This window comes from Hordeum vulgare, unplaced genomic scaffold (genome assembly GCF_904849725.1).
Source record: "Hordeum vulgare subsp. vulgare unplaced genomic scaffold, MorexV3_pseudomolecules_assembly, whole genome shotgun sequence".
In the NCBI taxonomy this organism is placed as follows: Eukaryota; Viridiplantae; Streptophyta; class Magnoliopsida; order Poales; family Poaceae; genus Hordeum; species Hordeum vulgare.
In genome coordinates this window covers 1-65,000 of record NW_025422594.1, presented here as the reverse complement: position 1 = coordinate 65,000, position 65,000 = coordinate 1, and the positions used below count along the sequence as shown (strand labels likewise).

Here is a 65,000-nt window from a genome sequence, read left to right as displayed (position 1 = left end):
TTTCATTTTTCTATGATATGTCTTTCTATATGAAAATTGGTTATTTACGATGTACGATGATCCCTGTTAAGCATCCATGGCTGAATGGTTAAAGCGCCCAACTCATAATTGGTAAATTTGCGGGTTCAATTCCTGCTGGATGCACACGAACGGGAACATTCCATAAGTCTATTGGAACTGGCTCTCTATCCATGGAATCTCATCCATCATCCATACATAACGAATTGGTATGGTATATTCATACCATAACATAAGAACAATAAGAACTCGAATTCTTATCGATACTGGAACTCAGAGCATAGGAGGGAAAGTCGATTTATGGATGGAATCAAATACGCAGTATTTACAGAAAAAAGTCTTCGTTTATTGGGAAAGAATCAATATACTTTTAATGTCGAATCGGGATTCACTAAGACAGAAATAAAGCATTGGGTCGAACTCTTCTTTGGTGTTAAGGTGGTAGCTGTGAATAGCCATCGACTACCTGGAAAAGGTAGAAGAATAGGACCTATTCTGGGCCATACAATGCATTACAGACGTATGATCATTACCCTTCAACCGGGTTATTCTATTCCACTTCTAGATAGAGAAAAAAACTAAAGGAGAATACTTAATAATACGGCGAAACATTTATACAAAACACCTATCCCGAGCACACGCAAGGGAACCGTAGACAGGCAAGTGAAATCCAATCCACGAAATAATTTGATCCATGGACGGCACCGTTGTGGTAAAGGTCGTAATTCCAGAGGAATCATTACCGCAAGGCATAGAGGGGGAGGTCATAAGCGCCTATACCGTAAAATAGATTTTCGACGGAATCAAAAAGACATATCTGGTAGAATCGTAACCATAGAATACGACCCTAATCGAAATGCATACATTTGTCTCATACACTATGGGGATGGTGAGAAGAGATATATTTTACATCCCAGAGGGGCTATAATTGGAGATACTATTGTTTCTGGTACAAAAGTTCCTATATCAATGGGAAATGCCCTACCTTTGAGTGCGGTTTGAACTATTGATTTACGTAATTGGAAGTAACCAATTAGGTTTACGACGAAACCTAGAAATCGATCACTGATCCAATTTGACTACCTCTACGGGATAGACCTCAACAGAAAACTGTTGAGTAACGGCAGCAAGTGATTGAGTTCAGTAGTTCCTCATAGAAAATTATTGACTCTAGAGATATGGTAATATGGAGAAGACAAAATTGTTTGAAGCACGCACAGAACCGGAAGCGCCCCTTGTTTCAAAGAGAGGAGGACGGGTTATTCACATTTAATTTGATGGTCAGAGGCAAATTGAAAGCTAAGCAGTGGTAATTAAGACCCCCGGGGGAAAATAGGGATGTCTCCTACGTTACCCATAATATGTGGAAGTATCGACGTAATTTCATAGAGTCATTCGATCTGAATGCTACATGAAGAACATAAGCCAGATGACGGAACGCAGAGACCTAGGATGTAGAAGATCATAACATGAGCGATTCGGCAGATTTGGATTCCTTTCCTATATATCCACTCATGTGGTACTTCATCATATGATTCATATAAGATCCATCTGTCTAGAGATCGTCATATACATCTAGAAAGCCGTATGCTTTGGAAGAAGCTTGTACAGTTTGGGAAGGGGTTTTTTGAGAGAAAAGAAGAATCTACTTCAACCGATATGCCCTTAGGCACGGCCATGCATAACATAGAAATCACACGTGGAAGGGGTGGGCAATTAGCTAGAGCAGCAGGTGCTGTAGCGAAACTCATTGCAAAAGAGGGTAAATCGGCCACTTTAAGATTACCATCTGGGGAGGTCCGTTTAGTATCCCAAAATTGCTTAGCAACAGTCGGACAAGTGGGTAATGTTGGGGTGAACCAAAAAAGTTTGGGTAGAGCCGGATCTAAGTGTTGGCTAGGTAAACGCCCCGTAGTAAGAGGGGTAGTTATGAACCCTGTGGACCACCCCCATGGGGGCGGTGAAGGGAAAGCTCCCATTGGTAGAAAAAAACCCACAACCCCTTGGGGTTATCCTGCGCTTGGAAGAAGAACTAGGAAAAGGAAAAAATATAGCGATAGTTTTATTCTTCGTCGCCGTAAGTAAATACGTAACTAGGAATATGGAAAATTGCATTTTTGGAATTTGCAATAATGCGATGGGCGAACGACGGGAATTGAACCCGCGCATGGTGGATTCACAATCCACTGCCTTGATCCACTTGGCTACATCCGCCCCTTATCCAGCTAAAGGATTTTTTTCTTTTTTCCGTTGATCATTATTCTATTTATTCTGACCTCCGTACTTCGATCGAGATATTGGACATAGAATGCCACTCTTTAAAAAGGAAAAAAGGAGTAATCAGCTGTGACACGAAAAAAAACGAATCCTTTTGTAGCTCATCATTTATTGGCAAAGATAGAAAAGGTCAATATGAAGGAGGAGAAAGAAACAATAGTAACGTGGTCCCGGGCATCTAGCATTCTACCCACAATGGTTGGCCATACAATTGCGATTCATAATGGAAAGGAACATATACCTATTTACATAACAAATCCTATGGTAGGTCGCAAATTGGGAGAATTCGTGCCTACTCGGCATTTTACGAGTTATGAAAATGCAAGAAAGGATACTAAATCTCGTCGTTAACTGAATTCTGAATAGAAAGATTAAGAAGAAAAAAAAGATTCAAAATAAAGTAAAGGTAGGCGGGGAATAAACTTATTTATGACAAGTTTCAAACTAGTAAAGTATATCCCTAGGATAAAGAAGAAGAAAAGTGGGCTAAGGAAACTCGCAAGGAAAGTTCCAACCGATCGTCTACTTAAGTTCGAGAGAGTTTTCAAAGCACAAAAACGTATCCCTATGTCTGTTTTCAAAGCACAAAGAGTTCTTGACGAGATTCGGTGGCGTTACTACGAGGAAACTGTTATGATACTGAACCTCATGCCCTATCGAGCATCTTATCCCATCTTAAAGTTGGTTTATTCGGCAGCCGCAAATGCAACTCATTATAGGGATTTCGACAAAGCGAATTTATTCATTACTAAAGCCGAAGTCAGTAGGAGTACTATTATGAAGAAATTCAGACCTCGAGCTCGAGGACGTAGTTTCCCTATAAAAAAAAGCATGTGTCATATAACAATTGTACTAAATATAGTAAAGAAATCTAAATAACCTTTAGATCCATCTAAGATTTCGATTCCCAGTAAAAAAAAATATAGAATAGAAAAATATGGGACAAAAAATAAATCCACTCGGTTTCAGACTTGGTACAACCCAAAAACACCATTCCTTTTGGTTCGCACAACCAAAAAATTATTCTGAAGGTCTACAGGAAGATAAAAAAATAAGGGATTGTATCAAGAACTATATACAAAAGAATAGGAAAAAGGGCTCGAATAGAAAAATAGAATCAGACTCAAGTTCCGAAGTAATTACACATAATAGAAAAATGGACTCAGGTTCAAGTTCCGAAGTAATTACACATATAGAAATTCAAAAAGAAATCGATACGATCCACGTCATAATCCATATTGGATTCCCAAATTTATTAAAGAAAAAAGGAGCAATCGAAGAATTAGAGAAAGATCTACAAAAGGAAATTAACTCTGTAAACCAGAGATTTAATATTTCTATCGAAAAAGTTAAAGAACCTTATAGACAGCCTAACATTCTTGCAGAATATATAGCTTTCCAATTAAAAAATAGAGTTTCATTCCGAAAGGCAATGAAAAAAGCCATTGAATTAACTAAAAAAGCAGATATAAGGGGAGTAAAAGTAAAAATTGCGGGTCGTCTCGGAGGAAAAGAAATTGCACGTGCCGAATCCATTAAAAGGGGCAGACTTCCCCTCCAAACAATCCGCGCTAAAATTGATTATTGCTGCTATCCAATTCGAACTATCTATGGAGTATTAGGTGTAAAAATTTGGATATTCGTAGACGAAGAATAACTAATCTTGTCTTCGAATTCTGTCCATTGATAGAATAAAAAATGACAAGAGACTTTTTTCCTGAAATCCCTGCAAAAGAAGAAATTCTACCTCTTTCTATAAGATTTAATGAAAATTGATAAATCATTTAATATAATTGCTATGCTTAGTGTGTGACTCGTTATTTTTTTTTCTTTTTTAAAGAAAAAAACTTAGTAATTATAGAAAATTAACTAATACTAATAACCAACCTATTGCTTCGTATTGTCGAGATCCTAACTAAGAAACAGTCACTATATGAATAAATACCTCTATCATAAATGAGTAGATGTGTCATATAGTTGTAGCAACTGCACTTTTTTATCTAAAAAAAAAATGGGATTCTAGGTTGTGAAGCAAAACTAAAGGGATGTGGATAAAGGGAGGGATGATAGAAAGAAGGAAGAGGAAATAAATAAGATATAGAATTCCACTGTGTATGGTCTATGAATTACATCATAAAAGGCAATGTGAAAAAGCATCAATATAATAAAACTAATAGAGAATGAAAAATTGTAACTTGAAAGAAGAACTACAAATTTTAAGCAATAATAAAGAGCCGCCCGGGTTAATAAAACTGAGAAAATTAACTCGGAAAGAAATTTTTTGGAAGCTCCGTTGCGGGATTCAGACCTAACCATTCAAGGAGAAGCAGTGGGAACGACAGAACCTATGATTCCATAGGATTTTATTGAAAAGAATCCTAACACTTCATTGGGTGGGATGGCGGAACAAACCAAAAAAATTGTCTTATTTGGTAAGTTTATAAATTAACAAATAAGACAGGAAAGAGTAAATATTCGCCCGCGAAATTCTTATTGAATTAGAATACTTTACCGCGATTCAATAAGAGTAAAAATAAGGATATTTTTTAGAAGGACTACATTATTATCTATAAATATAGAATTTAGATAAATATCCACACACATCTGGATATATTCTAGATCTTCTTTTTTGACTATATATTATATTTTTCTGTTTTAACAAATTCAATATAAAAATAAAAAAAAAACCTAACTTTTTCTATTATCTATTAATGTGTATCTATCCGTACCGTAATATTTTTAAATATTATGGAATTAGAGAAATTTATTTACATGCTTTCTCATTCCATTCGCGAGGAGCTGGATGAGAAGAAACTCTCATGTCCAGTTTTGGAGTAGAGATGGAACTAAGAAAGAGAACCATCGACTATAACCCCAAAAGAACCAGATTTCGCAAACAACATAGAGGAAGAATGAAAGGAAAATCCTTCCGAGGCAATCGTATTTGTTTTGGTAGATATGCTCTTCAAGCACTTGAACCCGCTTGGATCACGGCGAGACAGATAGAAGCAGGACGAAGAGCAATAACACGATATGCACGTCGTGGTGGAAAAATATGGGTACGTATATTTCCCGACAAACCGGTTACACTAAGACCCACGGAAACACGTATGGGCTCGGGAAAGGGGTCCCCCGAATATTGGGTAGCCGTTGTTAAACCAGGTCGTATACTTTATGAAATGGGGGGAGTATCTGAAACTGTAGCTAGAGCAGCTATCTCCATAGCGGCCAGTAAAATGCCCATACGAAGTCAATTTATTCGATTAGAGATATAGAACCCTAAAAGGGGTATGGAAGAAAAAAAATGCCCGGTTTTTCTTTCTGGAAAGACAATATTTCTTTCATCCTTTTGCATTGAAATAACAAATTGAAATCAAAATAATATGATTCAACCTCAGACCCTTTTAAATGTAGCAGACAATAGTGGAGCTCGAAAATTGATGTGTATTCGAGTCATAGGAGCTGCTGGTAATCAGCGATATGCTCGTATTGGTGATGTTATTGTTGCTGTAATCAAAGACGCATTGCCCCAAATGCCTCTAGAAAGATCCGAAGTAATTCGAGCTGTAATTGTACGTACATGTAAAGAATTCAAATGCGAAGACGGTATAATAATCCGCTATGATGACAATGCTGCGGTTATAATTGATCAAAAAGGCAACCCAAAAGGAACTCGAGTTTTTGGCGCGATTGCCGAGGAATTGAGAGAATTGAATTTTACCAAAATAGTTTCATTAGCTCCTGAAGTATTATAAATACTAGTAGGCGAAATTTAGATCAAAGAATTAATATTAGTAGATTGTGTTTTACGTATATGTTTTAAAATCCAAAATGAAAAGAAAAAAAAAGAAAACATGTTGATTATAGAAAAATTAGGAGGAACCTAGAATTAGAGTCTTATGGGCAAGGACACTATTGCTGATTTACTAACTTCTATAAGAAACGCGGACATGAATAAAAAAGGAACAGTTCGAGTAGTATCTACAAATATTACCGAAAACATTGTTAAAATACTTCTACGAGAGGGTTTTCTTGAAAGTGTTCGGAAACATCAGGAACGTAACAGATATTTCTTGGTTTCAACTTTGCGACATCAAAAGAGAAAGACTCGAAAAGGAATATATAGAACAAGAACTTTTTTAAAGCGTATTAGCCGACCCGGCTTACGAATTTATACCAACTATCAAGGAATTCCTAAAGTTTTGGGTGGAATGGGAATTGCTATTCTTTCTACTTCTCGAGGGATAATGACAGATCGAGAAGCTCGACTAAACAGAATTGGGGGAGAAGTCTTATGTTATATATGGTAATCGCCCCGCCTATAGTGCTCGAATTCTACCTCGCCCTTCCTATTTTGAAAATAAAAATGGAAAAATAGGAGAAAAAAATATGACAGAAAAAAAAAATAGGAGAGAAAAAAAAAACCCGAGAGAAGCAAAAGTTACTTTTGAAGGTTTAGTTACGGAAGCCCTACCCAATGGAATGTTCCGCGTTCGGCTAGAGAATGACACCATCATCCTAGGCTATATTTCAGGAAAGATCCGGTCTAGTTCTATACGAATACTGATGGGGGATAGGGTCAAAATTGAAGTAAGTCGTTATGATTCAAGCAAGGGACGTATAATTTATAGACTTCCCCATAAGGATTCGAAGCGTATCGAAGACTCGAAGGATAGCGAAGATTTGAAGGATAGCGAAGATTTGAAGAATACCAAAGATTCAAAGGATTAGGTTTTTCTTTTTTTTTTCTAGGGTAATAAATTCTAAGTTCTAAAATTCAAGCGAAGAGACTTATTTTTTTCCAAAATATTAGATTCATAGTTTAAAAAAGGATACGGAAATATGAAAATAAGAGCTTCCGTTCGTAAAATTTGTACAAAATGTCGACTGATTCGTAGGCGTGGACGAATTAGAGTGATTTGCTCTAATCCGAAGCATAAACAAAGACAGGGGTAATCTTTCGAAAAAGAACTTTACTGTCTAAAAAGTAAAAAAAAAGTACCCGCGGAAATGTTCCAATTCCAAATAAAATAATTTCAAATAATTAAAGTAAAGGGTGTATTTTACCCTGAAACGGATATCTTTGTATCTTTTTTTTTATTTCTAACTCATATTTATGAGATAATAAAATATGGCAAAAGCTATACCAAAAATTGGTTCACGTAAGAAAGTGCGTATTGGTTTACGTAGGAATGCACGTTTTAGTTTACGGAAGAGTGCACGTAGAATAACAAAAGGGGTTATTCATGTTCAAGCTAGTTTCAACAATACCATTATAACTGTTACAGACCCACAAGGTCGGGTGGTTTTCTGGTCCTCGGCCGGTACTTGTGGATTCAAAAGCTCAAGAAAAGCATCACCCTATGCTGGTCAAAGAACAGCAGTAGATGCTATTCGTACAGTAGGTTTGCAACGAGCAGAAGTTATGGTAAAGGGCGCTGGTAGTGGAAGAGATGCCGCATTACGAGCCATTGCTAAAAGTGGTGTGCGATTAAGTTGTATACGCGATGTAACACCTATGCCGCATAATGGATGTCGACCACCTAAAAAAAGACGTCTGTAAAAGAATTAACCCGCTTTCAACTTTCAAGAGAAATAAACGATTCAATGATAAAATAATAATACTAGTCTATTATGGTTCGAGAGGAGGTAGCAGGATCCACTCAAACACTACAGTGGAAGTGTGTTGAATCAAGAGTAGATAGTAAGCGTCTTTATTATGGTCGTTTCATTCTGTCCCCGCTTAGAAAAGGTCAAGCGGACACCGTTGGTATTGCCTTGCGAAGAGCTTTACTTGGCGAAATAGAAGGAACATGTATCACACGTGCAAAATTTGGGAGCGTGCCACACGAATATTCTACAATAGCAGGTATTGAAGAATCCGTACAAGAAATTTTACTAAATTTGAAAGAAATTGTATTGAGAAGTAATCTCTATGGAGTTAGAGACGCATCAATTTGCGTCAAAGGTCCTAGATACATAACTGCTCAAGATATCATCTTACCGCCTTCCGTAGAAACCGTTGATACGGCACAACCTATAGCTAACTTGACAGAGCCCATTGATTTCTGTATTGATTTACAGATCAAGAGAGATCGTGGATATCAGACAGAACTCAGAAAGAACTATCAAGATGGAAGTTATCCTATAGATGCTGTATCCATGCCTGTTCGAAATGTGAATTATAGTATTTTTTCTTGTGGGAATGGAAATGAAAAACACGAGATACTTTTTCTAGAAATATGGACTAATGGAAGTTTAACCCCTAAGGAAGCGCTTTATGAGGCTTCTCGTAATTTGATTGATTTATTTCTTCCTTTTCTACACGCCGAGGAAGAGGGCACTAGTTTCGAAGAAAATAAAAACAGGTTTACTCCACCCCTTTTTACTTTTCAAAAAAGATTAACTAATCTAAAGAAAAACAAAAAAGGAATTCCATTGAATTGTATTTTTATTGATCAATTAGAATTAACTTCTAGAACATATAATTGTCTAAAAAGGGCCAATATACATACACTATTGGACCTTTTGAGTAAGACTGAAGAAGATCTTATGAGAATTGACAGTTTTCGTATGGAAGATAGAAAACATATATGGGACACTCTAGAGAAGCATCTCCCAATTGATTTACTTAAGAATAAACTCTCGTTTTAAATCCATTGCAATTTTTTTTCTTCTTCTTTTTCGAGTTAGAATAGAATAAAAAGAAAAAAGAAAACAATTTTGCATCTTTGGTACAATCTATATTTTCGCGAAATGGATCATAATAAAATAATAAAATGGATTTTAGGTATCTAGGGAAGATTCTACTTGGAAGTAACTATTTCCTAGATACCTATGGTACTTCATGGTTGAATGAATCAAAAAAAATCTAAAAAAGACCTAAAGTTAACGATTTATCAATGGGTAGTGTTGCTCCAATACCTAACCAAAGAGCTACTACAGTACCGATTAAAAAAACGGTCGTAGCTACTGGGCGGCGAAATGGATTTTGGAATTTATTGACATTCTCTAGAAAAGGTACTGTCAATAAGCCTGTTGGCACAGAAACCATTAAGAGAACGCCCAATAACTTATTGGGTACCGTACGGAGTATTTGAAACACGGGAAAGAAGTACCACTCGGGTAATATTTCCAAAGGAGTTGCAAACGGGTCTGCCGGTTCACCAATCATTGATGGCTCGAGAACCGCTAAACCTACATTACATGCAATAGTACCTAGAATTACTACTGGAAAAATATATAAAAGATCGTTGGGCCATGCGGGTTCCCCGTAATAATTATGTCCCATCCCTTTAGCTAATTTAGCTCTTAATACAGGATCATTTAAGTCTGGTTTCTTTGTTATTGGGATAGGTGAACTCTTTAGGATCCATCCCCCAAAGGAACCGGACATGAGAATTTATCATCATCCGGCTCGAGCAAGAGTGAAAGAAATAAGACCGCGGAAGATCCTTAATAGAATTAAGGTATATAATGACTCAATGACTCTAGACAAAAAAAGCTTTATCAGATTCTCTTTTCCAAAGTTGCACCTACCACTACTCATTGAAAATAATCCTATTCTTATGGGTAAATGCTCAATATCCAAGTGGGCTTACAAATTTGATCATGATCAATTGCTTTGTGGATTGTCTCATGTCTCTTGATTAGTTGGTATTTATCCCCTCAATATCGCAAGTTTCTTACCTCCAAACAAAATATTTACTTGTTACTAATAAAAAATCAAAAAGTTTAGCCTACATTCTTCCTTAGATCCCTTCTTTTACTCCGATAGTATTGCGGATCACAATCGATGCAAAGAAAATGAATGCATTTCCATACTATAATAAAAAGGTAAGTGTAATAAATAGAGAATTGGATCATGTCACATGACTGATTCCATTTCCACTCTATGGGATCTTACGGAGCCTGTTCATGGATGACATGGTTGCGGTATGATCATAGAAGATATTCTCCTCAAGTGAACCAGCCTATCCTTCCTAGGTAGGGGACTTACATGTTGATTGGATGCGGAGACACCTTTGGTTGTGAATTCTAATGTGGCAGATCCAATTCTTTATCTGCATGGCCAAATCAATAATTCAAGTCACACACTCCCATAATCCGCCTTTTTTCTTTCGTAAAATTAACTTCAACTATTTGTATCGTATAAAAATACTTCGGAGTTGAAGAGAAGTATCCAAATGACATGTGTTATTTTACAATAACCCATGCTTGTAGCAATGAAATACCACAACCTACCCGATATGATATATGAGAATTAGAATTCTCTATGATATGCCTTCCCTATAAAGGACCCGAAATACCTTGCTTACGTATCATTGGAAAGTGCATTAACATAAATACGGCAGTAAGCAGAGGCAGTACAAAGGTATGTAAACTATAAAAACGAGTCAAAGTGGATTGGCCCACACTAGCACTTCCGCGTAATAACTCCACTAAAGGCGATCCTATTACCGGAATGGCGTCAGGTACACCTGTCACAATTTTGACTGCCCAATAGCCAATTTGATCCCAAGGCAAAGAATAACCAGTTACACCAAATGATGCAGTCAAAACAGCCAAAACCACACCTGTCACCCAAGTTAATTCACGGGGTTTTTTAAATCCCCCTGTGAGATACACACGAAATACATGCAGGATCATCATTAAAACCATCATACTTGCTGACCATCGATGAACTGATCGGATTAACCAACCAAAGTTGGCCTCGGTCATTATGTATTGAACCGAGGAAAAAGCCTCTGTAACGGTTGGTCGGTAGTAAAAAGTCATAGCAAAACCGGTAGCGACTTGTACTAGAAAACAAGTAAGTGTAATTCCCCCTAAACAATAAAATATGTTGACATGGGGAGGAACATATTTACTAGTTATATCATCCGCAATTGCCTGAATCTCAAGACGTTCCTCAAACCAATCATATACTTTATTGAGATAGGTAACTAACCCACGCCCCCCTCTAAGAGCCGTATATGAAAATTTCATCTCGTACGGCTCAAGCAGAAACACACAAATTTTCAACGAATATTAGAAAAAAGGTTCAAAACTTCATCAGCCACTGAATCGGGTCGATTTGCCTTGAAGATAGCAAATAAAAAAAATCCGGAATATCTTCTTTGTGATGATAATGCCAAAAAATCTCAAGTTGGCGCGTCTTTCTTTCTTCCTTTCCCTTATGTTGGTCATTAGAGGCTTCTTGACTTTTCTCTTCCCTATTTTGGATTTTTTTTTATGCGTAATATAGAAATTATCTTGTTGTGATCCTATGAATCAGTTCAATTAAAACCTTAGATTCATACTAGAGCCACGATGATTTAGTCTCAAGCTAAACAAAAGGCAAGGGTTCTTCGAATAAGAACCGCTTGATAATCATTTATTGAAATTGAATCAGTGTAATGACTCGACAAAATCGATAGAAAAAAAGTTGTCTTTTGGGCAAACAAAATTGTAAGGAAGAAAATTTCTTTTTTATTTTTATTTAAGAACTACTTGAATTTTTCAGTCTGGTTGCGAGGTCTTAATAGTGAGTATGAATCATAGTTCCATTTTTTTTGATCCACTCTATCTATTTCGTGTTCCAGATACTAGAATAAATAATATCTGACGAATTAGAATCATCTTGATAGAGATAACAGGCCCTTTCTATGTATTATCAATAGGATCAATTCTAACAAGTCACACACTCATATTCCAGAGATACCGAAACAAAAAAATTCCGCGGTCGAACTACCATAATATCTAGAAATGTAGAGCTTAAACTAGAAAGGCTTTTTTGGATGGAAAAACTCTGACTTCCTAGTTTTAGTTAGTAGAAACCTAATTGGTTAAAATTCCATCCAGTAAAATGGAAGAATTATAAATTTCTAAAATGATAGATAGGAATATAGCGAATAAAGCCATTGCGACCCCCATAAAAGGAGTAGTCCCCCAACCCGGGGCGACTTTCCCATATTCCGAATTCAAGGGTTTCAGTAAACTACCTGCACCAGTTCGTTTTGGCCTAGGTTTAGAACTATCTTCAACGGTTTGTGTAGCCATAAATTATATTTAATCATTGGTGTTGACTTTGTATACTATTCCGTTGTAGTTGTAAATACACGATCTTTTCGTAGATCCATTGTAATCTTGAAATTCTATAAAAATGGAAACAGCAACTTTAGTCGCCATCTCCATATCTGGTTTACTTGTAAGCTTTACTGGGTATGCCTTATATACCGCGTTTGGGCAACCCTCTCAACAATTAAGAGATCCATTCGAAGAACACGGAGACTAATTTAAGTAAGAAGTCCCCCTATCTGGGAGACTTCTTACTTAAATGAAATTATTTTATTCTTTTAGTTGGAGTTGGTGGAACCTTAGGTGGTTCTCGGAAGAAGATAGCGAAAAAAATTATCCCTAAAGTCGAAACTAAAAGGAACGTATAAACCAATGCTTCCATAGATTCGATCGTGGTTTATTTACAATTATAACTTCCACACCTATTCATTTGTCATTTGGGAGAATTTCCCATATAAAGAAAGAAAAAGAGTCAAAGAAAGGATGGGAGATGTCAAATCAAAAAAGAGAGGTGAAAGATACCATAACAATGTGTATCAGACTGCCTGTTTCTTTGTAGTTGGATCTCCCACTTTTTGGAATGTTCCAAATTCCACTTGAGCATCCAAATCTGGATCAATACCAGCAAAAACATCTCGGAACAATGTTCTAGCGCCATGCCAAATGTGTCCGAAAAAGAAGAGCAAAGCAAAGGTAGCATGACCAAAAGTGAACCAACCCCTTGGACTGCTGCGAAAAACACCATCGGATTTCAAAGTAGCCCGGTCTAATTCAAAAATTTCCCCTAATTGAGAACGCCTCGCATATTTTTTTACAGTAGCAGGATCAGAATAATTTACTCCATTAAGTTCGCCACCATAGAACTCCACCGTTACGCCTACTTGTTCAACACTATATTTGGATTCTGCTCTTCTAAAAGGAACGTCCGCTCTAACAATTCCCTCCTCATCTACCAAAACAACCGGAAATGTTTCAAAAAAAGTAGGCATACGGCGTACAAAAAGCTCACGTCCTTCTTTATCTCTAAAGACGGGATGTCCTAACCATCCAACAGCTATTCCATCCCCATTGTCCATTGAGCCCGCTCTGAATAATCCCCCTTTTGCCGGATTATTACCAATATAATCATAAAAGGCTAATTTTTCGGGAATTTTAGACCAAGCTTCTGATAAACTAAGATTTTCGGCTAAACCATTGCTAACTCTTCGATATATTTCTTGCTGAAAGTATCCCTGATCCCACTGATAACGAGTAGGCCCAAATAATTCGATTGGGGTCGTTGCTGACCCATACCACATAGTTCCAGCAACTACGAAAGCTGCAAAAAAAACAGCAGCGATACTACTGGAAAGTACAGTTTCAATATTGCCCATACGTAATCCTTTATATAGACGTTGAGGCGGACGGACACTAAGATGGAATAAGCCCGCTAATATACCCAATGTACCCGCAGCAATATGATGAGAAGCTATTCCCCCCGGAACAAAAGGATCAAAACCTTCTGCACCCCACGCTGGATTTACAGCTTGTACTTTTCCAGTTAGTCCATAAGGATCGGATACCCATATCCCAGGACCATACAAACCCGTTACATGAAATGCCCCAAAGCCAAAGCAAGCCACCCCTGCAAGAAATAAATGAATTCCAAAGATCTTGGGCAAATCCAAAGAGGGTTTTCCCGTCCGCTCATCAGAGAATATTTCTAGGTCCCAATATACCCAATGCCAGATCGCTGCCAAGAAACACAAGCCAGAAAACACAATATGCGTAGCTGCCACACCTTCATAACTCCAAATACCCGGATTTGTTACAGTTCCTCCTGAAATACTCCAACCACCCCACGAATCCGTTATTCCTAAACGAGTCATGAAGGGAATTACGAACATACCTTGTCTCCACATTGGATCCAGAACAGGATCAGAGGGATCAAAAACTGCTAATTCGTATAAAGCCATTGAGCCAGCCCAACCAGAAACTAGAGCTGTGTGCATTATATGCACCGCAAGCAATCGACCCGGATCATTCAATACGACAGTATGAACACGATACCAAGGCAAACCCATGGAAATACCCCTTTAGCAAAGAAAAATAGACACGATGTCGCTTTATTTTATCGCATTGAAAAAGATTATCCATTGTACCTAACCCTTCTAGGGGATTCTGTGTCAGAAAGCGCGAATATTTATTTCATTCCATTAAAAATAAGAAGCCAATTCTGTTCATAAGAAGAAAGAGAAGCAGATCTATTCTATACTCGATAAGTGCCAATATGCAATGGGTAACTTGGCCAATTTGGAAAAAACGAAGAATAGATCGCTACCCCTCTTTGTTTAGCATTCGAATCACCCATTCCTTTTTCTTTATTCAATCTGTCTTACCTTTCTTATATGTATAACCTTTCCATCTATGTATTAATAGAATCTATAGTATTCATATAGAATAGAATAAGAATAAAATAGAATAGAATAAGAATAAAAATTAAGACAATAAACTGCAGATTCTTTCTTTCTGTTCCATTCTTACGTTTCCATATTAAAGTGTTTCTTACTTAAATTTAATAATATTAATCTAATATGCCCATTGGTGTTCCAAAAGTACCTTACCGGATTCCTGGAGATGAAGAAGCGACTTGGGTTGACTTATACAATGTTATGTATCGAGAAAGGACACTTTTTTTAGGTCAAGAGATTCGTTGCGAGATCACGAATCATATTACAGGTCTCATGGTATATCTGAGTATAGAAGATGGAATTAGTGATATTTTTTTGTTTATAAACTCCCCAGGCGGTTGGCTAATCTCAGGAATGGCTATTTTTGATACGATGCAAACGGTGACACCAGATATATATACAATATGCCTCGGAATAGCCGCGTCCATGGCGTCCTTCATTCTGCTTGGAGGAGAACCCGCCAAGCGTATAGCATTCCCTCACGCGAGGATTATGCTTCACCAACCTGCTAGTGCTTATTATCGGGCAAGGACACCAGAATTTTTACTAGAAGTAGAAGAGTTACACAAAGTTCGCGAAATGATCACAAGGGTTTATGCACTAAGAACAGGCAAGCCTTTTTGGGTTGTATCCGAAGACATGGAAAGGGATGTTTTTATGTCAGCAGACGAAGCCAAAGCTTATGGACTTGTCGATATTGTAGGGGATGAAATGATTGACAAGCACTGCGATACTGATCCAGTGTGGTTTCCGGAAATGTTTAAGGATTGGTAGTGTCCGGATTTCTTGTAAAGTTATTTCACAGCTAAATTCGTGTTTTCCTCGATTTAATAGAAAATAGAAAGACTTCATGATGAGCAATCATCAGGTTAAGATGGATCTAAACCAATCCATTTTTTTCTATATACATACAACATGCCAACGGTTAAACAACTTATTAGAAACGCAAGACAGCCAATACGAAATGCTAGAAAAACGGCTGCGCTTAAAGGATGCCCTCAGCGTCGAGGAACATGTGCTAGGGTGTATGTGCGACTCGTTCAGATCATGACTTCAAACAAATATAAAAAAAATTTGAAGTATCCCTGATTAGTACCAATGAATAGGATATAGCTTCTCTATCCTAGATTTCTATGGTATATGGAATTTCTGGTTTCCTTTGGTGCAAATCGAATTATCTAAATTTGGAAATAAGAAGCAATTCTCCCATTGGTAGCAAATGGTTATCCATTAAGCGGAGGAAATAGTAATAAAAAGAAAAAGGCTTATGCTCTTTTATCTTATAAAGAACGGACTAACAGGGTCAGCTACTTAGCCAACTTTCATAATTAAATACCGTCACTGTATGGATAACTCTTATTGTGAAAAGAGCTATTTACTCTATAATGGATAGGTAGAGCCAAAGAATGTGAACTATACAAGTTCGTAATACTTTTTGATGAAAGAAAGGGCTCCGGTGTATAGAGAGGGCCTCACCGTTTAAAAGGGAACCATAGAAACGATGGAACCCACTATTTTTTTTAGTATTATTTAGAATGAATTTGTTATTTCGTATAGAAATAACTGAACGGAGTGGAATAAAAAATCGTGGTTGGGAAGGTTACTATAGCAAAAGCCATTGGAATTAATATTTTATATATCGGAATAATTAGTTTTGTTATTAATGAGAAAAAGGGTGGCTAAAAGAAGAGAAATCATTAGTTATTCATTAAGGTTAATTTGATTCAATGACCAGAGTTCCGCGAGGATATATAGCCCGGAGACGACGAACAAAAATGCGTTCATTTGCCTCAAACTTTAGAGGGGCTCATTTAAGACTTAATCGAATGATTACCCAACAAGTAAAAAGAGCTTTTGTTTCCTCTCATCGAGATAGAGGTAGGCAAAAGAGGGATTTTCGTCGTTTGTGGATCACTCGGATAAACGCAGCAACGCGGGTATATAAAGTATTCGATAGTTATAGTAAATTAATACACAACCTGTACAAGAAGAAATTGATTCTTAATCGTAAAATGCTTGCACAAGTAGCTGTATCAAATCCAAATAATCTTTACACGATTTCCAATAAAATAAAGATCATCAATTAAAGGTATAAATAAAGTAATATACTGGAATAATAAAAGATGAATTCCCGGAGAGGGAACTCCGGGAAGATACAATAAATTAAGATTAAGTGGTAGGAATCGACGAGCTGGATTACTTTCTTTATAATATATATAGGTCTGGCCCTTGCGAATTCGAATAAAACATCAACAATCGGAACTTAAGTTCCGGTTGTTGTTTCTTAAATTTTGGTTGTAGTTTCTTAAGTTTCGATTGGAATTGTACTTTTGCGTTAATTGAGGAATATGTCTATTTTTTCTGGGTCTAGAACCTGTAATTATTGAAATTGACTGGGCTTGAAATTGTTTTTCGTTCTCATAGTTACGAAACGGTAAAAAAGATAAAATACGAGCCTGTTTTATAGCAAGAGTAATTAATCGTTGTTGTTTCAAGGTTAATCTATTTATTCGTCTCGATAATATTTTTCCTTGTTCACTAATAAATCTATTAATTAAACTCATGTTTCTATAATCAATTCGATCTCCCGGGCCAATCCGGGGACGCCTACGAAAAGGTTGTTTAGATTTACGAAAAGGTTGTTTGAATTTACGAAAAGTTTGCTTGGATTTACGAAAGGGTTGCTTGGATTTATTAAAAGTTTGCTTGGATTTACTAAAGGGTTGCTTAGATTTAAGAAAAGGTTGTTTAGATGTATACATGATTTATTCCTTATTTAATTTAAAATTGGAAAATGCACTTCTTTATTTTATTAATTTAGGATCCAGAAGAAGTAGTTTTTCTTTGATCCATATCTTATTTGATTCATATTTATAGTATATGAATACCCTCTATACATATGAAATAATATCGACCGGAAATCAGATGAGTTGATTTGTATTTTGTATTCTATACTATGTTTTATTTATATATAAAATATGAAGTTCTTACTCTTTCTGTTGTTTGGAAAGATCGAATACACGATGTTCCTATTTCTTTATTTCGTGATGAGTCGTATGCTTGCGACAATAACGACAAAATTTTTTGAATTCTAATTGTCCGGGTGTATTGTGGCGATTCTTTTGAGTACTATATCTAGAAATCCCCGTCGATTCCTCATTGGCACCTTTTCGAACACAACTGATGCATTCCAAAATAACTCTGATTCTAACATCTTTTCCCTTGGCCATGAACCTCCTTTTCCTTTTGGATTGACTTAATTTAATTCTTCTACTTATTCTTTTATTCTTCTATTTTGAATCCGAAGAAGAAGAATAAAATTCATTAGAATAATTTTTTTTTATTCTTAAATTAAGTAATAAAAAATAGAGAAATAATTAAAGAATACAATCCTTGTCGAATTAGCAAAGATTTTGGTTCGAAATCCTTTCATTTAATTAGTCAGCCCCGCCTTTTTCTATGCTCTGATTTCTGAGGCCTGATTTAGCTTGGGTACCCCTTTAAATTGAATTTCTATTTTTAAAAATAGGGTTTACCAAATTTTTAATGACTCTGAGGTTCAACCCAATCCATCTTTTCTTTCTTTTTCCTTCCGATACTAAAAAAAGATTGAAAAGGATAAGATAAAATTTTGTCATATCACGAAGAAATCTATCCCTCCCATAGCAATAACTAGAATTAAAAAAAAGGGAATGACAAAGCATCCGGGAATAAACGATTAATTTCTATCAATAAACCTGCTAAAGCACCAAACCATAGAGTACTTAGCACGGGTGCTACAGAGAGATATGTTTTTATATCCCGCATTGAAAATCCTCCTTCCTTGTTGGAATACATATATGATCATAAACTTATGCTATATATAAACTGAACCATAATCGACGAAATTTTCCGAAATTGTCCTATCCCTAAAAAATAAAAAGATGACCCCTTCTTCCTATATATTATCAAGGAAAAGTAATCTTTCTTTTATAGGCGAAATTCTATTGGATTTTAGCTGTATATAATTCCTTAATTATATGAGACCAAAAAGAAGAAATGACACGAGGGTTCTATATATAGATAGAGAAAGAATAAGAAAATTATGATGTGGAAAAGAAGACAGGAATTGTGTACAATGGCATTGCACAACAATTTAATTTGGAAAAGGGATGTAGCGCAGCTTGGTAGCGCGTTTGTTTTGGGTACAAAATGTCACAGGTTCAAATCCTGTCATCCCTACCTATTACTTCTTTCTTCTTTATAGGCAGTAGCAACGAGATCAATTAAAGTAAAGTGGGTATAACTGGAATTTGTGGAGACTATACGTACGTGAGATACATTAGGAATAGAAAAAGATTTTCTTTTTGAATGAATGAAAGCGCTCTTAGTTCAGTTCGGTAGAACGCGGGTCTCCAAAACCCGATGTCGTAGGTTCAAATCCTACAGAGCGTGATTCCATCTATCTTATGTCGAAGCAGAGTAAAATAATTTAACAAAATTGAATTGTAACTCCAATTTGACCTCCTCCAGACCAGAGAGGAGGTCAATAAAAAAAAAAAAATGACTCAATCAAAGATCCAACTGATCCCCACGCCTGTATTGCAAATACGCAGTCACGAATAATCCCGCTAAAGTAATAGGAATTAGGCCTAAGACGATTCCAAATAGAAAAACTTCAATCATTTCGATTTGTTCGGGGGGATAAAAAAAGAGGTACGATCTATCCCTAAATAGTACTCTAAATTATCCACGAATCTCAATGACCAAGAAAAGAATTCCTAATTAGTCTGGAAAAGAGTCGTAGAATATCAGGAATCCCAAAGAAAGATTTTGCTTTTCTGAATTATTATTATTCAGTCAATTCAAATAAGACGTATCTTGTTCAAGCCAATAAATAGAGCTGGGGTTATAGTTAAAGCAGCCAGTAGAAAACCGAAATAACTAGTTAAAGTAAGCATGAAAGAGTTAAATTCCATTTATTTTTTTTTACTACACTACATATGTTGGTAAAGCATTTACCTAAGTTATGGAAAATTCATAATTCATCAGTTATTTTAGATAATACTAAAAAACAAGATAGAGTGAGATACAGAAGTGTAAAAGAAAGTGGATTCATCAGATGATACATGAGTCCCTAATTTCGAATCAAGAGATTTGTTATGGAATTTTTCAATTGAGTAAAGTAATAATATTAAGAACTAGATCATATAACCCCATTGAATGAAAAAATGAAATTGGATTTTCAGGGAAATTTCGGAATAAGAGATAAATAAACAATTGAATTTGAAAAAAAAACTTCTTTCTATTTTGGATAATTTCTTTTTCAATAGGACCCTCTTTTTGGACTGAACGATCGAATATTCCCCTATTCCTTCTTATTTTAATTTTAACTGATTGTATTCTATATGGAATAAGAGGAGAAGAAAAGCATTCCACGACCTCCCGAGGGTCTGTTAAAAAAAAAAGAAAGCTCTTCCTTGAATTTACTTTATTTTTATTCCTTTTTCGAACTCCAACCAAAGTAGATTCGAAGACGAGTCACTTCAATTATCCTTTTAAGTTCTATTCTATCTTCTGTCTTTCCCTATTTCATCTCGTAAAGTTCCACGCTCGCAGTTTGGTCAAGAAAGTTAGACCTAATCCAACAAACAAGACAAGGATTAATTACGAATTATGAAAGGATAAATTTCACATATATATACTTGTCCTTGTATTGTGTCAGTATGAGAATATCCTTCCTAAATTATTTATCCAAACCTATTGATCATTAACTTAGATTTTCCCAAGATTTTGGCTGCTATTCCGAATTACTCTATTATTCCGAAGCCAAGGAAAATAAATAGAACCTACAAAAAAGGGGTTTTCTATTGACGCCTTGAATAACATATAGCTTACCTATAGACAAAAAAAAGTAATTATGTTTCGGAACCAGGCAAAACCAGATTGCTGTGCCATAGGAAGGATAGCTATACTAATTCGGTATACTCAAAATACACCTTTGGTACAAAATTGACAATCTCACAAGGATGAAATATCAGTAATTTTCTATTTACTGGTTGATCCCATCTTTTACGGAATCAATTCCTTTTTTGAATGTACAAAAATTTTGGGAGTTCAGCATGTCTGGAAGCACGGGAGAACGTTCTTTTGCTGATATTATTACCAGTATTCGATACTGGGTTATTCATAGCATTACTATACCTTCCCTATTCATTGCGGGTTGGTTATTTGTCAGTACGGGTTTAGCTTATGACGTGTTTGGAAGTCCTAGGCCAAACGAATATTTCACGGAAAGCCGACAAGGAATTCCGTTAATAACCGACCGTTTTGATTCTTTAGAACAACTCGATGAATTTAGTAGATCCTTTTAGGAGGCCCTCAATGACCATAGATCGAACCTATCCTATTTTTACAGTGCGATGGCTGGCTATTCACGGACTAGCTGTACCTACTGTTTTTTTCTTGGGATCAATATCAGCAATGCAGTTCATCCAACGATAAACCAAATTCCAACTATAGAACTATGACACAATCAAACCCGAATGAACAAAATGTTGAATTGAATCGTACCAGTCTATACTGGGGTTTATTACTCATTTTTGTACTTGCTGTTTTATTTTCCAATTACTTCTTCAATTGAGAGAAAGAAAGAGACTAATAAGAATTCTCTTATCCCATTTGGAAAGATACCATCCTTATAACTACCCATGACTGTTTTTGTCTCTAGCATGACCAATTGATAAAATGTGGAGGAAAGTAGGGGAAATGGCCGATACTACTGGAAGAATTCCTCTTTGGCTGATAGGTACTGTAGCTGGTATTCCTGTGATTGGTTTAGTAGGTGTTTTCTTTTATGGTTCATATTCTGGATTGGGTTCATCTCTATAGTAATCGGAGGGACCAGATTGTAAACATGAAAAAGTAGGAGCTTAGCGGGTCCTTACCCCCTTTATCTGATTAGAGCGGAAAGGACCCGCGGAATTTTTACTCTTATAACGCGAATTGAATCTATTCGATTCACTCTTATGAAGCAACAAGAAAAAGAGATCACTCGAGGATCCAATATCTTATTCCACAAAGGAAGTATCCTGAAAATCCTTGATTTAGTTTCGAGTAATAAACTAATAAAACCTTAATCAAAACTATTCAACTAGCCTAAAAATAAAAAAAAAACCTTCAATGGAAGAGTTTACTTTTTTTTGCAAAATTTCTGTAAGTTTGAAGTTAAACTTAATTAAACAAGCCAAGCAATTCTATTTGCTTACAATCACAAGAAATTTGTCCCCCGCCATATTTTCTTCCCCTCTGTTTGTCCACTACCTCGGCTAAACCTAAGCAAAAGAAAAAGAGGCCCAAGAGACAGACCCGAATAAAGAAGAAATAGTAAAGTAATCTTTGACGAATTAGGAAGAAAAAGGATTCTTATTTTGATACAAGAAGAATCGGCACAAGAAAAAGCCTTTTTCTTGTGCCGAATAGACGATTAAGAAGACCTGCAATCCCTCGAAAGAAATTTAAATTTTATTGTTCTCGCCTTTGCCTTGGATTCTCTTCTTTTGCATGAGATATAAATAAGGAATTCCAGACATCTCGTAAACAAAAAAAAGTCTAAACAAAAAAAGGATTTCCAAAAAAGATCATAGATAATTCTAGCAATTGCCAATAAATCGAGGCTTTTTACCAACTTGATGGTAAGAAATTCCGGGACCTAGAAATTCATTTCGTACAATTGAACCTTTTCAAACTGTTTCTTTTTGAGAACCAAAAAAACTTGTGCCAAAATAACGGATGCGAAGAAGAACAAAAGGCCTTGGACACGTAATGGATCCTGAAGCACGATTTCTGCGTCCCCCTGACCAAAACCTCCCACATTAGGATTGCTTGTTAATGGTTGATCAATCTTGATGGATTCCCCCTCTGAAACAAGAAGTTCTGGTCCGGGAGGTATAATATCAATCACTTGGCGTCCATCTGATGCATCAACTATGGATATTTCATACCCCCCTTTTTCTTTACGTAGTATTTTTCTTACTATACCTGTTGACGTAGCATTATAGACTGTATTGTTACTCTTGCTACCATCAGGATAGATCTGTCCTCTTCCTCGGTTTCCCCCTACATATATAGGATATTTTAAGAAATGAGCATCTTTCTTCGTAGCAGGATCAGGGGAAAGAATGGGAAAGACAATTTCACTATATTTCTTACCGGGAACAGGGCCTATCACAAGAATATTTTTTTTATCGGGACGATAACTCTGAAAAGCAAGATTTCCTATCTTTTCTTTTAACTCAGGGGAAATACGGTCGGGCGGCGCTAATTCAAATCCCTCGGGCAAAATAAGAACAGCACCTACATTCAACCCTCCCTTTTTTCCATTAGCAAGAACTTGTTTCAATTGCATATCATAAGGAATTCGAAGAACTGCTTCAAATACAGTATCGGGAAGCACAGCTTGGGGAACTTCAATATCGACGGGCTTGCTAGCTAAATGGCAATTGGCACATACAATTCGCCCAGTTGCTTCTCGTGGGTTTTCATAACCCTGCTGCGCAAAAATGGGATATGCATTTGAAATAGATGTCCGAGTTATTACGTATATCATGATCGATACAGAAATCGATCGAGTTATCTGTTCCTTTACCCAAGAAAAAGTATTTCTATTTTCCATGTCCAATCACAGATCCCAGAATTTCTACAATAAATTAGATAGGTAGCTAAGCTAATCTAGTTCCCTATACACGAATTTGTTGGCATTCTACTGCAACAGTTGTACTGCAATGATGAATACCTTAAAGCAGGTATAAATAGAAAGAATTTTGGTAAAATGGAAAAGGGCTTTCTTTCTAAAGAAAGATGCTAATTTGATTAATATTAATATCGGGAGATCAAATGAATTTATGCTTCACTAATTGAATGATAAATGACTACAAGCGAAGGAGATAGACGGTTTAAACAAAAAAAGACCCAAAATTTCAAACATGTATCTAGAATTACTGGAAAACTACAAACAAAAATAGTGAAAATAAGCTCATTAGGAGCCCATCCAAAATCGTTATAGACCCAACGAATTACTAGTTCCCAACCACGGGTGGAGTGAAATCCAACAAAAAAATCAGTAACTAAAAGAATAAAAAAAGCTTTTATTGAGTCATTTAAATTATAGAAGAATTCCTGAACCCAAGAATTCAAAATGACAAGTTCCTCTTTACCCAGAAAAAAAGAACCACTTAGAATAGCCAAACAGATTATATTTGTCGAGAAATGCAAAATGATATGGAGATGATCCTCATTATTTATTTTGACCCATTGTATTATTTCCTTGTGTATTCCTGTAGGAGGTTTTTGTACATGTGTCTTTAGTTTCCCTTTTATCATCTCGTCCAAGAGAGAAAGTTCTTCTAATTCTATGAATCTTTCTAGAATCCTTTTCTCTTGAATATCAGTTAAGAGAGTTTCGGATTGCCTGGTATTCCACCAATTCTTAATCCAAAGTTCCAGACATTTGTTAAATGAGGAAGAGACCCCCCAAGGCAAAAGTACGATAAATACAAGATATAGTAAAGAAGGCAATGCTTTCTTTTTTTTCATTTTTGATCTGTAAATGGAGTTGTTAATGAATATGCTTCATTCGCTGACTCTATTCCATTCCCTGACTCTATATGATGATATTTCTATTTCATGATATTTCTATTTCTTTGAAGCAAAAACTCTATAGGTTTGATACCCTGTATCTATTCTTCTTTTTTGTATATTAGTGGAATTTCAGTGCATTGGGTTCTTTCTTAGATCTAGATGGAATGAAATAGTGAAATAGAATAAAAAAAGCCCTTTCGGGTGAAAATGGAAGAGAAGAATAGTATGCAATATATCTAACTTCGACAAAAAAAATTTAAAATAATTTTATCTTATCCTCGTTTGTTCCTTCCTTTAGATAAATACTTAAAAATCCCCTTACAATAACAAATCCAATTTCGAAGGGACTTCCTCCCCATGTTGAGAAAACTTTTCTTCTTCCAATTTATCTTTTCTTCATTCAATTCAGTTCAAAAAAGATACCTCAAAATACTTCAATTGGTACGCGCAAGAAATAGGCCAATTCGGCAGCTTTTTGTTCAATTTCTCGTGGAGTAAAAAACTTATCATCAGTACGAGTCAAGGGAATGATCCCCTGGCCCCGGATTTCCATATAAAGAATACGACGAGGATAAAGACCCTCTTTAACCTGAATTCTAATTGATTGGATATCCCGCATAAGGAATCGAAGGAAGACGCGACGTTTTATTCCAGGGAATCCCCAACGAAAAATGCAAACTATTCCCTCTTTTCTATCGAATCGGTCATAACCACTACCTACATTCCACAAAATAGTACACCACAGGTAGGAGCTAATGAATAGGCCTGCGATTCCGTAGAAAGACATCACGACCCCCTGCGGAAAAAAAAGAATTTCTTGAGATGGAAGTATAGATATAATATTCTTACCAAGATAACTGGAAGTCCCAACCAATAAGAATCCTAGTGAACCTAGAAAAAGAATACAGGCCCAGAAAAAATTACTCCTTTTTCGAGAACCTTTTAGAAGTTCTACCCATATGTGTTCTGATCGCCAATTCATATTAGATATACTAAATCCAGCAGCGGTCGATTGAAATTGAGAGAATAAGCTAAATAATTTTGCCTTTACTTTTTTTGATTCTGAAATCGCCTTCAGCAACTAGTACTCCTGTGAAATAATAGGTTAGATACATTGACTTTCTATTCAAAAAATATTCGTTGATTCAATTAAAATAAATAAAAAAAAACTCGCTATACCAAGCTCTGCATATTCATGCATTTATGCTCGTAGCCTATATCTGCATCCATAGCCGTTTTTCATTTGTGTGTAGAAAGTGTGTGTAGAAAAAGTCACATACCCTACCATATTATATTACTTACACTAAAAAATACTAGACAATCTTTTTTTTTTGCACATAAAGAAATAAAGAAGTCATTGCAATTGCCGGAAATACTAAGCCTACTAAAGGCACGAAAATAGAAGGTAAGTTTAAATCCGTCATGGAATAGGTGTCTCAATTCAAATTTACTATTTCTATCTAGTCGAAAAATATCTTAAGATTCTTATGATATAATTAAGTATATCTATTATAAGGAATATTGACTATTGTATTTTTTTAGTTTGCAAAATATTCTGTAAAAAAAATGATAAGGATAATAAGAAAATTCCAAAAAAGGAGAACTAATTAAAAAGATTTTTTTTATTTTCCCATCCTCATGGCCTTTCTATCTTTCTAATCTAATTTGAAATTGGATTCAAAAGAAAGCGACTAGAATTTACTTCCTGCATACATACTTCTCTAGAAGCGCATACAATAATGCGTGGTAAAGGCAGAAAAATAGTATATTCAATCAAAATCAAAGGGCAAATTATCTTACCTACTATAGATCCCCTACTACCCTCTTAAGATCCCCTACTACCCTCTTAAGATCCCCCCTACTACCCTCTTAGACTTTTAAAGGCGATATACCACCCAAAGAAAGGGTATGAAAATGCCGGGTGGTGTTAGCTTTTCGACGAAGACCCGTCCTGTGCCGCGAAGTCCTGTTAGTAAGACCCCGCGCAATAATGGATTATAGAAGAATAGTATTCAAAATACTGCTCTGGACGCATATAGTAGCATTGCGATTCCTAATCTTTTTTATTTATGAATATGAACAGAAAAAATTCATTGTATCGTTGGGTCGGAGCGGAGGTTTGGTCCAGAAAAATTAGGAACAAAACGTCTACTCTACCACACTGAAGTCTATAGCGCTGTATTTCCACGAAAGTATAATTCTTACCATCAGGATACGCTCCTTTCAACGTCTCTCCGATGGGTCCAGGTTCTATGTCCAATCCCAAATCAAGGATTTCTCGCTCTTGATCGGAGTCATAAACTAAAACTACCTTTTTATCCTTTTTATTAAGGTTATAGAAAACTTCCTTATCTAGTTCTAGCATGTTGACTCACGATTACGCCTGTTAAAAGTTTCAAACGTCCTCTTTTTTGAAATTGAAAGAGAGTCTTATAAAAAGGTCTAACTTCCAAACTATGTCTTTTTTCATTCATTCTCCTTTAGTTTTTTTCTCTATCTAGAAGTGGAATAGAATAACCCGGTTGAAGGGTAATGATCATACGTCTGTAATGCATTGTACGGCCCAGAATAGGTCCTATTCTTCTACCTTTTCCAGGTAGTCGATGGCTATTCACAGCTACCACCTTAATCCAAAGAAGAGTTTGAACCAATGCTTTATTTCTGTCTTAGTGAATCCCGATTCGACATTAAAAGTATATTGATTCTTTCCCAATAAACGAAGACTTTTTTCTGTAAATACTGCGTATTTGATTCCATTATCATATGATACTACTATATTTTATTATTTTCTTTTTATTTCTTTATTGTATTATACCTTAATATATATATATATTCTAGATATATAGAATAGACGAATCTCGATTTGTCAAGTCTCATGATCATATCATGATCTATTTTTATTCGGCTCAATCTTTTTTATAAAAAAAAAGATTGAGCCGAGTTTAATTGCAATCAATTAGAAGAATAAAGAAGAATTACTGCATTTCATAACTTATTTTTTTCTCTTTTTATTTCGTTTATTTTTTTTTAGACCTTCTTATCGATAGTATCTACCGGCTCGAACTCGAATTTGATCGCCTTCCATACTTCACAAGCTGCGGCTAGTTCAGGACTCCATTTGCAAGCTGCTCGGATAATTTCATTACCTTCGCGAGCAAGATCACGCCCTTCGTTACGAGCTTGTACACAAGCTTCTAAAGCCACTCGATTAGCTGCTGCACCAGGTGCATTCCCCCAAGGATGTCCTAAAGTTCCTCCACCAAATTGTAATACAGAATCGTCCCCAAAGATTTCGGTCAGAGCTGGCATATGCCAAACATGAATACCACCTGAAGCTACCGGTATAACACCTGGCATGGATACCCAGTCCTGAGTGAAAAAGATACCGCGAGCACGATCTTTTTCAATAAAATCATCGCGCAATAAATCAACAAAACCTAAAGTCATTTCGCGTTCCCCTTCTAACTTACCTACTACTGTACCGGAGTGGATATGATCTCCCCCAGACATACGCAATGCTTTAGCTAATACACGGAAATGCATACCATGATTTTTCTGTCTATCAATAACTGCATGCATTGCACGGTGAATGTGAAGAAGTAAGCCATTGTCGCGGCAATAGTGAGCCAAAGTAGTATTTGCGGTGAATCCCCCGGTTAAGTAGTCATGCATTACAATAGGAACCCCTAATTCTCTCGCAAATACAGCTCTCTTAATCATTTCTTCACATGTACCCGCAGTCGCATTCAAGTAATGCCCCTTGATTTCACCGGTTTCGGCCTGTGATTTATAAATAGCTTCGGCACAAAAGACAAAACGGTCTCTCCAGCGCATAAATGGTTGTGAGTTTACGTTTTCATCATCTTTGGTAAAATCAAGTCCACCACGTAGACACTCATAACACGCTCTACCATAATTTTTTGCGGATAATCCCAATTTTGGTTTAATAGTACATCCCAATAAAGGACGGCCATACTTGTTCAACTTATCTCTTTCAACTTGGATACCATGAGGCGGGCCTTGGAAAGTTTTTGAATAAGTAGGGGGAATTCGTAGATCCTCCAAACGTAGAGCACGTAGGGCTTTGAACCCAAATACGTTACCCACAATGGAAGTAAACATGTTAGTAACGGAACCCTCCTCAAATAGGTCTAATGGATAAGCTACATAACAGATCCATTGGCTGTCTTCCCCAGCAACAGGCTCGATGTGATAGCATCGTCCTTTGTAACGATCAAGACTGGTAAGTCCATCAGTCCAAACAGTTGTCCATGTACCAGTAGAAGATTCGGCAGCTACTGCAGCCCCTGCTTCTTCGGGCGGAACCCCAGGCTGAGGACTTACTCGGAATGCTGCCAAGATATCAGTATCCTTAGTTTCATACTCTGGGGTGTAGTAAGTCAATTTATAATCTTTAACACCAGCTTGAAATCCAACACCTGCTTTAGTTTCTGTTTGTGGTGACATAAGTCCCTCCCTACAACTCTTGAATTAAGAATTCTCACAATAACAGGGTCTACTCGATGTTAATTAGGCGTAAATGAAACTTTAGCAAAAATCTCGTAAAACAAAAAGGATATTCAATTAATATAATATCAACTCATTAAAGAAAATTGAGGGCATGCTTAGGTTAATGAATATGTTTCATTCATATATAATGCGTACACCCTGTGTATGTTCTATCCTATAGGAATTCCACTATAGGAATTCGATAGGAATTGAGTTGTTGTTATGGTAAGTTAACACGGTTCGTTATTAAACCATGGATTTGATTTACCAAATCCATCATTATTGTATACTCTTTGATAGGTATAGCGCAACCCAAATTAATCCCTAATCCTTATTTTACAAGTTCTTAATAGGTCTCTTTTCTTATTTGGAATGCAAATACCTAACTAAATACTAATAAAATTCTTTGTTGACAGCAATCTATGCTTCACAGTAGTATATATTTTGTATATCGAAGTCCTAGATAGGAAAGTAGAGTAGGCACAGATCCTCCACAAAAGGCAAAATGTATATGAAAAAAAGATTGATTGAACTTTCCAACGGACTCATTCCATGAGTAAACGATTGAATGGGATTCGCTTGGGCAACGAAATCAAGTCCTGGTCCCCTTTTCTCTCTTATTGAATTAACTAATTCATTTCCTTTTTACTTTTGGATTTTTTTTGATTTGATTTGGCATTATTCAACAATAAAAAAAGAAAAATTTCGACAAATTCCTTTTTTTTAATTATGTGATAATTATGAGAACCAATCCTACTACTTCTCGTCCCGGGGTTTCCACAAGTGAAGAAAAAAGTACAGGTCGTATCGATCAAATTATTGGACCCGTGCTGGATGTCACTTTTCCCCCGGGCAAGTTACCTTATATTTATAACGCTTTAGTAGTCCAGAGTAGAGACACTGCCGATAAGCAAATTAATGTGACTTGTGAGGTACAACAATTATTAGGAAATAATCGAGTTAGAGCTGTAGCTATGAGTGCTACGGACGGGTTGATGAGAGGAATGGAAGTGATTGACACGGGAGCTCCTCTCAGTGTTCCGGTCGGTGGAGCTACTCTCGGACGAATTTTCAACGTTCTTGGGGAGCCTGTTGACAATTTGGGTCCTGTAGATAGTAGTGCAACGTTCCCTATTCATAGATCTGCGCCTGCCTTTATCGAGTTAGATACGAAATTATCCATCTTTGAAACAGGTATTAAGGTCGTCGATCTTTTAGCTCCTTATCGACGTGGAGGAAAAATAGGACTATTTGGGGGGGCTGGAGTAGGTAAAACAGTACTGATCATGGAATTAATCAATAACATTGCTAAAGCTCATGGGGGCGTATCCGTATTCGGTGGAGTAGGGGAACGGACTCGTGAAGGAAATGATCTTTATATGGAAATGAAGGAATCCGGAGTAATTAATGAAAAAAATATTGAAGAATCAAAGGTAGCTCTAGTCTATGGCCAAATGAATGAACCACCGGGAGCTCGTATGAGAGTTGGTTTAACTGCCCTAACTATGGCAGAATATTTCCGAGATGTTAATAAGCAAGACGTGCTTTTATTTATCGATAATATCTTTCGTTTTGTTCAAGCAGGATCAGAGGTATCCGCTTTATTAGGGAGAATGCCCTCCGCAGTGGGTTATCAACCTACTCTTAGTACAGAAATGGGTTCTTTGCAAGAAAGAATTGCTTCTACTAAAAAGGGATCTATAACTTCGATTCAAGCAGTTTATGTACCTGCGGACGATTTGACCGACCCTGCCCCTGCCACAACATTTGCACATTTGGATGCTACTACCGTACTTTCCAGAGGATTAGCTTCCAAGGGTATTTATCCAGCAGTAGATCCTTTAGATTCAACATCAACTATGTTACAGCCTCGGATCGTTGGCAACGAACATTATGAAACTGCGCAAAGAGTTAAGGAAACTTTACAACGTTACAAAGAACTTCAGGACATTATCGCAATTCTTGGCTTGGATGAATTATCGGAAGAGGATCGTTTAACTGTAGCAAGAGCAAGAAAAATTGAGCGTTTCTTATCACAACCGTTCTTTGTGGCAGAAGTTTTTACTGGTTCTCCAGGAAAGTATGTTGCTCTTGCGGAAACTATTAGGGGATTTCAACTAATCCTTTCCGGAGAATTAGACGGCCTACCTGAACAGGCTTTTTATTTGGTGGGTAACATCGATGAAGCTAGCACGAAAGCTATAACCTTAGAAGAGGAGAACAAATCGCAGAAATGAAATTAAATCTTTATGTACTGACTCCTAAGCGAATTATTTGGGATTGTGAAGTGAAAGAAATCATTTTATCCACGAATAGTGGCCAAATTGGCGTATTACCAAACCACGCCCCTATTAACACAGCAGTAGATATGGGTCCTTTGAGAATACGCCTCCTCAACGACCAATGGTTAACGGCGGTTCTGTGGAGCGGTTTTGCGAGAATAGTTAATAATGAGATCATCATTTTAGGAAATGATGCGGAACTGGGTAGTGATATTGATCCGGAAGAAGCTCAAAAGGCACTTGAAATAGCCGAAGCTAACTTGAGTAAAGCTGAGGGTACGAAAGATTTGGTTGAAGCGAAGCTCGCTCTCAGACGAGCTAGGATACGAATCGAGGCTGTCAATTGGATTCCCCCATCCAATTGAAGACAATCCAGTGGTTTATAGTTGATACAAAGAAAAAGGGAAGAGGGGTAGAAAAAGTTATTAGATAGCGAAGCGAAGTAAGTCCAATGCTATCTAGTAATTTTTCTACCTACTTACCTACTATTGGATTTGAACCAATGACTCCCGCCGTATGAAAGCAATACTCTAACCACTGAGTTAAGTAGGCAATTTATCACCACAAAGGAAGACCCATTACTTCGATCGATTATATATTGAATCCCTTTTCTAAGCAATACCGCTCTGTTATTGGTCTGTTATATACTAAATACTAAACTAAATACTAAACAGATACAGATCAAAGGGATATCCTCTGGCATTAGAAAATATTCATCTTGACAAGAAATTCTCTATATGTTAAGATATCTCTGATAAGGGCTATAGCTCAGTTCGGTAGAGCAACTCGTTTACACGTGCGCCAATGCTTTTCAAAGGAGCTTATTATGCAATGAACATAATCGATCTTATTGCAAAATCAATGTCTTACTTCATAGATTCGAGAGAATAGGAGAACAGTAGCCTGACAAACAGTCGGTTCAGTCCGATTCAGGTGCCAATTCAGGTGCCTAATCAAATAGAACCCTTATGGATTTGCTAGTTGATAAGGTAAATATCCAGCCCACTAAATGCTAGGCGTAATGAGGATAAGGGCCTCCAAAAAACTTCTTTTCGTTCTATGAACTTTAAGGTGTATGAAGTCTCATAGTTAACTCTTGCAGTGGAACGATAGAGACTCCATTTCACTTAGGTTGATTTAATTTAGACCAGAGGCAGACCTAAGTCAAGGTAATCCTCCTTTGAAACACTTTGGTATTGCTCCTAGATAGATCATAATACAAAAAATCAATCAGAGCACAGGGAGCCATCTCATTATCTTTCCGTAAAGAAAAACTATGGTGGACTAACTGATCTTTAAATCAGTTTATGAAAGAGCCCAATGCAAAAAAATGCATGTTGGGTCTTTGAAACAGTTCAAATCATTTCGATAATAATCCGTTTGATCTGTTTTACCGAGAAGGTCTACGGTTCGAATCCGTATAGCCCTAATATGCCCTTTTTTCTATTTTAGGATCTCTATCCTATGTTTTCTTTAGTTTAGTATAGTTTTCATTTTCGCATTAGTATTTGTTTATAGACTGGATAGGCGCCTGCGACATAGAATAGAGATAAAAGCATTACCAAAGGCTCATTCATCGAAAATCAAAATCATACAGACAGGAAAAGAAAAACGAAAAATAGAAAAAATAAAGTAAAGAGTAAATAAGAAAACAGAATATTCTGTCTCATAGTTCTGAAATAGAGTTCTTTATTTTTATTTTTATAGTATTACTTCTCATTATACTGCATAGATTAGTCCTACTATCTTAATTAGGTTCTAATTATTCTAATTAGTAGTATTCTCATTTTTATTTAATAGTCTCTTATTATTATTAAATAGTAAATAAAGGATAGAGCTATTCTTTTTTTATAGAGATTCTAGAGAAAGCGAGACAAAGTGAAACGATAAAGTTTTCTTTATATAAGAATTAGATCTACATACACCATATCTAAATAGAATGGAAATCCAAAAGAAAGGGAGTTGGGATTCCATTGGATGAATCTTTAAAGAAGATGCAGCACAGAGGAAACAAAGGCTAAACTAAGCGCTTTTGTTTGAACAAAAAAGATTCTTGTTTCACCGAGGAAAAGAGAGAAGTTCTGGATAAATTGACAATGCTGAATTGAATTGACTAATTTAAGTTCCGCCTATTCCACATTAATGGGAGTACATTATGTTTCTGCTTCACGAATATGATATTTTTTGGACATTTCTAATAATAGCAAGCCTTATTCCTATTTTGGCATTTTCGATTTCAGGGCTTTTAGCCCCGGTTAGTGAAGGACCAGAGAAGCTTTCTAGTTATGAATCGGGTATAGAACCCATGGGAGGGGCTTGGGTACAATTCCGAATACGCTATTATATGTTTGCGCTCGTTTTTGTTGTTTTTGATGTGGAAACCGTCTTTCTATACCCTTGGGCAATGAGTTTCGACGTATTGGGTGTATCCGTTTTTATCGAAGCTTTGATTTTCGTGCTTATCTTAGTTGTCGGTTTAGTTTATGCATGGCGAAAAGGAGCCTTGGAATGGTCTTAACTGAATATTTAGACAAAAAAAAAGAAGGAAAAGATTCTATTGAGACAGTTATGAATTTGATTGAGTTTCCCTTACTTGACCAAACAAGTTCCAATTCTGTTATTTCAACTACACTAAATGATCTTTCGAATTGGTCAAGACTCTCCAGTTTATGGCCCCTTCTATACGGTACCAGTTGTTGTTTCATTGAATTTGCTTCATTAATAGGTTCACGATTCGATTTTGATCGTTATGGATTGGTACCAAGATCAAGTCCTAGGCAAGCAGACCTAATTTTAACAGCCGGTACGGTAACAATGAAAATGGCTCCGTCTTTAGTGAGATTATACGAGCAAATGCCTGAACCAAAATACGTCATTGCTATGGGAGCCTGTACTATTACAGGGGGAATGTTCAGTACGGATTCCTATAGTACTGTTCGGGGAGTTGATAAGTTAATTCCTGTGGATGTCTACTTGCCGGGCTGCCCTCCTAAACCGGAGGCAGTTATAGATGCCCTAACAAAACTTCGTAAGAAGATATCGCGAGAAATAGTTGAGGATCGAACTCTATCTCAAAATAAAAAAAGATGTTTTACTACCAGTCACAAGCTTTATGTTAGGCGCAGTACTCATACAGGAACTTATGAGCAAGAATTGCTCTATCAATCACCATCGACATTAGATATATCTTCTGAAACTTTTTTAAAATCCAAAAGTCCAGTACCTTCCTACAAATTAGTGAATTAGGAGGGGGGGGCTCTTTTGTGTAGAAAAAGAAAAAGCAGAGCAATCTTTCAAACTTGCATCCGAAATGGGAAATATTTATACAAAGAGGGAGAGATGAAGACAATGCAGCAGGGTTGGTTATCTAATTGGCTAGTCAAACATGAGGTGGTTCATAGATCTTTGGGCTTTGATCACCGAGGAATAGAGACTTTACAAATAAAAGCAGGGGATTGGGATTCCATTGCTGTCATTTTATATGTATATGGTTATAATTATTTACGCTCCCAATGTGCTTATGATGTAGCACCCGGTGGATCTTTAGCTAGCGTGTATCATCTTACAAGAATACAATACGGTATAGATAATCCAGAAGAAGTCTGCATAAAAGTCTTTGCCCAAAAGGATAATCCTAGAATTCCGTCTGTCTTCTGGATTTGGAGAAGTGCCGATTTTCAAGAACGCGAATCTTATGATATGGTGGGAATCTCTTATGATAATCATCCGCGCCTTAAACGTATCCTAATGCCTGAAAGTTGGATAGGCTGGCCCTTACGTAAGGACTATATAACCCCCAATTTTTATGAAATACAAGATGCTCATTGAATGATAAGAAATTCGTGCTCACTTATACAACACAACTCCAGATTTTATTCAAGTCAAGGAATATTTTTAGGTTCTTTTCCTAGATGAAACGGAATACCTATTTATAATTAATTCCTATTATACAAAAGCATTCCAGATAGACTGAGCCAAAAAAGGGTTTCATTTGGATTCCCCTATTTTGAAAATCACATATTAATTTCCTTCATATGAACAGAAAAATAGGATGACTCAAAGAAGTTCTCTACCAGGAACTTTGTATCGCGCACATGACTTAGCACAACTAGGAAAATAAGATAAGATAAAGATAAGCAAGACTAAAAAAATATTCGTCGGAATAGTGGAATACAAAATAAAGAAACGCAAAAAAATAAAGGGGAACCTAATCTCACCCCCTTCCTTATCATAAAGAAAGGGTATATTTTAAAACTTCTCTAAAAAGAAGTGCCTCTATATTTATATTATAGATTTATCCACTTAGATGAATAAATCATACTCTATCTATATTATATATTATTAATAAATATGTATCACAATCCATCTCGAGGTATTTGGATCAATACCTATTCGGTGGATCTTTTTTTTTCTCTGCCAGGAACCAGATTTGAACTGGTGACACGAGGATTTTCAGTCCTCTGCTCTACCAACTGAGCTATCCTGACCTTTTCTTGTGCATCATCCTAGTAGAGTATTTGTATCTATGTCAATTAAAAGGACTAAAAAATCAATTAAAGTATTTCAAATTCAAAATTTGAAAGGGGGGGGGTAGCCCTATGCATTGTGCATGGTTTACTTAAATAATACTTAAAAATAGAGTGAATAACCAAGATTTCTTGCCGATACTCTAATAAAAAAGAAATCTATTCAATGAATAGGATAAGATCCATTGAGTTCTCTTCGCATTCCTTTCCTTTGTGAAAGAGTAGAATGAGAAAGCTAATGAATCTTAAACCCATTGATAAAAAGAAAAAAAAAGAGGATTTGGGGATAGAGGGACTTGAACCCTCACAACTTAAAAAGTCGACGGATTTTCCTTTTACTAGAAATTTCATTGTTGTCAGTATTGACATGTAGAATGGGACTCTCTCTTTGTCCTCGTCCGATTAATCCACTTTCTTTTTAAAAGTTCTCAAAACTTTGAATTTGAATTGAAGAATTTGATTATTCAATATTCGAATGGAGTGGATTCACAATAATTCAAAATAAAATTATGATATGAGTTTTTTATTTCATAATCATTTCGAATTTTATTTTGAAATTTTAAAAAAGATAAAGAACCTATATTATAATATGAGTTCTGTGATTAATCGTTTGCTATGTCAGTATCTATACGTGTTTATTAAATGTATAAAGTATAAAACCCCTCTTTCTCTAATTTAGAATTAGAAGGAATTCCACTAACAACACAACGTAATTAACTCGATTCGTTAGAACAGCTTCCATTGAGTCTCTGCACCTATCCTTTTCCTTTGTATTCTAGTTCGAGAATCCCTTCTCAAAACACGGATTTGGCTCAGGATTGCCCTTTTTTAATTCCAGGGTTTCTCTGAATTTGGAAGTTACCACTTAGCAGGTTTCCATACCAAGGCTCAATACAATCAAGTCCGTAGCGTCTACCGATTTCGCCATATCCCCACTTCCCTCTTCTTTGAGACCAGGATTCCTTGTGTAATTTCATCCATCTCTTAGTTTTTTTTTTGAATCATTGAGTTCATCACTCAACGTAGTCTAGCAGTTCAGTTCGACTCTATTTGAGAGACCCCGCTTGCTTATTGCAATTCTGAATTACATTGATTCTATCCTTGATGTATTTGCAATTCAATCCGAATCAATATATCCAAAACTTTTTATCTCCCCCACCTCCCGTCTTACTTTTTTATAGTATTCGAAATTATACTATAACGCTGGATATTTATTCTTTTTTTCTAATCAGAATTATCAATTTTATTTACTCTGACTTTATGTTCCCCTTAGTGAAATATTAATCCTCAAATTATTAACAAATAATAAAGTCTATAATGATCGAATGAAAATACCCATAAAGTCTATAATTTTCTTTTTAAATATCCTATAGTTAAGCATATCAAGCTAACTTTATCTTTAAGAAGTTTTAGTATTTTTTTATTTAGTATTTTTTTATAAGTAGAACTTCAAATTTAGAACTAGTTAATAGCTAAGAGTAATAACTAATATCTGAGATTTTACGGATTTCCTATACTATACCTATTTCTATTTGTTACACTATTTCCGTTATGTAAGCCCACTTAGCTCAGAGGTTAGAGCATCGCATTTGTAATGCGAGGGTCATCGGTTCAAATCCGATAGTCGGCTTTTTTTTTCTCTATCGATGTTCTACGAACAAGAATCTCTTTTTTTCCGAATTAAATGGAGAATCCAGGATCTTTTATGTTTTTTACCTTACTATTTTGCTAGATACAAAACAATAAAATAAATAATATATATACAAAAAATACAAAAAATACAGATTTTGATGAAATTCCATTTTTTGTGGTACTTTAGTTGATTTTACTCTGTTTATCCTGTAGTTTAATTCAGTTTTAATTTCGATGTATTCTGTAATGTAAATACAATGAAATTAATTGTGTAAAATGAAATTTCAATAAAAAAAAGGAGTCTTCATGTCCCGTTATCGAGGACCTCGTTTAAAAAAAATACGCCGTTTGGGAGCTTTACCAGGACTCACTAGAAAAACACCTAAATCCGGAAGTAATCTTAAAAAAAAATTCAATTCTGGGAAAAAGGAGCAATATCGTATTCGTCTTCAAGAAAAACAGAAATTGCGTTTTCATTATGGTCTGACAGAACGACAATTACTTAGATATGTACATATCGCTGGAAAAGCAAAAAGGTCAACAGGCCAGGTTTTACTACAATTACTTGAAATGCGTTTGGATAATATCCTTTTTCGATTGGGTATGGCTTCAACCATTCCTGGGGCCCGCCAATTAGTCAACCATAGACATATTTTAGTTAATGGCCGTATAGTCAATATACCAAGTTTTCGTTGCAAACCCCGAGATATTATTACTACGAAAGATAACCAAAGATCAAAAGGTCTGGTTCAAAATTATATTGCTTCATCGGACCCGGGGAAATTGCCAAGCCATTTGACGATTGACACATTGGAATATAAAGGACTAGTAAATAAAATCCTAGATAGGAAGTGGGTCGGTCTCAAAATAAATGAGTTGTTAGTTGTAGAATATTACTCTCGTCAGACTTGAACTTAATGAAAAAAGGAAAGGTTCATAGAATTTTCTTCCCCTTCCCCTTTCCCCGAACTAAATAGCCCTAAGACCATTACCATTAATTCGTATTTTCCCATCAACTAGCTAAAATTGATTAACCCTAGGATTAGGATCCTTTTTGCTTTTTTCCTCTATGTTTACATACCACAGTAATTTGCTATAGAGAATTTTTAATTTCTATTAAATAAAAATAAGATAATATAAGATATTATTACTGGAATAAATTGCTATTTGATTTGATACATTGTGATCCTTAACGTTGATGAATTAAGAAAAACGGAAAGAGAGGGATTCGAACCCTCGGTAAACAAAAGTCTACATAGCAGTTCCAATGCTACGCCTTGAACCGCTCGGCCATCTTTCCTACATAACTTATTATGGAAAATAAACTGAGTGAATAGCGAGTTTTCTTATTCCTGCAGTACAGGTACAACCGCAACCGCTCGGGGGTTCCCTAGTTCTATTGGAAAAATTCCTTTTGATCTAGGTGGAAGGATACAGGATTTTTTACTAGAAATTGCGCTCGCTATAAAATAAAAGTTTTAATTTAGGTTTTCCCGCAACTAAAGAAAAAGAGAATGCAAGAATTCTTCTTATTGCATAATAAAATAAAGAAACCTTAGAATTCCGTTTGCATAAGATACGCTACACCATTGAAATCAAAAATAGAGTATGAGACAATTAATAACTTTGAAAACACGAAATAGTTGATGACATAAGTTGTTGTTCAGAAATAGGAAAGTGGAATGAAATCCAGTCTTAGTCAAATATTGCATATCTCTTCGTGTCCAAGCAGAAGGAAAAGGATACAATTTGAGCTGAGCGGAAAATCCATATCTCTCTTATCCATTTAAAACATATGGATTTAGAGCATATGGATCAATCTATTTATAATTATAAGAATCGAATGTGTTTGTTTTTATGTTATTTTGTGAAGGAATGAAAACAATTCTATATAGAATGGCTTGGGAATTATGCCTAGATCCCGTGTAAATGGAAATTTCATTGATAAGACCTTCTCAATTATAGCCAATATTTTATTGCGAATAATTCCGACAACCTCAGGAGAAAAAAAGGCATTTACTTATTATAGAGATGGTGCGATTTGACTCTTTTTTTTTTTGCTTTTTTTTAGACCTACCTATACCTCAGTCTTAGGAAAAAGAAAAGGGGTTGGCATAGAGAGAACCAAATTTGTAAAGCAAGCAAACCCACGCTTCGGGAAGGTGAGGCGAACTAACAATTCCTTCCGTCGTGTATCCTCGATTGATGCGGCTTCAGATACTTCAATTGTAGATTTGAGTATTGAGCGAAAGGTTACACCTACAGGATATGGTATGGTATGGATTACAGGCCACTCTATTAGTATCCGTAGGCAGCATAGGGGAGAAAAGCACTACACCTAGAAATAGGAATCAACAAGAGAAAAACTTTGGTAGAAATTACCCCTTTCCTGATCGGTATCAGGGCTGGGAAGAATGGTTGGGATAACAAACAACCATCAGGTTTGTACTTTGGATACCCCTATAACCATCAAAGATCGTTGAAGTAGCTAATTCCTCTAAATAGGAGGCGTTGAGAACAAAGAAATTATTGGAGCTATCGTTTTCCTCTAGCATTAATAGAATTCATTGGTGTTAAGAAAAACCTCTTGTGGGAAGGTTGGCTAGAGATTTCTTGGAAAAATACCAGCCCCTTTCGGTTCATAATGAGACGGGACTAATTCTATTTTGATTCTATAGATTAAGATTATTTCGCTTAGTACTATTATGTACAGAAGGGAGGAGCCGTATGAGATGAAAACCTCATGTACGGTTTTGGAACGGAGATTTTTTGAATAGAATGAACGACCGTAACGGATGTTGGCTCAATCCGAAGGAAATTATGCGGAAGCTTTGCAAAATTATTATGAAGCTACGCGACTAGAAATCGATCCCTATGATCGAAGTTATATACTCTATAACATAGGCCTTATACACACAAGCAATGGAGAGCATACAAAGGCTTTGGAATATTATTTCCGGGCACTAGAACGAAACCCCTTCTTACCGCAAGCTTTTAATAATATGGCCGTGATCTGTCATTACGTGCGACTATCTCCACTATAGAAAGACAAAAAAAGAGAGGATCAAATTTTCTAGTAAATACTGGAAAAAAGGGCTTTCTACATAGGGATCGTAAAAACAACGATTTTTCCCTATCAGCTGTAGGAAGGAAGGACACTTCACGAGAATCAAAAAACGAAGAAAGTATGGCCTATACTACTACTCTATGGATAAAGTTTCTCAAATTGATAGAGAAAGCACCGTAAAGATCAATTAGTGAGCGACTGGGTCGATACAACTAAAAAAAACTGCTTACTTATCCCATGATATGGGGCAAAATTTAGGAATCCGCTTATGTAATAGAGCCGATCCACTAAGGGATTAAGCAGCGGTGTAGTATCAGATCCCAAAGATAGTAAGTTCTTTTTTCTTTCTTATGGAAAAAAGTCTTTTTCAAGGATTCTATAGAGATTTCATATATGAAACCGGGATAGTTACCTTTCAGAAAATTTGAACGAAGGCTCTATATCTATCTATGCTTCATTCTTCTGAAGGTGGGAAAAAAGATCAAACTAATTATTGAGAAAAATTAGGGTTTGAAACTTAGGTAATTAATTTCTTCTGCTTAACACAAGAACAAATTGGATCGATTTTTGATAAATCGAATTCAGTTAAGATAGGGGAAATTAAGATAGCAATTTCTGAGCCGTATGAGGTAGGAAACTCTCAAGTACGGTTCTAAGGGAAGGAACTGCCTATTCCGACCGAGGAGAACAGGCCATTCTAGAGGGTGATTCGGAAATTGCGGAAGCTTGGTTTGATCAAGCTGCTGAATATTGGAAACAAGCTATAGCGCTTACTCCGGGAAATTATATTGAAGCACAAAACTGGTTGAAGATTACGAAGCGCTTTGAATTTGAATAAGACCATGCTCCTTTTTTTTCCTAAAATGGATGGTTTGGTTGTTGATCCATTAATCAAATAAATTAGGTCGTAAGATCGAATCAAGAATTTCATTATATCCATTTCTTATACCTTCTATTTTATAAGATATTTCATAAGAATAAACCATAGGGATAGGGTCTAGAATAGAAGTAATAAAGTGAATAAAAAAAAGGGGGCCAATCTAAATATTGCTAATATATTAGAACCATCTTATTAATAATTCTAATGAGTTATCTTGGAATTTAGAATCAAATAAAAAATAAAAAACCCTATATTATGCTCAAGGAAAGTAGATATAGATAGGAGCTTATGCCCTAAAAAAAAATACACTAGTTTCTTAAATTTAAAATAAAAAAGATTTTTTCTTACGCCGAGAAATATTTGTTTTTTCAAGATAAACAATGTCCGTTAGGCACCTAACCTTTATGTCATAATAGATCCGAACACTTGCCTCGGATTGACTTTAATATATAATTGCTCCAGTGAATAACTAAAAAAAAAGAAGGGTGGTAGTATAGTAAAGAAAAGAACTAATCACAATATCTATCTTTCAAAATCTATCTTTCAAAATCTATCTTTCAAAGATTCACTAAAAAAAAAGACAGTTGGCGGGTCTCTTTGTATGTCTTGTCCGGAAAGAGGAGGAGTTAATGATTATTCGTTCGCCGGAACCAGAAGTAAAAATTGTTGTGGATAGGGATCCTGTAAAAACATCTTTTGAGGAATGGGCGAGACCCGGCCATTTCTCAAGAACACTAGCTAAGGGCCCTGATACTACCACTTGGATCTGGAACCTACATGCTGATGCTCACGATTTCGATAGTCATACTGGTGATTTGGAGGAGATTTCTAGAAAAGTTTTTAGTGCTCATTTCGGGCAACTTTCCATTATCTTTCTTTGGTTGAGTGGCATGTACTTTCATGGTGCCCGTTTTTCCAATTATGAAGCATGGCTAAGTGATCCTACTCACATTGGACCCAGTGCTCAGGTAGTTTGGCCTATAGTAGGGCAAGAAATATTGAATGGTGATGTAGGTGGGGGTTTCCGAGGAATCCAAATAACCTCTGGTTTTTTTCAGCTTTGGCGAGCATCTGGAATAACTAGTGAATTACAACTCTATTGTACTGCAATTGGTGCATTGGTTTTTGCAGCGTTAATGCTTTTTGCTGGTTGGTTCCATTATCACAAAGCCGCTCCCAAATTGGCCTGGTTCCAAGATGTAGAATCCATGTTGAATCACCACTTAGCGGGATTATTAGGACTTGGGTCTCTTTCTTGGGCGGGACACCAAATTCATGTATCTTTACCAATTAACCAATTTCTTGACGCTGGGGTGGATCCTAAAGAGATACCACTTCCTCATGAATTTATCTTGAATCGGGACCTTTTGGCTCAACTTTATCCTAGTTTTGCCGAAGGAGCAACCCCTTTTTTCACTTTAAATTGGTCCAAATACGCAGAATTTCTGACTTTTCGTGGAGGACTAGATCCAGTAACCGGTGGTCTCTGGCTGACCGATATTGCACACCATCATTTAGCTATTGCTATTCTTTTCCTAATCGCAGGTCATATGTATAGGACCAACTGGGGTATTGGCCATGGACTTAAAGATATTTTGGAGGCTCACAAGGGCCCATTTACAGGACAAGGCCATAAGGGTCTTTATGAAATCTTAACAACGTCATGGCATGCTCAATTATCTCTTAACCTAGCTATGCTAGGCTCTACAACCATTGTTGTAGCTCATCATATGTATTCTATGCCTCCCTATCCATACCTAGCTACTGACTATGGTACACAACTTTCCTTGTTCACACACCACATGTGGATTGGCGGATTTCTAATAGTCGGTGCTGCTGCACATGCAGCAATTTTTATGGTAAGAGACTATGATCCAACTACTCGATACAACGATCTATTAGATCGCGTCCTTAGACACCGCGATGCAATCATATCCCACCTTAACTGGGTATGTATATTTCTAGGTTTTCACAGTTTTGGCTTGTACATTCATAATGATACCATGAGTGCTTTAGGCCGTCCACAAGATATGTTTTCGGATACCGCCATACAATTACAACCTATCTTTGCTCAATGGGTACAAAATATCCATGCTACTGCGCCTGGCGTAACAGCTCCTGGTGCAACAACAAGTACTAGCTTAACGTGGGGAGGCGGCGAGTTAGTAGCAGTAGGTGGCAAAGTGGCTTTGTTACCGATTCCATTAGGAACCGCAGATTTTTTAGTCCATCACATTCATGCATTTACCATACATGTGACTGTATTAATACTTTTGAAAGGTGTTTTATTTGCTCGGAGTTCCCGTTTGATACCCGATAAAGCAAATCTAGGTTTTCGCTTTCCTTGCGATGGGCCTGGCCGAGGGGGAACATGTCAAGTATCTGCTTGGGATCATGTTTTCTTAGGTTTATTCTGGATGTACAATGCAATTTCGGTAGTCATTTTCCATTTCAGTTGGAAAATGCAGTCGGATGTTTGGGGTACCATAAGTGATCAAGGGGTGGTAACTCATATTACAGGGGGAAACTTTGCACAGAGTTCCATTACGATTAATGGGTGGCTTCGAGATTTCTTGTGGGCACAGGCATCGCAAGTCATTCAGTCTTATGGTTCTTCATTATCTGCATATGGTCTTTTTTTCTTAGGTGCTCATTTTGTCTGGGCCTTCAGTTTAATGTTTTTATTCAGCGGCCGTGGTTATTGGCAAGAACTCATTGAATCTATCGTTTGGGCTCATAACAAATTAAAAGTTGCTCCTGCTACTCAGCCTAGAGCCTTGAGCATTATACAAGGACGTGCTGTAGGAGTAACCCATTACCTTCTGGGTGGAATTGCCACGACATGGGCATTCTTCTTAGCGAGAATTATTGCAGTAGGATAGTGGCTAGGAGGATTTGAAAGGCATTATGGAATTAAGATTTCCCAGGTTTAGCCAAGGCTTAGCTCAGGACCCCACTACTCGTCGTATTTGGTTTGGTATTGCTACCGCACATGATTTCGAAAGTCATGATGATATTACTGAAGAACGTCTTTATCAGAACATTTTTGCTTCTCACTTTGGGCAATTAGCAATAATCTTTCTATGGACGTCCGGAAATCTGTTTCATGTAGCTTGGCAAGGAAATTTTGAATCATGGATACAGGATCCTTTACACGTAAGACCTATTGCTCATGCGATTTGGGATCCTCATTTTGGTCAACCCGCTGTGGAAGCCTTTACTCGAGGAGGTGCTGCTGGTCCAGTGAATATTGCTTATTCTGGGGTTTATCAGTGGTGGTATACAATAGGATTACGCACCAATGAAGATCTTTATACTGGAGCTCTTTTTCTATTATTTCTTTCTACGCTGTCCTTAATAGCGAGTTGGTTACATCTACAACCCAAATGGAAACCAAGCCTTTCGTGGTTCAAAAACGCGGAATCTCGTCTCAATCATCATTTGTCAGGACTTTTCGGGGTAAGTTCTTTGGCTTGGACAGGACATTTAGTTCATGTTGCTATTCCCGCATCCAGGGGGGAGTACGTTCGATGGAATAATTTCTTAGATGTATTACCCTATCCCCAGGGGTTGGGACCCCTTTTGACGGGTCAGTGGAATCTTTATGCCCAAAACCCTGATTCGAGTAATCATTTATTTGGTACCGCTCAAGGAGCGGGAACTGCCATTCTAACTCTTCTTGGGGGATTCCATCCACAAACACAAAGTTTGTGGCTGACTGATATGGCTCACCATCATTTAGCTATTGCATTTATTTTTCTCATTGCCGGTCACATGTATCGAACTAACTTCGGAATTGGGCACAGTATTAAAGATCTTTTAGAAGCGCATACTCCTCCGGGGGGTCGATTAGGGCGTGGGCATAAGGGCCTTTATGACACAATCAACAATTCGATTCATTTTCAGTTAGGTCTTGCTCTAGCTTCTTTAGGGGTTATTACTTCCTTAGTAGCTCAACATATGTACTCTTTACCTCCTTATGCATTCATAGCACAAGACTTTACTACTCAAGCTGCTTTATATACTCATCACCAATATATTGCGGGGTTCATCATGACAGGGGCTTTTGCTCATGGAGCTATTTTTTTCATTAGGGATTACAATCCGGAACAGAATGAGGATAATGTATTGGCAAGAATGTTAGACCATAAAGAAGCTATCATATCTCATTTAAGTTGGGCTAGCCTCTTTCTAGGATTCCATACCTTGGGCCTTTATGTTCATAACGACGTCATGCTTGCTTTTGGTACTCCAGAAAAGCAAATCTTGATCGAACCTATATTTGCCCAATGGATACAATCTGCTCATGGCAAGACGACATATGGGTTCGATATACTCTTATCTTCAACGAATGGCCCCGCTTTCAATGCGGGTCGAAGCCTATGGTTGCCCGGATGGTTGAATGCTGTTAATGAGAATAGTAATTCGCTTTTCTTAACAATAGGACCTGGGGATTTCTTGGTTCATCATGCTATTGCTCTAGGTTTGCATACAACTACATTGATTTTAGTAAAGGGCGCTTTAGACGCACGCGGTTCCAAATTAATGCCGGATAAAAAGGATTTTGGGTATAGTTTTCCTTGTGACGGCCCAGGGCGCGGCGGTACTTGTGATATTTCTGCTTGGGACGCATTTTATTTGGCAGTTTTCTGGATGTTAAATACCATTGGGTGGGTTACTTTTTATTGGCATTGGAAACATATCACATTATGGCAGGGCAACGTTTCACAATTTAATGAATCCTCCACTTATTTGATGGGATGGTTAAGAGATTACCTATGGTTAAACTCTTCACAACTTATCAATGGATATAATCCTTTTGGGATGAATAGTTTATCGGTATGGGCTTGGATGTTCTTATTTGGACATCTTGTTTGGGCTACTGGATTTATGTTCTTAATTTCTTGGCGGGGGTATTGGCAGGAATTAATTGAGACTTTAGCATGGGCTCATGAACGCACACCTTTAGCTAATTTAATTCGCTGGAGAGATAAGCCTGTGGCTCTTTCCATTGTGCAAGCAAGATTGGTTGGATTAGCTCACTTTTCCGTGGGTTATATATTCACTTATGCAGCTTTCTTGATTGCCTCAACATCAGGCAAGTTTGGTTAATTTAGTTTGTTTTTTTGTACTGTATCAGCACCTAGTTCATTACTCTTGATAGAGAGGGAGGATCCGCCTTCTTAAATTTCTTTTTCTATTTATTTTTCCATCTAGGATTAGAACCGTATACTTGATAATAATAGCAACGGCACATTATGGCAAAAAAGAGTTTGATTCAGAGGGAGAAGAAGCGGCAGAAATTAGAACAGAAATATCATTTGATTCGTCAATCTTTAAAAAAAAAGATAAGAAGCAAAGTTTCTCCCTTGAGTTTGAGTGAAAAAACGAAAATGCGAGAAAAATTGCAATCCCTACCGCGTAATAGTGCACCTACACGCCTTCATCGACGTTGTTTTTTGACCGGAAGACCTAGAGCTAACTATCGACATTTTGGGCTATCCGGACACGTACTTCGAGAAATGGTTTATGAATGTTTATTACCGGGTGCAACAAGATCCAGTTGGTAAGGATAAAATACCCTTTCGTATTTGTATGGATTTCTGGAATTGATAATCATAGAGGAGCCCTCTTTACCATTCTGTATAAATGGACTATTCTATTTGTATAGATATGGTAGAGGGACGTATCGAACCCTCTTTTATCCACTAGTTACCCCTCTTTAGTTTAAGAGTATAGAGCAGTTTGGTAGCTCATAAGTCTCATAACCTTGGGGTTGCGGGTTCGATTCCCACTACCGGCCCCATACTCCTTCTTTAATGATATATGCATGATATATACATCATCCATTTGTATCTGGATTTTTTGATTTCCTAAAAGAGTTTTGGTCTAACAGTTTTTTCTCGGAAGAAGACAACAAATAAAAGAAAGAATAAAAGAAAGAATAAAATACGAAAGAAAAGCGTCCATTGTCTAATGGATAGGACAGAGGTCTTCTAAACCTTTGGTATAGGTTCAAATCCTATTGGACGCAATCTTATTTCTATCTATTCTTTAAATAACTATACTAAACTAAAAACAAAGAAAACTTTTTTGCATGATTCAAATAACAAGAGTAGACATGCAAAATAACAAGAGTAGATATGCCAAATTTATTTGTTACTGAAGGGAAAACCGTTCCAGCTGTTCCTGAATAGCTTCCTTCAAAAGGATTTCCGCTTGCTCGGTGAATGTCTTGCTAGAAGATATAATTTCTTGGAATTGAGGTTTAGTATCTTTTAGGTGTTTACGTAACTCATCCAGAAATTTATTTACCTGTTCGATTTCTAACGAATCAAGATATCCTCTTGTTCCGGTATAAATAGTAGCTATCTGCTCTTCCACTGGGAGAGGATTTGCCTGGGATTGTTTAAGCAATTCCCTTAATCGTCGACCCCTTGCCAATTGATTCTGACTTGTTTTATCGAGAGCAGAGGCGAATTGTGCAAAGGCTTGTAACTCTGCGAATTGAGCTAGTTCCAATTTTGATTTGCCAGCTACTTGTTTCATGGCTTTAATTTGAGCCGCGGATCCTACTCTGGAAACAGAAATACCCACATTAATAGCGGGTCGAATTCCGGCATTGAATAGATCCGCCGATAAGAATATTTGTCCATCTGTAATGGAGATTACATTAGTAGGAATATAGGCGGAAACGTCTCCAGATTGAGTCTCAACTATTGGTAAAGCGGTCATACTTCCTTCGCCTAAAAGAGAATTTAATTTAGCGGCTCTTTCTAAAAGGCGTGAATGCAAATAAAAAACATCCCCTGGATAAGCCTCACGGCCGGGAGGTCTTCTTAATAGAAGGGACATTTGGCGATAAGCTTGTGCCTGTTTGGAGAGATCATCATAAATTATTAAAGTATGCCGTTCGCGGTACATAAAATACTCAGCCAGGGCTGCTCCCGTATAAGGAGCGAGGTATTGTAATGTAGCAGGTGAATCCGCCATTTCAGCTACTACAATAGTGTATTCCATGGCCCCCTCCTCATGGAAAGTAGTTACTACTTGAGCTACGGAGGATGCTCTTTGACCGATAGCTACATAAACACATATTACACCTTGCCCTTTTTGATTGAGAATTGTATCTGTAGCTACTGCTGTTTTGCCAGTCTGTCTGTCCCCAATAATTAACTCTCGCTGACCGCGCCCTATAGGAATCATCGAATCGATAGCAATAAGCCCTGTTTGAAGAGGTTCGTATACGGAACGCCTGGAAATTATACTTGGAGCAGGAGATTCAATTAAGCGAGATTCGGAAGCTATAATTTCGCCTTTCCCATCAATAGGTTTAGCCAGAGCATTTACAACACGACCCAAGTAAGCCTCACTCACGGGTATCTGAGCAATTCTTCCTGTTGCTTTTACAAAACTGCCCTCTTGTATCATCAACCCATCGCCCATTAATACAATCCCAACATTTTTGGATTCCAAATTCAGAGCAATACCCCTAGTACCTTCTGCAAATTGGACTAATTCACCCGACATTATTTCACCAAGACCTATAATACGAGCAATCCCATCCCCCACTTGAACTACGCGACCTATATTCTCAATCCCTACTTTCCTATTATATTGTTCAATACGTTCGCGGAGAATTTTATGAATTTCGTCGACTCGAAGGGTTGCCATTAGTGTTTCTTGACTCTTTTTTCGAAAGCAAGGGGAAAAATAATGCCTAAATTCTAAACGAAAGTAGAAGTTCAAGGCCTAATTAATTTAATTATCTCTTCCATTCCAGGGACCCGAGAATGCCAATATTAGCACGAATCGTACGGAAATGTAACTCGGTATTCAAACAACTATTCAGAGTTCCTAGAGCTCCTTGTACGGCCTGTTGGAAAACCCGCTGTCGGACCTGATTCATTGCCCTTTGTTTTTCAAAATAAAGGGTTTCGTTTTTAGACTTTTCTAATTGTTCCAAACTAATAGAAGTAGCATTAATCAAATTTGCTTTTTCTCGTTCTATCTCAGAGTATCCATTCATTCGATACTCATCCGCTTCTAGTTCGACTTTCTGTAATCGAATCCGAGCTTTTTCGAGTTGCTCAATGGTCCCTCTACGCAATTCTTCTGAATTTCGAATAGTACTCAAGATCCTCTGTTTTCGATTATCTAATAAATCTTTTAATGAAAGTAGATTATTTTGTAAGTTTACAACTTTTATGATCTCTTCCCGAACCAAACATGAATCTTTCGATTCATTTGGCTCTCACGCTCCTTTTTTTCTTTTTTTGCTATAGCAATTTCCATATCTTTTTTTAAGTATAAGTAATGAGCCTATCCTCTATCTTATTTTTTATGTTTATATTTCAATATACCGAAACCTATATAAGACTAGATAAATATTAAGAGGACTCTTCCGCCTAGATAAAAATATATCATGGTCAGCAAAGTTGTTTCTTTATTTATATTTGCCCTTTAGTTAATAATTTCAATTTCATTAAGAAAAACTAACTAAATAAATGGAAAATGAAAATTAATAGAATTCTTTTTTTTTTTTCTTCAAATCCAAAAAATTTCTCTTTTTTATACATAGGTCGTCGATTCGGCATTGGTTAAAAAAGGGCAGGGTGCCCCTTCTTTTTTTTTCTAGTAAATAGTTCAAACCATTTTATCGATATGAGTGTTCTATATCAGATAAATTTTACATTAGCTATTTCCCGTTTAAATTCGGTACTAATACTAATATAGTTGTAGAAAGAGTACCTCTTTTTGCCTGGACTTCAAGCAGTTTAGCTTTAACCGTGTTAATGGTCTCACATTCTTGGTTTATAGAGAATCAAAATTGATTTACCAATGAGTCGCGAAATGCTATGGTTCTTCCATATGATTTCTGAATTTATTCAGAAGTAATTCGTCGAGATCGTGCACCCTTTTCTTATTTATCCGAAAAATACTAAAAAATATTCTAAAGTGCAGCCGGATAGATCCAATCTATTCTTGAAATAGACAACTCGCACACACTCCCTTTCCAAAAAAAATCAAAACACCAACCACTACAGTTAGATTTATTAGATTTGTTGCTAAAATATCGGTATTAAGCCCGAAACTGCCAGCGGATGGCCAGTGAGCTAAAAAAACGAAAGAATGGGTTACATTTTTCATATGCTCTCCTCTTATAGATAGGACGAACAAAGAACAAAGTTTTTCGATCACTTACTTCGCTCGCCCTTTTTTGATCGGTTTTTTTAATGCAAATAGATTCAATCTAGTAATTTCTTTTAGATTAAGTCTTAGGTCTTGTTTGACCGGTGAAAGGCTTCCTTTGTTGAAATGTTCCGTTCCCAAAATTCCTAAAATAAAAGGAAAAAACTTTCCACTTTCCTAAACTAAGGACGGGAAATAAGAAGGCGAGCATATCTTCTAAATTAATCATACTCAACTCAGCCCTTCCTAGAATGCGGTATTATCTGTCCCGATAAATAGATAATTCCAGGAGTAATAAATAGGAGTAAATTAAATAAAGTATTGATATAATTGGAATTGCGGAAGCAAATACCAATTTACTAAAAAAAGAAAAAAGTATCTAATCGAAATCGAAAGAACTTTTTTTTTTAGGATTAAACAAAAGGGTTCGCAAATAAAAGCGCTAGTGCCACAACTAGTCCATAAATTGTTAAAGCTTCCATAAAAGCTAGACTAAGCAATAAAGTACCTCGTATTTTACCTTCTGCTTCTGGCTGTCTCGCAATACCTTCTACAGCTTGTCCTGCAGCAGTACCTTGACCAACTCCAGGTCCAATAGAAGCAAGCCCTACGGCCAATCCAGCAGCAATAACAGAAGCAGCAGCAATTAGTGGATTCATGGTGAGTAGTTCCTCGTGTCAAAAAAAAAGAAATGGTTAAGGATACAATCAACCAAAAAATTCTTACTTCTAAGCTCTATTGGGGAGAAGTAAAGTAACTAAAAAGTACAAATTGAAATCAAATTGAAATGTGAATTGTCCGAACTACATAGAAGGGAATTCTATATCCATATATCGGATTAGATAATGAATCTAACCTAGGAATATATAATATAATATCAATATCCTATATACATTTGTTTCTTCTATTTTGTTTGCATATTTTCTCATTTTCTATTGAATCGGATTCTAAAATCATTGCTTAAAGTGGAAACCCGCATAAAAGAGGACTCCACTTATAGATATTAAGGATATTTATTATAGTATAGATCTAGCCTGACTCCACCCTCCTTAATGCATATATACTTTGAAAATTCCATAATATAGTCTATTCTATTCTCTCTCCTACAACTCTAGGCTATATATTCATACGCATTTCTAACTATTGCAACCAAGCAGATTATCTGGAACCATGCATGAATTGAGCTAAGCTGAAAAAAAAAATACTATATTCCAAAACTAGTCAATTCAATGATGACCCTCCATGGATTCACCTATATAGGCTGCGGCTAATGTTGCAAAAATAAGAGCTTGAATACCGCTTGTAAATAATCCAAGAAACATGACCGGTATAGGGATTACTAAGGGGACTAAAGAAACAAGAACAACAACGACTAATTCATCCGCCAATATATTCCCGAAAAGTCGAAAGCTAAGCGATAATGGTTTTGTGAAATCTTCTAGGATGTTAATTGGTAAAAGGATTGGGGTTGGTTTAATATATTTCTCGAAATAGCTCAATCCTTTTTTGCTAAGACCAGCATAAAAATATGCCGCTGACGTGAGTAAAGCTAAAGCAACAGTAGTATTTATATCATTCGTGGGCGCTGCTAATTCCCCATGGGGTAACTCTATAATTTTCCAAGGTAAAAGAGCACCCGACCAATTTGAAACAAAAATAAAAAGGAACATAGTTCCAATAAAGGGAACCCAGGGACCATATTCTTCTCCAATCTGAGTTTTGCTCAAGTCTCGAATAAACTCAAGGACATATTCAAAAAAATTCTGCCCGTCGGTCGGGATGGTTTGTGGATTCCGAACAGCTATGACAACTGAACCTAGCAAGATAGTAATTACGACCCAAGAAGTGATGAGTACCTGGGCATGAATTTGAAAACCTCCTATTTGCCAATAGAAGTGTTGGCCTACTTCTACACCCGATATATCGTATAACCCCTTGAGTGTTTTAATGGAACAAGGTATAATATTCATATTGTCCTCTGATAAAAATTGAACTTCAAAAAAGGAATTCTTTTGATTCAACCATCTCTTTCTCAACTCAGCAACTTGAACTATTAATTTGATATTTAGGATACCAAGAAAGCACATCAGATCATAATATATATCAATACCCTCTAATATATATCAATATTCCCCTTCTTTTTTCTATGCAAAACAAATTCTATGCAAAAAAAGATATAGTAAGTCATTCCATAAATCTACGCAGTTGTCCAAGAATTCACTATATATTCTTAATCAACGATTTCTTATATAGAGAGAACGGCCCTCACAAATTGAAAATACTAATTTGTTAAGAATCAATCGAATTGAAGTCATAGTGTCATCGTTGGCTGGAATCGATATATTCGCGAGATCCGGGTCACAATTTGTATCGACTAAAGAAATAGTAGGAATTCCCAAAATGGCACATTCCCGAAGAGCTATATACTCTTTTTGCTGATCAAGGACGATCACAATGTCTGGCAATCTCGTCATATATTTGATCCCGCCGAGATACCTTTGTAAGGTAGATAATTTTCTCTTCAAGATTGCCACATCTCTTTTTGGGAGATGGTGGAATTTTCCCATTTTTTCTTCCGCTCTTAAGTCTCTAAATTGAGAAAGTCTAGTTTTCGTAATCGACCAATTCGTTAACATACCACTGAACCACTTTTTATTAACATAATGACAACGAGCCCTTATTGCAGCTGATGCTACTAAATCTGTTGCTCTTTTTTTGGTACCAACAATTAAGAAACTTTTTCCCTGACTTGCTGCATCAAAAACTAAATCACAAGCTTCTGATAAAAAACGGGCCGTTCTAGCGAGATTTATAATATGAGTACCTTTACGCTTTGCCGAAATGTAAGGGGCCATTTTAGGATTCCATTTCTTAATACCATGACCAAAATGAACTCCTGCTTCTATCATCTCTTTCAAATTAATGTTCCAATATCTTCTTGTCATTTTTTCCACACTTCCTTTTTTTTTCATCCTAACATTCCATTACGGAATTTATTTCTTTTTGAAGATTAAGAAAGATCCGAAATAGCTTGAAATAAATAAAATAATAATTGTTCTGAGAGAACCTTGTACTAAGAGTTGGCCATTGATACATTGATACATGGTATAAACAAAACCTTAATTTAATGAATTAACTGACTTGTTTTACTTATTAAAATAAAAATCTTAAAAATCTAAAATTTAACCTGTTAGTGTTCTAAGTTCAAAAGTCTAGTAAAGTAAAAAATATGTTTTATGTATCCTTAGGGTTAAATGTTAAATGGGGGTTTTTATGTCTCATAAAAATTGTTTGTTACGTCAGAATCTGAAGAAACTAATTCTGTATGGAGAAACAAAAAATCTCTCATTTCCGACGCGAATAGATTTTTTTTTTTTATTTCGAAATAAAGGTTCTTGTCTTGTGGGGAACGATGCACAAATTTTTGGAATCCGGTACCAACAGGTATAATCCCCCCCAGAACTACGTTTTCTTTCAAGCCTTTCAACCAATCAATGCGACCTCGTAGGGCAGCTTTTGCTAAAACTCGAGCAGTTTCTTGAAAACTTGCTTCAGATATGAAACTTTGGGTATTCAGGGAAGCCCTTGTTATTCCCAATAAGATTGCCCGATAATAGATCGATTCATCCAAAGCTCGCCCTGCTCGTTCCGCTCGCAATAGTCCGATTAATTCCCCAGGCGAAAAAACATTAGACATTCCATCTTCGGAAACCCGCACTTTTGATGTTACTTGGCGTATAATAATCTCTATATGTCTATTATGGATCTGTACCCCTTGGGATCGATAAACCTTTTGGATTTTATTAACCAAAGAAATACGACTTTGGGCTATGGTTAGCTCAGCTCCAATCAAGAATCCCCAAGGGACCCCAAGAATTCTTGGTATACGCTCATTCCAATCCTCAATTCTCCTTTCGAGATTGGGGGATAATGAATCAATTGAACGCGCTTCAAAGATTTGTTCCACTTTTGGAAGACCTTGCGTTATGTCACTAGATCTCGATTTTTCATATATAAACGTAACTAACCTATCTCCCTTGTAAAGGATTTCTCCATAATGACCATTAACAGTTGCTCCTGTAGTGGCCAAATAAGGTTTAGCTGCTCTTATAACAAAGGAATCCATATTTACACTGAAAATTTGACCAGATTTTTTTATGTGCGATTTAAATAGACATACATTTTCACAAATAAATTGTCCAAGGTGAATTATTGCCAATGTCTCTTCCCAAGAATCATGATGGACAAAGTGACAATTCAAAAGGAATGGATCCAACATTATGTTACTATCGAAATTGGAAATCCTTTTATTTTCATCTATTAAAGAGTATTTAAGTTCTTGAAGTACTTGGAAGGTTTGTTTCAAATTGTCAACGAACAAATATTTTTTTAGCAGGATTTTATTATGCGTTAGTAAATAGTAAGATGAAGAAAAATGCGATATACTAGCTACAATAGCCCCTAAGGGCCCAAAAATTTCTAGAATAGGAATTCTAGGATTCCATTCTTTTATCGCATTGGGATGTTTTGAATTCTTGAATAAACCAATTCGAGAACAGTTGGATGCCGACAAAATCATCAAAGATTGGTATTCTTTATTTCGATTCAACAAAGTGCCAATAGCTTCTTGATGTTGGCTAAGTGATTCAATCTTCGCCTTGGAATAAAAAGAATTGCTATTGGCGCGATCTAACCTATTATGGGGAGTCGGTCCTCCACTTGTCCTATCATACCTTTTTCGTGTATACGAAATAGTGGACTTGACTAACTCAATTCTTAGGAAATCGCGAATAAGATCATTTGCTCTTACCTCAACAAGGGAAGCACCAGCCTTTTCTTTTTCTTCTTGTTCCCAATTCACTACTAAGCAAGTTCTAACAAATTGACTATTTGTGTGATAAATTCTTTGAGTTAACTTGCTATTTTCATGATAAATAAAATTGACAAGTCGAATTTGGAGATTATTTTCTTCTTGCAAGAGATCCTGCGGGAAAAGTGTTGCTAAATTTCTTCCTTCGTCCATTTCATATGCCACTGTAGGGCGAACGGAAACAAAATACTTTTCCTTGCTCTTGAGAATTTTTTTCCGTTGAACATAGACCCAATTTTTCTTTTTTTTTGATTCCTTAGAATCTTTTTTTTGTCTTTCTGGCGGTATCAAACACCCACCTAATATCTTATCTGCCTCTTCAGGAAAATGAATATCTCCGGAAAATATTTTGAGTTCCGTATGGCTTTTTTTTCTCTTCACTCGGACCAGTCCGCCTAGTCCACTTCTTGTATTTTTTGTGAGTTGTGTATCCACTCCAATAATACTATTGTCAAGTATCTTTAGGGATGAAGATCTCGGCAAGATATGAAGTTCTTGAAGAATGAAAAAAAACCGATCTACTTCTTTTTGGTATTTTAGACTAAATTCTTTTGTTCCTCGATGCTCAATCAAACCCTCTTTTTTTAAGATGGAATCTTCCTCTGGGCTCTCGTATTCGTCCTCTGAGTCTTCTTCTGAGTCTTCCTCTAAAGTACCATATTTTTCCTCGCCGCTTTCCCCGGGGCTGCCATATTCGTCTTCTGAGTCTTCTTCTAAAGTTCCATATTCGTCCTCTTGGGTCCTATATTTGCTCTCTGGGTTCCCATATTCCTCTTCTGAGTCTTTCTCTAAAGTCCTATATTCGTTCTCTGGGTTCCCATATTTGTTTTCTGGGCTCCCATATTCGTTTTCTAGGGTTTCATATTCGTATTCGTCTTCTAGGATTCCATATTTAGATTCTTCTAGGGTTTCATATTCGTCCTCTCGGGTCCTGTATTCGTGTTCTAGGGTCTCATATTCCTCTTCTGAGTCTTCCGCTCGAGTCCTATATTCTTCTTCTAGGGTCCTATATCTAAATTTAACAATTCCTGAACCCTTTTTATCTTTTCTGTATCGGGGATCGTCAAAATAAGCAAAAATAGTATTTCTACGTAAAACACCCATAAAGGGGATTTCAATCGAAATCCCAAAACAGGATATTAGTTCTTTCTCTTGTTCTTGATGATATTGTAATGGAATGACGAACCTATTTCTTCGCTTTTTCGCCAACAAATCTGAATTATCTTGAAAAATAGAAGGATAGATCAAATTCCAATGGCCATTGGACATGATTCGATCCGACGTTGAATAATCAAGAATTTCCCTATCTTTTTTACCATAAGTATTCATTTGATCTTGATCCTTGTGGAGTGAAAAAGACGCTATACTGGATCTGCACATACTTACGGATAATATCCATAAATGGCTTGTTTTTGGTAATCGACGAAGATTACCATATTGATATTCGGGCGCATGGTAAACATCAGTACTCCAGTGCATTTCGCCGTCTGATTCAGAATAAATATGCTTTTGTACCCTTTCTTTAAAATGTAAAGTGGACGTTCCGGCACGAATCTCCGCAATTACTTGTTCAGATTTTACATATTGATCATTTTGCACTAGAATCAAGCTTTTTGAGGGAATATTCACACTATATAGAATATCTTGACTCTGAATAGTTACATGCAAGTCTATATAACATAGAAAAGCAGGCTGTCCATGACGGGTACGTGTGGGGTGAACCAAATTCTCATTGAATTGGATTTTTCCATTCGAAGGGGATCGTACAAGGTCGGCAGTACCCCCTGTGAATACTCCGCCAGTATGAAAAGTTCTTAATGTTAGTTGAGTCCCTGGCTCCCCAATTGATTGACCCGCAATAATACCTACGGCTTCTCCCAATTCCACCAGATCACTATGAGTAGGACTCCGGCCATAGCATAATTGACAGATCCAAGAAGTGCTTCGGCAAGTAAAGGGGGTTCTAATATATATTGGTTGTGCTCGAAATGGTTGTGCTCGAAAGGCAGTTATGAATCGATTGACTAATCCAATTCCAATATCTTGATTTCGCGCGGCAATGCATCGTGAACCGATATATATATCGTCTGCTAATACACGACCAATTAGTGTTTGGACAAAAAGTTTTTCCGTCATCCCATTTTGAGGACTTACAGAAATACCTCGGATAGTACCACAATCTCTTCTACGCACAATAATATGTTGAACTACTTCAACAAGTCTACGTGTAAGATATCCAGCATCTGCTGTTCGTACAGCAGTATCTACAACCCCTTTGCGGGCTCCATAGCAGGAAATTATATATTCTGTCAAAGAAAGTCCCTCGCGTAAATTGCTTTGAATAGGTAAATCAATCATTTGTCCTTGAGGGTCCGACATTAATCCTCTCATACCTACTAATTGGTGTACTTGAGATGCATTTCCTCTGGCTCCTGAAAAAGACATTAGATAGACTGGATTAGAAGGATCCGTTATCCGAAAATTTGAATTCATTTCTTGTTTCAAATATTCACTTGTCGCATACCATATCTCAACAGATTGGCGTAATTTTTCTACCGCGTGTACAGCCCCATAATAATAGTGTTTCTCCAAAAGAAAACTCTGTTGTTCCGCGTCTTGGACTAACCATCCCTTAGAGGGTATTGTTAAAAGATCCTCGATTCCTAACGAAATCGATGTAGTAGTGGCTTGATAGAAGCCCAGAGTCTTTAGTTGATCCAGTATATGGGATGTATATCCCATTCCAAAATGATCTATTAATCTGCTAATAAGTCGTTTCATACCAGTTCCGTCTATCTCTTTATTATGAAAGACCAGATTGGCCCGTTCCGCCATACATAAGTACCCCCTTTTCGGCTGAGTAGGATTCGACAATTGCTGAGTAGGATTCGACAATGGGCCTGAGTCAGTGATTCGAAAATTTAATTAACTTAATTGCCTCAATCTCAATCTGGATTCGCGTGGCAAATAATGATGATACTAGGGAAATCGGAATGCCCCCCGAAAGCAAAGGGGAGGGGCATCGCCGAATCTAACTTTCTTGTTTAGGTAGTGTATGAATAGGCCTGACTAAATCCTTGTACGGCTTCCTCTATTTCTCTATAAAAAGAAATATGACCAAGAGTGGTTCGAATGTATATCGAACGAATTTCTTTTTTTCTATTTCCCATTATTAGATAGTGAGCATAAATCTCATGATAAGTCCCCAAAGATTCATATTGAATTTCAATCGGAACTTCTCTTGACCCAATGACGCGTTGATCCAGGTTCCATCGTAGCCACAAGGGACTATCTAAACTGATTAGTTTTTGTCTATAAGCTCCCAGTGCATCATAAGAACTAGAAAAATGGGGTTCTTTATCTTTCCTATACTTAGAATTATTATTATTGTAATTGACTTTTAAATTTGGATAGTTTCTGAAACTATTATATCTATTTGCACAAATACCTCGACGCTTTCCAATTGTTAATACATAAAGCCCGATAAGCATGTCTTGGGTTGGTACGCAAATAGGATCCCCAATAGCAGGAGATAAGAGATTCATATGAGAAAACATAAGTAAACGGGCTTCCGCCTGAGCTTCCAAGGATAAAGGTAGATGAACAGCCATTTGATCTCCATCAAAGTCTGCATTGAAACCCTTACACACTAATGGGTGTAAAGAAATAGTACGCCCCTCTACTAAAGTGGGTTGAAAGGCCTGTATGCCTAATCTATGCAGAGTAGGTGCTCTATTTAACAGTACAGGATGTCCCCGCATAACTTCTTGAAGTATTTCCCATACAATGGGTTCCTTTTCCCAAATTTTCCTTTTAGCAATCCTGACATTAGAAGTGGCGCGTTTCGTGATTAAATCGCGAATTACAAATAGCTGAAAAAGCTTTATTGCTATCTCTAGAGGTAATCCACATTGATGTAATGAAAGCGAAGGACCCACAACAATGACAGAACGCCCCGAGTAATCGACCCGTTTCCCAAGCAGAGTCTCGCGAAACCTTCCCTCTTTACCTTCAATTACATCTGAAAGTGATTTGTATACTTTATTGTGACCATCCCTCGTCGGTTGCCCGCGGGACCCACTATCAAGAAGTGTATCCACGGCTTCTTGTACCAATTTTTCCTGGCACATTACTAAATCTGCTGGCGCTAATTCACTTCTTTTTAATAGATAGGCAAGATTGTTGTTCCGACGGATAACTCTCTTATAAAGTTCATTAATGTCTGAAGTCACTACTTTATCTCCAGACCTATAAACAATAGGTCTCAATTCGGGAGGAAGAACCGGTAATAAGCACAAAACCATCCATTCTGGTTCTACATTTGTTTGAATAAAATGTTTCGCCAATTGCATGCGTCTAATCAAAAAAACTTTTCTTATTCGTCTTTTTCTATCTTCCCACTCATCTCCACTATACCCCTCGTCTTCTAATTCCTTCCATTCGACCAAAGAATTCTCTATAATAATTCGCAAATCCAAATCTGCTAATTGTTCTCTAATAGCACCTGCTCCTGTCGCAATTTCCCGATTTCGAAATGTTGCAAAGCCTGGGGTAGAAAAAAAGGGAGAAATGCTGTGGTTACAGGATGCAATTTCCTCTTCGAATAAACCTCGTAATCGTAAAAAAGTGGGTTTTTTAGTGCTGGGCCTAGCAAAAGAGAAATCGCCGTATACTAGGCCCTCCAACTTCTTAAGAGGTTTATCTAAAAGATTCGCGATATAACTAGGAAGACCTTTCAAATACCACACATGAGTCACGGGACATGCGAGTTTGATGTATCCCATTTGATATCTTCGTATCCGAGAATCCACAAATTCTACCCCGCATTTTTGGCAAAATCTTTCGTCTTCGTTTTCAGCTCCGCTCGCTCGAGAATTGCCACAACCGCAAATCCCGCTTTTTATGGGTCCAAAGATTCTTTCGCAAAACAATCCATCTTTTTCTGGTTTATCGGTTTTATAATGAAAAGTAGAGGGCCTTGTGACTTCGCCAACGGCTTCTCCATTAGGTAGGTTTTTGTTAGCCCAAGCCTTTATTTGTTGAGGGGAAACGAGTCCAATTTGAAGTTGTTGATGTTTATATTGGTCAATCATAAAATAGAAATAAGAAAAGAATTTATATTTATTCCGATCAAACTTCCTCCCTATTAACCTGGAAGTTCTTTTCAGATACAAGGAAATGATTCAGTTCTAGAGCCAAAGATCGTAGTTCTCGAACGAGCACTCGAAAAGATTCTGGAGGATCCTCATGATTAGGTATTCTTTTTCCCCAGATCGTAGCATTAAGTATTTCTTGGCGAGCTATAAGATGGTCAGATTTATAAGTAAGTATCTCTTGTAAAATATGAGCAACACCAAATCCTTCTAAAGCCCAAACTTCCATTTCTCCTACTCGTTGTCCCCCTTGCTTGGCTCTTCCTCTAACCGGTTGTTGTGTAACAAGTGAGTAGGGCCCAGTAGAACGCCCATGAATTTTCTCATCAACTTGATGAATTAATTTTAAGATATAGGACTTCCCTATTAGAACAGGTTGCTCAAAGGGGTCGCCTGTTCTTCCATCAAATATTCTGCTTTTTCCCGGGTACTCGGGTTCAAATACCCATGGATTTTTTGTTTCTTTACTGGCTTCATATAATTCTGAAAACACAAGTTTTCTTGAAGCCTCTTGCTCATATCTCTCATCAAAGGGTGCTATTCTATAATGTTTCTTTAGCAGATCCCCCGCTAATCCGAGCGAGCTTTCAAATATTTGTCCCACATTCATTCGGGAGGGTACTCCTAAGGGATTGAAGACCATATCAACGGGTGTTCCATCTTGCAAATAGGGCATATCTTGCCTAGGCAAAATTTTGGAAATGATCCCTTTATTCCCATGTCTTCCGGCTACTTTATCCCCAACTTTGATTTCACGTTTCTGTAAAATATATACACGAACCATTATGTCGAGGGGGTCCCTTTGGATCCATTTCACATCGATAACGCGCCCTCTTCCACCTATAGGTAATTTCAGAGAAGTTTCTTTTGAAGTGGAAACCTCAAGGCCGAATATGGCCCGTAATAATCCAGCTTCTGCGATATATGATGATTCGCTCGCTATCTGAGGCGTTAATTTACCTACTAAAATATCACCAGTTTCTACCCAGGATCCCAACCTAACAACTCCATTTTTGTCCAAATTGCGGAGTAAATGTTCTTCTAGATGTGGTATTTCTTTAGTGATTTTTTCAGCGGAGCCCTGGCTTGTCGTATCCGTCTGAATTTCATATTTCCGGATGTGAAAAGAGGTATAAATATCCTCATATACCAAACGTTCGCTAATTAGTACTGCGTCTTCAAAATTGTAACCTTCCCATGGCATATAAGCTACTAATACGTTTTTTCCTAAAGCAAGTTCCCCCCCAACTGTAGCAGCTCCTTCTGCTAAAATTTGTCCTTTTTTAATGGATTTACCCCGTGGAACCCGAGGTTTTTGGTGCATACAAGTATTTTTGTTAGAGCGACGGTGGTTAACTAAAGGAATACTTATAGTCTTCCCACTACTTGATAAAAGTATCTTATGACTATCAGTAGAAATGATCTTTCCCTCGCGTTCGGCTATAACGGAAACCCTCGAATCTAGAGCTGTTTGGCGTTCCAATCCAGTTCCAACAATGCATTTCTCGGACCGAGAAAGTGGAACTGCTTGGCGCTGCATATTAGAACTCATTAAAGCCCGATTCGCATCATTGTGCTCAATAAAAGGAATGAGAGAACCCCCAATAGAAAAATATTGGAAAGGAAAAATACTTCTAACATGAATCTGTTCCCATGCAATAGTCAAGAATTCTTGGCGGTATCTAGCTGGAACAACCTGTTCTTCCTGAATACCTTGATTCAAGGACAAAGAATTTCCTGCTGCTATCATATAATACTCATCTCTATTTGGTGATAGATAAACCACCTGTCTCTCTTTTTTTTCTTTTGCTTTCTCAGCAGATATTTCATAAAACGGACTCTCTATAGATCCCCACAAGTGATCAATTCTCGCATGAATTGCTAAGGATCCAGTAAGTCCAACATTGATTCCTTCAGACGTGTCAATTGGACAAATACGCCCATAGTGACTCGGATGAATATCTCGGCTCCGAAAACTTGCGGTTCTCCCCGTCAACCCTCCAGGACCTAAACAACTCACTTTTCGCCCATGAACAGTTTGTGTCAATGGATTCGTTTGATCAAAAACTTGAGATAATGGGTATGTGCCAAAAAAGGTCTCATAAGTAGTTATTAATAAAATTGAAGTTGAAGTTGGAGTTACCAAAGTTTGGGGAGTCGGTTTCGATTGACGTATGAATACTCTACGAATAGTTTTTTGAACTGCATGTTGTAAACGACCAAGAGCCAATCCGAATTGATCTTGTAACAGATCCGCAACCGAACGAATACGTTTATTTTTCAAGTGATTCATATCGTCATCGTCAAGTATACCCGTTCCAAATTTCATTCCAATCAAATGATCCGTAGCGGCCAATACATCTCGTGGTAACAAGAATGTATTGTTCTGAGGTATATCAAGATTAAGTCTCCGATTCATATTTCGTCGACCAATCCTTCCTAATTCACATTTTTGTTGAAAAAATTTCTTTTGTAATTCCTCGCATAAGGACTCCGAAAATACCAGGTCCCCACCTACACAAGCAAATTGTTGATAAAACTCCAAAATAGCTTTTTCTTTTGACTCAATCCTCTTCTTCTCCTTAGCATTCGGGAAAGACAAGAAAATTTCAGGGTAGGAAACATTATCTAGAATTTCTCTTAGATTCGAACCCATAGCTGATGATAGAACTAGAATAGATATCTTTTGTTTTCTACTCACGCGAGCCCATATCCTTTCTTTTTTATCAATTGCTAATTCCGATCTCCCTCCCCAATCTGATATTATAGTCCCGGTGTAGATAGAAATTCCCTTATGATCTAATTCCGAGCGGTAGTAAATACCAGGACTTAGCAATATTTGATTGATCACAATTCGGTATATTCCATTTATAATAAAGGTTCCTAAGGAATTCATTATAGGAATGTTTCCGATAGAAATGGTTTGCTTTTGCACATCGAAACCAAAAATTAATCTCGCAGATACATATAATTCGGAAGAATAGGTGAGTGATTCATACACAGCATCTCTTTCTTTTATCGAGGGTTCTAGCAATTGATATCCTTTCGCAAATAATTGAAATGCAATTTCGTGATCTGGATCTTTAATTGTTGGAAACTTGTCAAGTTCTTCTGCCAAGGCTTGATTAATGAACCTAAAAAATCCCTCGAATTGGATCTGACTAAATCCGGGTATTGTGGACATTCCCTCGTTTCCATTCCGGAGCATCTTAATCTTAAGTTTCCTGTTTATCAAAGAAAAATTCCATTATCAGCTCACTCTTCATCAATCCCTACGGATTGATCTAGCAATCATGGAATCTATATTCTGTTTACTGAATCACATGAAATTCTAGGGAACTCCACATACGTATTTCATATATGTATTTCATACATATGAATAGAGACCATTTCGACGAAAATTCTAGTTTACCAGGGGTACAAATGAAATGAAAATGAATTGCTAAAATATTCCTACAAAAAAAATTATGCCACTTATACTTTATAATATTCTAATCAGATTGAATGGCAAAGATTTCTCATTTTATCCCCTTTCTATGAATGTAATAAAGCCGTAATATAATACACTAGAAAGTTTTACTTTACTTCGATTTAGAATAGCGTGCTTACTTTAATTTCTAAAAATAATTTGAGGGTTCTTTTTTATTTCGGATCGGAGTAGTATAATTGCTAGAAAATTAAGTATTTCATTGTGGAATTCTAAAATAAAGTAAGTCCCTTTTTTAAGTACATGCCAATCTAATTATCCACCTCTCCCCATATCCATGCTTTTCTTTTATCGTAATTTCACTTGGGTAGGCCAAGATAGTCAGGTTATACTCTAATATCAGAGCAAATTTCCTTTTTTTATTCAAGATATTTAATTTAATACTTTGAAAAATTAAAGCACGATTCCCCATAGAGATATGTACATAAAGGGGATCTTTGGATAATAATGCTGCTCGGACCTAAAGTTCACCTATACACGGATTAAGCATAAAGCCATAATATTTTATTATGCCATTGAAATTGAAGGGGGGGAGATAATACCGATTTAAGAGTAGTTCACTACTGCAATTCAAAAAAGAAAGAGAATTCTAGTTAATGGTTCCAATTTGTTCTGAATTTTGCAGCCTGTGACTAGAAATCCACTTTTCTTCTTTTTCATCTCAATAGAAAGAAATGGGAAGTTTTATTGTGTTAGCAATGTATGTTTTAAGATAGAATCTATCGAGGAGAATAATCGAAACTGGATCAAAAAAAGCAGGAGTATCTTTTTTGAAAAAGATTGGAAAAAAGTAAGTTTAATTATATTCAAAATAAAAGAAAGGGGCTTTTCGTAAGAAAACGTGGATGAATACTTGCTGTTTTCTAGATTTTCGATCGGATTTTTTGGCGGCATGGCCAAGCGGTAAGGCAGGGGACTGCAAATCCTTTATCCCCAGTTCAAATCTGGGTGCCGCCTGATCAATAAAATACTTAGGTTTT

At 36.7% G+C, this 65,000-nt stretch overlaps 10 protein-coding genes and 7 non-coding genes across 17 annotated transcripts in view; 10 read left to right on the top strand and 7 right to left on the bottom strand.

Moving 5' to 3' along the window:
- The window catches only part of LOC123420902 (NAD(P)H-quinone oxidoreductase subunit 2 A, chloroplastic), a 6,887-nt gene extending 6,059 nt beyond the window's left edge, over positions 1-828 (top strand). The window contains exon 2 of the mRNA XM_045107466.1: positions 1-828. This exon is cut by the window's left edge and continues 3,718 nt beyond it. The gene's annotated coding sequence lies outside the window, so the exon portion shown is untranslated.
- Positions 829-18,951: 18,123 nt separating this feature from the next.
- Positions 18,952-19,025, top strand: TRNAP-UGG. Its single transcript has one exon. It is a non-coding gene; the product is annotated as a tRNA-Pro (tRNA).
- Positions 19,026-19,164: 139 nt separating this feature from the next.
- Positions 19,165-19,238, top strand: TRNAW-CCA. Its single transcript has one exon. It is a non-coding gene; the product is annotated as a tRNA-Trp (tRNA).
- An 8,107-nt stretch (positions 19,239-27,345) lies between these two features.
- LOC123420899 (ribulose bisphosphate carboxylase large chain) lies at positions 27,346-29,201 on the bottom strand. Its single transcript, XM_045107463.1, has one exon. It carries the CDS (start codon positions 28,887-28,889, stop codon positions 27,450-27,452), a length of 1,440 nt encoding a protein of 479 aa, XP_044963398.1. The 5' UTR covers positions 28,890-29,201; the 3' UTR covers positions 27,346-27,449.
- Positions 29,202-29,290: 89 nt separating this feature from the next.
- LOC123420898 (ATP synthase subunit beta, chloroplastic) lies at positions 29,291-31,260 on the top strand. Its single transcript, XM_045107461.1, has one exon. The coding sequence runs from the start codon at positions 29,672-29,674 to the stop codon at positions 31,166-31,168; it is 1,497 nt and encodes a 498-aa protein (XP_044963396.1). The 5' UTR covers positions 29,291-29,671; the 3' UTR covers positions 31,169-31,260.
- A 701-nt stretch (positions 31,261-31,961) lies between these two features.
- Positions 31,962-41,646, top strand: LOC123420901 (photosystem I assembly protein Ycf3). The gene is made up of 3 exons (XM_045107465.1): positions 31,962-39,405; positions 40,165-40,392; positions 41,116-41,646. The coding sequence occupies exons 1-3, from the start codon at positions 39,282-39,284 to the stop codon at positions 41,274-41,276; spliced, it is 513 nt and encodes a 170-aa protein (XP_044963400.1). The 5' UTR covers positions 31,962-39,281; the 3' UTR covers positions 41,277-41,646.
- On the bottom strand, positions 35,628-35,700 carry TRNAF-GAA. The gene has a single exon. It is a non-coding gene; the product is annotated as a tRNA-Phe (tRNA).
- TRNAT-UGU lies at positions 37,297-37,369 on the top strand. Its single transcript has one exon. It is a non-coding gene; the product is annotated as a tRNA-Thr (tRNA).
- On the bottom strand, positions 38,585-38,671 carry TRNAS-GGA. Its single transcript has one exon. It is a non-coding gene; the product is annotated as a tRNA-Ser (tRNA).
- A 104-nt stretch (positions 41,647-41,750) lies between the features above and the next one.
- Positions 41,751-44,200, top strand: LOC123420895 (photosystem I P700 chlorophyll a apoprotein A1). The gene has a single exon (XM_045107458.1). The coding sequence runs from the start codon at positions 41,948-41,950 to the stop codon at positions 44,198-44,200; it is 2,253 nt and encodes a 750-aa protein (XP_044963393.1). The 5' UTR covers positions 41,751-41,947.
- LOC123420896 (photosystem I P700 chlorophyll a apoprotein A2) lies at positions 44,130-47,275 on the top strand. Its single transcript, XM_045107459.1, has one exon. It carries the CDS (start codon positions 44,226-44,228, stop codon positions 46,428-46,430), a length of 2,205 nt encoding a protein of 734 aa, XP_044963394.1. The 5' UTR covers positions 44,130-44,225; the 3' UTR covers positions 46,431-47,275.
- Positions 47,276-47,280: 5 nt separating this feature from the next.
- Positions 47,281-47,352, top strand: TRNAR-UCU. Its single transcript has one exon. It is a non-coding gene; the product is annotated as a tRNA-Arg (tRNA).
- Positions 47,353-47,371: 19 nt separating this feature from the next.
- Positions 47,372-49,095, bottom strand: LOC123420897 (ATP synthase subunit alpha, chloroplastic). The gene has a single exon (XM_045107460.1). It carries the CDS (start codon positions 48,990-48,992, stop codon positions 47,478-47,480), a length of 1,515 nt encoding a protein of 504 aa, XP_044963395.1. The 5' UTR covers positions 48,993-49,095; the 3' UTR covers positions 47,372-47,477.
- A 2,558-nt stretch (positions 49,096-51,653) lies between these two features.
- On the bottom strand, positions 51,654-52,992 carry LOC123420900 (ATP synthase subunit a, chloroplastic). Its single transcript, XM_045107464.1, has one exon. The coding sequence runs from the start codon at positions 52,595-52,597 to the stop codon at positions 51,737-51,739; it is 861 nt and encodes a 286-aa protein (XP_044963399.1). The 5' UTR covers positions 52,598-52,992; the 3' UTR covers positions 51,654-51,736.
- Positions 52,993-53,083: 91 nt separating this feature from the next.
- LOC123420893 (DNA-directed RNA polymerase subunit beta'') lies at positions 53,084-58,231 on the bottom strand. Its single transcript, XM_045107456.1, has one exon. The coding sequence runs from the start codon at positions 58,213-58,215 to the stop codon at positions 53,782-53,784; it is 4,434 nt and encodes a 1,477-aa protein (XP_044963391.1). The 5' UTR covers positions 58,216-58,231; the 3' UTR covers positions 53,084-53,781.
- Positions 58,232-59,764: 1,533 nt separating this feature from the next.
- On the bottom strand, positions 59,765-64,943 carry LOC123420894 (DNA-directed RNA polymerase subunit beta). The gene has a single exon (XM_045107457.1). The coding sequence runs from the start codon at positions 63,739-63,741 to the stop codon at positions 60,511-60,513; it is 3,231 nt and encodes a 1,076-aa protein (XP_044963392.1). The 5' UTR covers positions 63,742-64,943; the 3' UTR covers positions 59,765-60,510.
- Positions 64,907-64,977, top strand: TRNAC-GCA. The gene has a single exon. It is a non-coding gene; the product is annotated as a tRNA-Cys (tRNA).
- Positions 64,978-65,000: the final 23 nt, after the last annotated feature.

Bases quoted from the DNA above. Each gene is read 5' to 3' on its own strand.
- LOC123420899 (XM_045107463.1), bottom strand. From the start codon at position 28,889: ATGTCACCACAAACAGAAACTAAAGCAGGTGTTGGATTTCAAGCTGGT.
- LOC123420898 (XM_045107461.1), top strand. From the start codon at position 29,672: ATGAGAACCAATCCTACTACTTCTCGTCCCGGGGTTTCCACAAGTGAA.
- LOC123420901 (XM_045107465.1), top strand. From the start codon at position 39,282: ATGCCTAGATCCCGTGTAAATGGAAATTTCATTGATAAGACCTTCTCA. The intron at 39,406-40,164 runs GTGCGATTTGAC...AACGACCGTAAC, and splicing joins ATTTACTTATTATAGAGATG to GGATGTTGGCTCAATCCGAA. The intron at 40,393-41,115 runs ACGTGCGACTAT...CTGCCTATTCCG, and splicing joins TATGGCCGTGATCTGTCATT to ACCGAGGAGAACAGGCCATT.
- LOC123420895 (XM_045107458.1), top strand. From the start codon at position 41,948: ATGATTATTCGTTCGCCGGAACCAGAAGTAAAAATTGTTGTGGATAGG.
- LOC123420896 (XM_045107459.1), top strand. From the start codon at position 44,226: ATGGAATTAAGATTTCCCAGGTTTAGCCAAGGCTTAGCTCAGGACCCC.
- LOC123420897 (XM_045107460.1), bottom strand. From the start codon at position 48,992: ATGGCAACCCTTCGAGTCGACGAAATTCATAAAATTCTCCGCGAACGT.
- LOC123420900 (XM_045107464.1), bottom strand. From the start codon at position 52,597: ATGTGCTTTCTTGGTATCCTAAATATCAAATTAATAGTTCAAGTTGCT.
- LOC123420893 (XM_045107456.1), bottom strand. From the start codon at position 58,215: ATGGCGGAACGGGCCAATCTGGTCTTTCATAATAAAGAGATAGACGGA.
- LOC123420894 (XM_045107457.1), bottom strand. From the start codon at position 63,741: ATGCTCCGGAATGGAAACGAGGGAATGTCCACAATACCCGGATTTAGT.